This window comes from Trifolium pratense, linkage group LG4 (assembly GCF_020283565.1).
Source record: "Trifolium pratense cultivar HEN17-A07 linkage group LG4, ARS_RC_1.1, whole genome shotgun sequence".
In the NCBI taxonomy this organism is placed as follows: domain Eukaryota; kingdom Viridiplantae; phylum Streptophyta; class Magnoliopsida; order Fabales; family Fabaceae; genus Trifolium; species Trifolium pratense.
The window spans coordinates 58,155,286-58,227,374 of record NC_060062.1 but is presented as its reverse complement, the minus strand read 5'-3'; the positions used below and the strand labels follow the sequence as shown (position 1 = coordinate 58,227,374).

Sequence of the window (72,089 nt, the reverse complement as noted above, 5' to 3'; positions counted from 1 at the left end):
AAAGTATTGTGCTTGGAAGGAAATCGGCCAAGGTAAGGGCTTTTTCCCCATACACTCATGCACATAGGGTTTATGTTATAGATTAATAATGGAATATTTAACCGTTAAGAAGGAATGAAAATAGAAGGAATGAAAGCACTATTTTTATAACAATTCTATGTTATTTCATTACATTCTGAGTACGTGTGTGTGGCTGATTGTATATTTAATTCTATTCTATGACTGTTGTATTTGTGATTGATTGTGGATTTGAGTATTTGGTTGGTTTTTGATAAAATGAATATTTGGTGTGGTTTAAAAGAGAAAATTGATTTTTGATTTGATCTTGTGGAAGTAGCGATGATTTTAAAAGAAAGTTTGTATATTTAGTGCCAAATGGGGCGATTGAATAGTTGTGTATATTAAAGTGTGTATATGAAGCATAGCATGGCATATAGTTGAGTCATAGGTGCCAAATGGGGCGATTTGTTATTATGTGCCAAATGGGGCGAATACGCTACTTGGGGCGTTAAATTCCAAGTGCCAAATAGGGCGATTTGTTATGTGCCAAATGGGGCGAATACGCTACTTGGGGCGTTAAATTCCAAGTGCCAAATAGGGCGATTTGTTATGTGCCAAATGGGGCGAATACGCTACTTGGGGCGTTAAATTCCAAGTGCCAAATGGGGCGATTTGTTATGTGCCAAATGGGGCGAATACGCTACTTGGGGCGTTAAATTCCAAGTGCCAAATGGGGCGATATCCGGATCATGGTCTAGTTGCATTTCATGCATTATTAGTTTGTATAAATTGTTATTAAAAAGAGTTTCTTGCATCGATTTTATTTTATTACTTTTTATGGCCGAGTATTTTATTTTTAGTTTATAACATTTACCTTCCGTTCGGCATGATTCAATTTGGATAAGGAAATTGACCCTTACATTAAATATGGTTGTAGGTACCAAAGGTGAAATATGAAGTGATGTGTTGCTTGTACGTGCGCGGGGCTAAACAAATCTGGGTTTTATAAATTTGTAATTTAAATGAAATATTCTTTTTATTGTACAAAGATTATTTATAAGCTTAAGTAATTATTATTCTTTATAAAAAAAAATTAGTTAAACCTTTTTAAAGAAAAGAAGTTTTTATGAGTGAATTCTTTATTAAAAATATGGATTGTTTCAATTGGTATCAGAGCAATAATCCTCGGACAAACATTTTTGGGTGGGAGCGATTTTGTGTGTATGCCTTGATTGATGTGTGAATTTTTTTGGTTAACTTTGTTATGGTTGGTGTTTCTTTGTTTGATTATTGGAAGTTGATTTCATGACATTTGTGTTTGTATTTAAAGATGACTTTGTTAGCAAATATATTTTCATTTGTGAACTTTTAATGGAATAATTTTGTAACTTATTACTTAAGGAAGAAAAAAAAATTAACATATTTTTAATTATAAAGCTTTGAGTCCGCCGTCTTGAATTGTATAATTATGTGTTTCCACAATGATATTTTGTATTTGGTGCCTATGTTTTAGTAGCACAATTGTACAATGGTATATTCATATTTTTAAGAAAGATTTTGTTTAAAATATATTGTAATATTGTTTGTCTGTTTTGAAACTTGTATAGGTATTTTTGTTTTTAGGCTTTGTATAATGTGTATATGCTTGACTAATGAAGTAAATTGGATTTAGTAATTCAATCTTGATTTTAAAAAAAATAAAATGTATGACTTTATTGTGTGATTAGTTCGTAATTTCTGAAGTTGTTGTTCCTAGTGGCATCATTGTAATTTGACTTGTGAAATTTAAAAACTTTAAGTTGATTTCTTCTCTCTAGTTATTCCATGATTGTTTTTGTCTTCCTATAATAAACTTAAACTCTCTAGTTGTTATGTGATCTTTACTACTAGTTGGCTTTCTAATATAATTGTATAAATTTTTAATTTTTTTTTTTAAAAGAAAAAGTTTTATGGTCGATTTTTGAAAATATATTTTCTTTTGCGAATTTTCTATTGAGTAATTTTTATAGACTTTTATTTAAAAGGAATGGTGTTATGCTGAACCGCGTGTTAGAAATTATTTAGCTGAGTGAAATAATTGATGATTAATTTTGTGGTACTTTGGAAGAAAAAAAATTGTTATGATGATTTTCTATTGAGTAAATTCTTAGAGAATATTTATTTGGACACATAATTTCTATAAAAATAATTTTAACATAGTTTGACTTATGGATATTTTTGGCTCTATAAAAAAAAAGTTGGGTAAAAAAAAAGTAGTGGTGTTCAAAAAAAATTATTTTATTCATAATTTATATACGGTAATTTTGAATTTTAAACTCGTATTTTATTAGTAGAAAAGAGACGACTTTTATAGTGTATTATGGGTTATGAAATTCTTATTTGATTTTTGGCGTTGATTCCATTTTATGAATAGAGAAATATGATTGATAAGTTTGAGAAGAATATGGTAATTAACAAGCATGTTATTATTAAGTAATTGTCTCAATCTTCTTTAAAAATGTTTCCTTCTTGTTTCTGAATTTTGTGGTTATTTTTAGATCATGTAAATTAAGTAGTGTTTTCTTTATAAAATATATAAAAGCAATTTGATCAAATGAAGAAACTATTTTTATGAGATAGGTAAATGACTAATTTTTCGAGGAAATGATTTTTAAAATAAAAATGTTATAATCATAATTTGTCAATTAGAGATTATATTGGTGACGATTAATGACCTTATGATTTTTGTATGATTAATTAGTATTTTATTTCGTTTTTATGACGTTGTTTTCACTATTATAATTTGTCTTGTTGCTATCTGTCACTAAAACTTATAAGTTGTTTTTGATGTCTGTCACTAAAAGTATTTGATTGTGCAATCTGTTTATTGCTGACCGTCACTATAGCACGTCTTCTGAATGTGTAGTTTTCTACTGTCTATCACTAGATCCATTTTGTGTATATTTTGTTTTTTGATCCTGTCACTAAAGCTATTTTCTGCAAAATTATTGTTATTGTTGAAAAAAAATAATATTATAAAAGAAGAAATTGTTAATATTTTTACCTTATTATTTTATAAGTATTGCATTCTTATGTTATTATATGTGTATTAGGATTCTCTATTCTAGTGATGTTGTCGCAAAAGTAATTTATTTTATGAAAATTATTAAAAATAAATTTTTATGCCGTTAAGCCAATTAAAATGATTTCTTTATTTACTAAAATAAATTTTGGATAAATAGATCGGAAGAAGTATAGCATGTATAAATAAGTGTTAAGTATTGTTGATGGATTTTATTTTAAGTGAGCTTCGAGGAAAAGAGTTGGTGTCTAAAATGTGGTATGAATACATGTCTTGTGTTTGTGTGCTACTGTTTGTTATTGTGTTGTTGATTCTTTTTGATGATTTAATTGTTGATATTACATTATTAGTTGCAAGTTAATGTGAGTTTTGGAACCCCGGAAATAAGACTAGATTGTAGTAATCTTTTATGACTCAATTTAATTGTAGAGCGTAGGTAACTTGTCCTTCATCCTTAAGAGATAGTGTGTCCTCCGCACATCACTCAAATCTTGTTTCATAGGTCTTTTATCAACCAGTGTTTTCTTTGGGCATAAATACTTGAAATCTCGAGCTTAGTTTTGATAAGTCATGCCATTATGTGAGAAGCGTGAATGAAGAGTGTGACTACTACTAGAAAATCAGAAAACGCTAAGAGCAAGTTGTAACGAATGAGATAACCCTTGAGAGTAGGATGGTCTAGACTACCATTATGATTGTTGGCTCACTATTGACAATTTGGGGAACTGATCACCCTCAATCTCTTGTTAATAGTAGAAGGGATCATGGTGATGAGAATGGACCAACCTCACAAATTGTTAGAGCATGCAGAGTCAATGCGACGTTTTTGTGCTAAGGGGTGGCTGGCCGATTTTCTGATCTATCGAATCTTCTAAGACACGATTTGATTTAAGCATTTAGCTTTAGTTTTCCTTCCTTTCTGACTTATTGCCTTCCTTCCTTTCTGACTTATTTTTGGATATAAAGCATTTTAAACTATTTTTACTTCATACTTTTGGAGCAATTTTATTTGTCGAAATAAAAGTGTAAAATGTTGTTTTTTCTTTCAAGGAATATATTTTCTTTAACGATATTAAATTTTTATTATCGTATTTTACTTTATTTATATTAGACTATTTTACATGAATTTGTTAATAAATGATTTTACTTTTGCAAATTATTAATTTTATTTATCATCAGAGTGCGCAGCGAAAACATGATACTTTATGTTTTAATTCATTCCTAGACCTTTTATCCTTTTATTTATTTATTTGAAAGAGTGCCTTATTTAATTTTCATCATTTGAAAATATCCTCAACGGTGAATTTAAAGAAAAGGAACGAATGATTTTATGTGAGAAATTTTGCAAATTCTACTTGAATCTTTTGCTAATGTCTAGTTTCGGGGACGAAACTAATTTTTGCGGGTAGAATGTAAGATCCGGAAATTTTTTTTTATAGATAAATATTTTATTCAATTTACAAGTTAGAATATTTTAACTTCAATTTTAGAAAGTGATTTTCTTACCCTATGATTCTCTTTAATGAAGAAGCTATATTTTAACCTTTTTACTGTCTAGTTTCGAGGACGAAACTATTTTAAGGGGGTAATAATGTAACATCCCAATATTTTATTTTTATTTTTAGATATATTCTTTTTAGAATTTATTTTAAAAAACCTATTTGTTTTAACTATTTTATACATATTATTATTTTATTAAATAATCTATTAATTAGTGCGTATGAAATCATGTGGGTAATTATGTGAGTGTTAGTAAGTGGTAGCATTGGAATGCATATAGTCATAAGTGACCAAGAGCATTGGAATGGATATAGTCATAGAAGTGGCTAGTGGCTACTCTTTAAGTTCTTCAAATGTCACCATGTAGCAAATAAATATATATTGACCCTTCCATTTTAATTGACAAATCAGTTATCAATATCTTTCACGTTAATACTCTTCTTTTATTCATACGGTATTTTTACGTCACTCTCATTGTTTTTTTATACACTCCTCATATTAGGATTTGTTCCATTTGGTAGAAAACTCGAATCCCTTGATGAAGACTTGAGAGAAATTGATTCAAAACAGATTACTAAGATCATTTCCTATTAGATTATCCACTGCCTTAGATTTTTCTTCTCTCGAACAAAGATTAACCCCTTCAACTCTCATATATAATCCTTCATTCAAAATACTCCTCAATTGCTTCTCCATTACCAACGTGTGAGTCATAACAAAAGGCATCAAGTGATCATCGAACATTGTTCTAAGCCTCATTCTCTTATAGTTTAAATAGTGTAAGTCCTATTTTACGAGTCCTTCTATCTCATTTTCTGTTTGTTTCAATTATGTCAATCATTTTCTTTTTCCCAATGCCGTCACTGTAGAATTGCGACAACACCTTTGTTCACTTTCGGATCGTCAAAACCAACTTTGGAGTGAGATATATATCGTGTACATTGTAGCTGCAAATTTAGACTTAAAGTATTGTGCTTGGAAGGAAATCGGCCAAGGTAAGGGCTTTTTCCCCATACACTCATGCACATAGGGTTTATGTTATAGATTAATAATGGAATATTTAACCGTTAAGAAGGAATGAAAATAGAAGGAATGAAAGCACTATTTTTATAACAATTCTATGTTATTTCATTACATTCTGAGTACGTGTGTGTGGCTGATTGTATATTTAATTCTATTCTATGACTGTTGTATTTGTGATTGATTGTGGATTTGATTATTTGGTTGGTTTTTGATAAAATGAATATTTGGTGTGGTTTAAAAGAGAAAATTGATTTTTGATTTGATCTTGTGGAAGTAGCGATGATTTTAAAAGAAAGTTTGTATATTTAGTGCCAAATGGGGCGATTGAATAGTTGTGTATATTAAAGTGTGTATATGAAGCATAGCATGGCATATAGTTGAGTCATAGGTGCCAAATGGGGCGATTTGTTATTATGTGCCAAATGGGGCGAATACGCTACTTGGGGCGTTAAATTCCAAGTGCCAAATAGGGCGATTTGTTATGTGCCAAATGGGGCGAATACGCTACTTGGGGCGTTAAATTCCAAGTGCCAAATAGGGCGATTTGTTATGTGCCAAATGGGGCGAATACGCTACTTGGGGCGTTAAATTCCAAGTGCCAAATGGGGCGATTTGTTATGTGCCAAATGGGGCGAATACGCTACTTGGGGCGTTAAATTCCAAGTGCCAAATGGGGCGATATCCGGATCATGGTCTAGTTGCATTTCATGCATTATTAGTTTGTATAAATTGTTATTAAAAAGAGTTTCTTGCATCGATTTTATTTTATTACTTTTTATGGCCGAGTATTTTATTTTTAGTTTATAACATTTACCTTCCGTTCGGCATGATTCAATTTGGATAAGGAAATTGACCCTTACATTAAATATGGTTGTAGGTACCAAAGGTGAAATATGAAGTGATGTGTTGCTTGTACGTGCGCGGGGCTAAACAAATCTGGGTTTTATAAATTTGTAATTTAAATGAAATATTCTTTTTATTGTACAAAGATTATTTATAAGCTTAAGTAATTATTATTCTTTATAAAAAAAAATTAGTTAAACCTTTTTAAAGAAAAGAAGTTTTTATGAGTGAATTCTTTATTAAAAATATGGATTGTTTCAATTGGTATCAGAGCAATAATCCTCGGACAAACATTTTTGGGTGGGAGCGATTTTGTGTGTATGCCTTGATTGATGTGTGAATTTTTTTGGTTAACTTTGTTATGGTTGGTGTTTCTTTGTTTGATTATTGGAAGTTGATTTCATGACATTTGTGTTTGTATTTAAAGATGACTTTGTTAGCAAATATATTTTCATTTGTGAACTTTTAATGGAATAATTTTGTAACTTATTACTTAAGGAAGAAAAAAAAATTAACATATTTTTAATTATAAAGCTTTGAGTCCGCCGTCTTGAATTGTATAATTATGTGTTTCCACAATGATATTTTGTATTTGGTGCCTATGTTTTAGTAGCACAATTGTACAATGGTATATTCATATTTTTAAGAAAGATTTTGTTTAAAATATATTGTAATATTGTTTGTCTGTTTTGAAACTTGTATAGGTATTTTTGTTTTTAGGCTTTGTATAATGTGTATATGCTTGACTAATGAAGTAAATTGGATTTAGTAATTCAATCTTGATTTTAAAAAAAATAAAATGTATGACTTTATTGTGTGATTAGTTCGTAATTTCTGAAGTTGTTGTTCCTAGTGGCATCATTGTAATTTGACTTGTGAAATTTAAAAACTTTAAGTTGATTTCTTCTCTCTAGTTATTCCATGATTGTTTTTGTCTTCCTATAATAAACTTAAACTCTCTAGTTGTTATGTGATCTTTACTACTAGTTGGCTTTCTAATATAATTGTATAAATTTTTAATTTTTTTTTTTAAAAGAAAAAGTTTTATGGTCGATTTTTGAAAATATATTTTCTTTTGCGAATTTTCTATTGAGTAATTTTTATAGACTTTTATTTAAAAGGAATGGTGTTATGCTGAACCGCGTGTTAGAAATTATTTAGCTGAGTGAAATAATTGATGATTAATTTTGTGGTACTTTGGAAGAAAAAAAATTGTTATGATGATTTTCTATTGAGTAAATTCTTAGAGAATATTTATTTGGACACATAATTTCTATAAAAATAATTTTAACATAGTTTGACTTATGGATATTTTTGGCTCTATAAAAAAAAAGTTGGGTAAAAAAAAAGTAGTGGTGTTCAAAAAAAATTATTTTATTCATAATTTATATACGGTAATTTTGAATTTTAAACTCGTATTTTATTAGTAGAAAAGAGACGACTTTTATAGTGTATTATGGGTTATGAAATTCTTATTTGATTTTTGGCGTTGATTCCATTTTATGAATAGAGAAATATGATTGATAAGTTTGAGAAGAATATGGTAATTAACAAGCATGTTATTATTAAGTAATTGTCTCAATCTTCTTTAAAAATGTTTCCTTCTTGTTTCTGAATTTTGTGGTTATTTTTAGATCATGTAAATTAAGTAGTGTTTTCTTTATAAAATATATAAAAGCAATTTGATCAAATGAAGAAACTATTTTTATGAGATAGGTAAATGACTAATTTTTCGAGGAAATGATTTTTAAAATAAAAATGTTATAATCATAATTTGTCAATTAGAGATTATATTGGTGACGATTAATGACCTTATGATTTTTGTATGATTAGTATTTTATTTCGTTTTTATGACGTTGTTTTCACTATTATAATTTGTCTTGTTGCTATCTGTCACTAAAACTTATAAGTTGTTTTTGATGTCTGTCACTAAAAGTATTTGATTGTGCAATCTGTTTATTGCTGACCGTCACTATAGCACGTCTTCTGAATGTGTAGTTTTCTACTGTCTATCACTAGATCCATTTTGTGTATATTTTGTTTTTTGATCCTGTCACTAAAGCTATTTTCTGCAAAATTATTGTTATTGTTGAAAAAAAAAAATATTATAAAAGAAGAAATTGTTAATATTTTTACCTTATTATTTTATAAGTATTGCATTCTTATGTTATTATATGTGTATTAGGATTCTCTATTCTAGTGATGTTGTCGCAAAAGTAATTTATTTTATGAAAATTATTAAAAATAAATTTTTATGCCGTTAAGCCAATTAAAATGATTTCTTTATTTACTAAAATAAATTTTGGATAAATAGATCGGAAGAAGTATAGCATGTATAAATAAGTGTTAAGTATTGTTGATGGATTTTATTTTAAGTGAGCTTCGAGGAAAAGAGTTGGTGTCTAAAATGTGGTATGAATACATGTCTTGTGTTTGTGTGCTACTGTTTGTTATTGTGTTGTTGATTCTTTTTGATGATTTAATTGTTGATATTACATTATTAGTTGCAAGTTAATGTGAGTTTTGGAACCCCGGAAATAAGACTAGATTGTAGTAATCTTTTATGACTCAATTTAATTGTAGAGCGTAGGTAACTTGTCCTTCATCCTTAAGAGATAGTGTGTCCTCCGCACATCACTCAAATCTTGTTTCATAGGTCTTTTATCAACCAGTGTTTTCTTTGGGCATAAATACTTGAAATCTCGAGCTTAGTTTTGATAAGTCATGCCATTATGTGAGAAGCGTGAATGAAGAGTGTGACTACTACTAGAAAATCAGAAAACGCTAAGAGCAAGTTGTAACGAATGAGATAACCCTTGAGAGTAGGATGGTCTAGACTACCATTATGATTGTTGGCTCACTATTGACAATTTGGGGAACTGATCACCCTCAATCTCTTGTTAATAGTAGAAGGGATCATGGTGATGAGAATGGACCAACCTCACAAATTGTTAGAGCATGCAGAGTCAATGCGACGTTTTTGTGCTAAGGGGTGGCTGGCCGATTTTCTGATCTATCGAATCTTCTAAGACACGATTTGATTTAAGCATTTAGCTTTAGTTTTCCTTCCTTTCTGACTTATTGCCTTCCTTCCTTTCTGACTTATTTTTGGATATAAAGCATTTTAAACTATTTTTACTTCATACTTTTGGAGCAATTTTATTTGTCGAAATAAAAGTGTAAAATGTTGTTTTTTCTTTCAAGGAATATATTTTCTTTAACGATATTAAATTTTTATTATCGTATTTTACTTTATTTATATTAGACTATTTTACATGAATTTGTTAATAAATGATTTTACTTTTGCAAATTATTAATTTTATTTATCATCAGAGTGCGCAGCGAAAACATGATACTTTATGTTTTAATTCATTCCTAGACCTTTTATCCTTTTATTTATTTATTTGAAAGAGTGCCTTATTTAATTTTCATCATTTGAAAATATCCTCAACGGTGAATTTAAAGAAAAGGAACGAATGATTTTATGTGAGAAATTTTGCAAATTCTACTTGAATCTTTTGCTAATGTCTAGTTTCGGGGACGAAACTAATTTTTGCGGGTAGAATGTAAGATCCGGAAATTTTTTTTTATAGATAAATATTTTATTCAATTTACAAGTTAGAATATTTTAACTTCAATTTTAGAAAGTGATTTTCTTACCCTATGATTCTCTTTAATGAAGAAGCTATATTTTAACCTTTTTACTGTCTAGTTTCGAGGACGAAACTATTTTAAGGGGGTAATAATGTAACATCCCAATATTTTATTTTTATTTTTAGATATATTCTTTTTAGAATTTATTTTAAAAAACCTATTTGTTTTAACTATTTTATACATATTATTATTTTATTAAATAATCTATTAATTAGTGCGTATGAAATCATGTGGGTAATTATGTGAGTGTTAGTAAGTGGTAGCATTGGAATGCATATAGTCATAAGTGACCAAGAGCATTGGAATGGATATAGTCATAGAAGTGGCTAGTGGCTACTCTTTAAGTTCTTCAAATGTCACCATGTAGCAAATAAATATATATTGACCCTTCCATTTTAATTGACAAATCAGTTATCAATATCTTTCACGTTAATACTCTTCTTTTATTCATACGGTATTTTTACGTCACTCTCATTGTTTTTTTATACACTCCTCATATTAGGATTTGTTCCATTTGGTAGAAAACTCGAATCCCTTGATGAAGACTTGAGAGAAATTGATTCAAAACAGATTACTAAGATCATTTCCTATTAGATTATCCACTGCCTTAGATTTTTCTTCTCTCGAACAAAGATTAACCCCTTCAACTCTCATATATAATCCTTCATTCAAAATACTCCTCAATTGCTTCTCCATTACCAACGTGTGAGTCATAACAAAAGGCATCAAGTGATCATCGAACATTGTTCTAAGCCTCATTCTCTTATAGTTTAAATAGTGTAAGTCCTATTTTACGAGTCCTTCTATCTCATTTTCTGTTTGTTTCAATTATGTCAATCATTTTCTTTTTCCCAATGCCGTCACTGTAGAATTGCGACAACACCTTTGTTCACTTTCGGATCGTCAAAACCAACTTTGGAGTGAGATATATATCGTGTACATTGTAGCTGCAAATTTAGACTTAAAGTATTGTGCTTGGAAGGAAATCGGCCAAGGTAAGGGCTTTTTCCCCATACACTCATGCACATAGGGTTTATGTTATAGATTAATAATGGAATATTTAACCGTTAAGAAGGAATGAAAATAGAAGGAATGAAAGCACTATTTTTATAACAATTCTATGTTATTTCATTACATTCTGAGTACGTGTGTGTGGCTGATTGTATATTTAATTCTATTCTATGACTGTTGTATTTGTGATTGATTGTGGATTTGAGTATTTGGTTGGTTTTTGATAAAATGAATATTTGGTGTGGTTTAAAAGAGAAAATTGATTTTTGATTTGATCTTGTGGAAGTAGCGATGATTTTAAAAGAAAGTTTGTATATTTAGTGCCAAATGGGGCGATTGAATAGTTGTGTATATTAAAGTGTGTATATGAAGCATAGCATGGCATATAGTTGAGTCATAGGTGCCAAATGGGGCGATTTGTTATTATGTGCCAAATGGGGCGAATACGCTACTTGGGGCGTTAAATTCCAAGTGCCAAATAGGGCGATTTGTTATGTGCCAAATGGGGCGAATACGCTACTTGGGGCGTTAAATTCCAAGTGCCAAATAGGGCGATTTGTTATGTGCCAAATGGGGCGAATACGCTACTTGGGGCGTTAAATTCCAAGTGCCAAATGGGGCGATTTGTTATGTGCCAAATGGGGCGAATACGCTACTTGGGGCGTTAAATTCCAAGTGCCAAATGGGGCGATATCCGGATCATGGTCTAGTTGCATTTCATGCATTATTAGTTTGTATAAATTGTTATTAAAAAGAGTTTCTTGCATCGATTTTATTTTATTACTTTTTATGGCCGAGTATTTTATTTTTAGTTTATAACATTTACCTTCCGTTCGGCATGATTCAATTTGGATAAGGAAATTGACCCTTACATTAAATATGGTTGTAGGTACCAAAGGTGAAATATGAAGTGATGTGTTGCTTGTACGTGCGCGGGGCTAAACAAATCTGGGTTTTATAAATTTGTAATTTAAATGAAATATTCTTTTTATTGTACAAAGATTATTTATAAGCTTAAGTAATTATTATTCTTTATAAAAAAAAATTAGTTAAACCTTTTTAAAGAAAAGAAGTTTTTATGAGTGAATTCTTTATTAAAAATATGGATTGTTTCAATTGGTATCAGAGCAATAATCCTCGGACAAACATTTTTGGGTGGGAGCGATTTTGTGTGTATGGCTTGATTGATGTGTGAATTTTTTTGGTTAACTTTGTTATGGTTGGTGTTTCTTTGTTTGATTATTGGAAGTTGATTTCATGACATTTGTGTTTGTATTTAAAGATGACTTTGTTAGCAAATATATTTTCATTTGTGAACTTTTAATGGAATAATTTTGTAACTTATTACTTAAGGAAGAAAAAAAAATTAACATATTTTTAATTATAAAGCTTTGAGTCCGCCGTCTTGAATTGTATAATTATGTGTTTCCACAATGATATTTTGTATTTGGTGCCTATGTTTTAGTAGCACAATTGTACAATGGTATATTCATATTTTTAAGAAAGATTTTGTTTAAAATATATTGTAATATTGTTTGTCTGTTTTGAAACTTGTATAGGTATTTTTGTTTTTAGGCTTTGTATAATGTGTATATGCTTGACTAATGAAGTAAATTGGATTTAGTAATTCAATCTTGATTTTAAAAAAAATAAAATGTATGACTTTATTGTGTGATTAGTTCGTAATTTCTGAAGTTGTTGTTCCTAGTGGCATCATTGTAATTTGACTTGTGAAATTTAAAAACTTTAAGTTGATTTCTTCTCTCTAGTTATTCCATGATTGTTTTTGTCTTCCTATAATAAACTTAAACTCTCTAGTTGTTATGTGATCTTTACTACTAGTTGGCTTTCTAATATAATTGTATAAATTTTTAATTTTTTTTTTTAAAAGAAAAAGTTTTATGGTCGATTTTTGAAAATATATTTTCTTTTGCGAATTTTCTATTGAGTAATTTTTATAGACTTTTATTTAAAAGGAATGGTGTTATGCTGAACCGCGTGTTAGAAATTATTTAGCTGAGTGAAATAATTGATGATTAATTTTGTGGTACTTTGGAAGAAAAAAAATTGTTATGATGATTTTCTATTGAGTAAATTCTTAGAGAATATTTATTTGGACACATAATTTCTATAAAAATAATTTTAACATAGTTTGACTTATGGATATTTTTGGCTCTATAAAAAAAAAGTTGGGTAAAAAAAAAGTAGTGGTGTTCAAAAAAAATTATTTTATTCATAATTTATATACGGTAATTTTGAATTTTAAACTCGTATTTTATTAGTAGAAAAGAGACGACTTTTATAGTGTATTATGGGTTATGAAATTCTTATTTGATTTTTGGCGTTGATTCCATTTTATGAATAGAGAAATATGATTGATAAGTTTGAGAAGAATATGGTAATTAACAAGCATGTTATTATTAAGTAATTGTCTCAATCTTCTTTAAAAATGTTTCCTTCTTGTTTCTGAATTTTGTGGTTATTTTTAGATCATGTAAATTAAGTAGTGTTTTCTTTATAAAATATATAAAAGCAATTTGATCAAATGAAGAAACTATTTTTATGAGATAGGTAAATGACTAATTTTTCGAGGAAATGATTTTTAAAATAAAAATGTTATAATCATAATTTGTCAATTAGAGATTATATTGGTGACGATTAATGACCTTATGATTTTTGTATGATTAGTATTTTATTTCGTTTTTATGACGTTGTTTTCACTATTATAATTTGTCTTGTTGCTATCTGTCACTAAAACTTATAAGTTGTTTTTGATGTCTGTCACTAAAAGTATTTGATTGTGCAATCTGTTTATTGCTGACCGTCACTATAGCACGTCTTCTGAATGTGTAGTTTTCTACTGTCTATCACTAGATCCATTTTGTGTATATTTTGTTTTTTGATCCTGTCACTAAAGCTATTTTCTGCAAAATTATTGTTATTGTTGAAAAAAAATAATATTATAAAAGAAGAAATTGTTAATATTTTTACCTTATTATTTTATAAGTATTGCATTCTTATGTTATTATATGTGTATTAGGATTCTCTATTCTAGTGATGTTGTCGCAAAAGTAATTTATTTTATGAAAATTATTAAAAATAAATTTTTATGCCGTTAAGCCAATTAAAATGATTTCTTTATTTACTAAAATAAATTTTGGATAAATAGATCGGAAGAAGTATAGCATGTATAAATAAGTGTTAAGTATTGTTGATGGATTTTATTTTAAGTGAGCTTCGAGGAAAAGAGTTGGTGTCTAAAATGTGGTATGAATACATGTCTTGTGTTTGTGTGCTACTGTTTGTTATTGTGTTGTTGATTCTTTTTGATGATTTAATTGTTGATATTACATTATTAGTTGCAAGTTAATGTGAGTTTTGGAACCCCGGAAATAAGACTAGATTGTAGTAATCTTTTATGACTCAATTTAATTGTAGAGCGTAGGTAACTTGTCCTTCATCCTTAAGAGATAGTGTGTCCTCCGCACATCACTCAAATCTTGTTTCATAGGTCTTTTATCAACCAGTGTTTTCTTTGGGCATAAATACTTGAAATCTCGAGCTTAGTTTTGATAAGTCATGCCATTATGTGAGAAGCGTGAATGAAGAGTGTGACTACTACTAGAAAATCAGAAAACGCTAAGAGCAAGTTGTAACGAATGAGATAACCCTTCACTACAACATATTTGCTTTTCGACAACAGTTCAAAAGTGTAGCCTAAACCATGAAAACTGTAACCAAAAGGTATAGGGAACAGTTTCCACCCGTTTTATAAACGAGCGTTACCTATTGTTTTAGGTGACAGTTTTCACGCTTTCTAGCCACACTTTCTAAAACTGTCGCCTGAGCTATCGAGAATAGGGAACAGTTTTTTAACAAACTTTAGGCAACAATTGTTACTTGTTGCCATCATTATTTACAATTTGTGATTGTCGCCTAAAGCTTAAGCAAAGGGAACGGTTCTCAATTGTTTCCTTATTCGTATAGGCAACAGTTTTTTATTGTAGCAGTTGCTGTAGGCATAATCTCATTAAACATGAATAAATGATACCTGACAAATGTTGCGTATACCTTAGGCATTTTTTTTTTGGTTGAATATCCATTAATTAATACATACACACATAATCCACTGCAATTTCAAATCAACTCTTTTTTTTTTTTTTATAAGATTCAAATCAACTCTTTGATTACCCAAAGATATATAATGGTGCCAAATCAAAAATGAATAGATAAATATAACGTGTTTACAAAATATAGTTCAAACACTAAGTCAATACAAAATGGTAGACAAAATATCTAACGTAGTTTGATGTAGTTTAATACTTTGGCACATATAGTAAGCAAAATGTCACGGATAAAATTTAACACTTCAAGTACGTGCCTAGCAAAAAAGCCATCCACATCGATCAATTGGCATTGGAGAAAACTAATATGAAAATGCATCTTCTTGGAACTCGTCATCATCATCTTCATCAATTGGATCATCTTCATTGATACCTTGCTGCATAAAATAAATATATATATTAGACGAATTTTTTTGTAGACATGATCTAGAAATAATAACAAACGCTTAGGCTCTATAAATCACCTTTTCAAGATTTGGAACATGGGTTGATGCAGAGGAATTCATTTGTGGTTGTCCAACATTTGGGGTACTATTTGCTTCCCCATTAGATAATCCTAATAAATCTTCTATTGACTCCATATTGATTTCGGGATTGCAATGTTGCATCAAGGTCTTAAAAGCATTTTGCAATCTACCAATCTTATATGCAAAATCATCCCTTAATGTAGAGACCTCTTCATTGTGAGCTTTTTTCAAAGCATTTACTTCTGCCTTCTGTTTTAAAGAAGTTTTAGTTACATTTCTCCCGTAACAGCGTACCGAGCCAGGATGTTCCTTCCCAAAAACAGCTTCAAATGCTTCTGTATCATTTTCCTCAGTTTCAACCATTTCTTCAAGTTTGGCCTAACAAAAATAAAAATGTATATTATCCACTAATATAAGCAATATTTACTGCATATGGTAATTTGATAAATTTTAACGTATAATTGCTTTTTCAGTTTCTACATCCAATTTCTTTCCTTTATTTCCTTTCCGAGTTTCAACAAAAACCTCTGCTTGTGTGGGCTCTTTTCCTTCCTTTGCACGCTGCACAAATCATAATAATTCAATTGCTTACTAGATCATAATAAAGCTCTCGATCCATACCAGACCATAACAAATCAAATGAATACTGATATAAGAACAAGCTAGTAAAAAGGAAACAGAAACATAAAAGGTGAGGGGAAAAACTCGCCCAACACCAACACAAAAAAACCAGGAAAGGAAGAAAAAAGCAGATAACAGCAGTGCAATAGCAGCGATATGCAAATAGCAGCAAACCAATACTGATGCAGAACAGAGAAAAAAATATCAATTCTAGCATTTTAATCAATCAGTTTAAGTCGGGTAATCAGATCAGGCAATTCAATTTGAGCTCTATCTTCCAAAGCACAATCCAAGCAGTTCAAGTAAATATTAACACAGAGTAATGCAAAACACAAGAATATTACCATTTTTTCACGAAGTAAAGCAAAGTGTTTGGGACCCATTCGATGCCTCCATTTTTGTTGAGCTCTATTTCTAGTGTTCCTTTCACTGATTAACTGCATTTATAGTTAAACAGAAATATTACAATACATTATTTATCTATATATCATACATATATACATACATAAAAAAACAATTATAAATCTTACTTGTACGGGTTTCCAACTCCAATATTCACAAAGCTTCTTAAAATGAACTTCTGGAACCTTTGGAGGACGATGTTTAAGTCTCTCAGTCATGTTGGAATACTTCAAAAAATGATTCTTCTTAATTGCCAAAAGATAGATTTTTTCTTCCACGGACCAACCCTCTTTTTATTGTATTTCTTATCCAATACGTCAGGGATGTCTTTTAAGTCTTTCAAAATTCTAGTTGCATCTAACAAGGAAGGTGGAGACCTATATTCTGGTTTTCCAACAAAAGAAGTTGTATTTGATCTCCAAACATGATTTGGATCCAAAAATACTCTATGACCCATATAACACGTCTTCCGACTGTGTCTTAAGTAAGTTGAAGAAGTTTCATGGTTACAAGCAGGGCAAGCAAACTTCCCTTTAGTGCTCCAACCAGATAGCATAGCATATGCAGGAAAGTCGCTAACAGTCCACAAAAGAGTTGCACGCATCTGAAATGTTTGATTTTTTGATATATCATATGTTTCTACACCAACACTCCACAATATCTTTAGTTCCTCAATAAGTGGCTGCAGATACACATCAATTGAATATCCGGGTGATTTTGGTCCAGGAATAAGTAATGACATCATACAATTTTCTGCCTTCAAGCATAAATTTGGAGGGTAATTGTATATGGTTAACACCACAGGCCATGTGCTATGTGAAAGACTCATAGTCCGAAATGGATTAAACCCGTCACTAGCTAACCCAAGCCTAATATTACGAGTTTCAAGAGCAAAATCTGGATGTTTGGCATCAAAGTCTTTCCATGCTTGGCCATCGGCTGGATGCCTTAATCTACCATCCCTTGAACGTCCTTCTGCATGCCACCTCAATGTGTCAGCTGTCTTTGAATACATAAACAGTCTTTTCAATCTTGGAATCAAAGGAAAATGCCTTAGAACTTTGGCGGGAACCTTATGCACTTTTTTAGATTCTTCAAGATGATAACCAACTTCAGGATATTCGATCCACCTTGATGCTCCACAAAATTCACATTTTTCATCTTTTTCATGCTCTTTCCAAAATAGCATGCAATTGTTGGGGCATGCATCAATCTTCTTATAGTCTAGGCCTAAGTCTTTTATCATAGATTTTGTTTTATTGAAAGAGACAGGGATGTTCAAATCTGGCATAGCCTCCTTTAATAACTCCAAGAGAGCAGTGAATGATGCATTACTCCACCCATAGAGACATTTCAGCAAATACATTCGAATAGTGAATGATAAGGTGGAAAATTTTTTACAACCAGGATACAACTCTTGATTTGCATCAACAACTAGTTTATAAAATTTCTTTGCATCTTCATTTATCCCATCATGTATCCCATCTTCTTCAGCGACATCTTTAAAAGTCTCAAATAGTAAGCCATCAATATCATCAGATGATACTTCATCATCAGTATCACTATCAATATCCATAAGACTTCCATCGTCGCCATGGTGAATCCATTCGTTGTATCCCTTTACAAATCCTCTGCCACATAAATGATCAAACACTACATCTCTTTTTTCCCAACTATCATTGCAACATGCAGCACAAGGGCACAAAATCTCATCTCCTTCAACAATTCCTTTGGTGAATGCAATATCTAAAAAGTAGTTAACACCATCCTTAAAACCTTGACTGTGTGGAGGCAACTCCACCCAATCCTTCTTTATCATGGCTGGTTTACTAAAGAAAAATTAATTTTTCTATAAGCTTTTAAGATGTATAAACTTAATATCTTAATCATAAACAATTAAAATAAACATAAGGTTGTATCAGTATAGTATATCAACACAAACTAGAACCTGTACAACACCAAATTCACACACAACAACAAAAGCCTCATCTTAGCCAAAATAAGACACAACAAGAGCAAAACAAACACCACATGAAACCAGAACCGATAAGCAACTTAAGTCATTCAACATAAATCACCTCATGTTTTTCCTAATAGTCAAAATAATTGAGGATATATATTTTCTCTGATTTACCTACCCTTCCTTTTCCACTTCATTGGTTATAAAAAAGAATTCTAACTTCATTTTTTATTTTGTATAGAGAAGCTGAAGCAAAATAATATCAAAATCAAAATATAAGACAAATAAGAGGAAGTGGGTAGAGCGCAAAAAACTAACCCTTGAAGATAGAACTTGAAGATAGAAGAGTCGCAAGACTGTCTACGACCGTTTCCGACGGATTCCATGAAAAAAAATAATAAATAAAAATATGAAAAAATGAAAAAAAATACTAACTTTAACCAAATAATAAAGATAACATAACAATGGATGTTAATTTCACTCACAAATTGAGCCAAATGATGAATGTTGTTGCAGATCTAGAAGTTCCAGATTCAAGTTCAACACAAAACGGAGTCGACACAAGAGAAGAAGATTGTGGAATTTGAGGTGAGCTAGCGTTATAGTGCAGATTTCTCCAATGGTTTCAGCCACTGTCACAATGGATGGAGATGGTTCATCTCATCACTGTTGGCGCAGCAGTTCTTAACAATCACAAGGGTTTTTAGAACCTTCAAGAGATTTGGGGCTTTTGTTTTAAGAAAGAAGTAATAACTTTTAAAGACTAGAGTGTTATTTTTCCCAATATTATAGATTTTTTTGTTTTATTTTTGTGAAGAAACTTTGTTAAAAAAAAAAAAAAATTGTGGTGAAACGTAAAAACTAATAATATACACTACAAACATATATTTACTCACTTAAATTTTTTGTCCAATAAAAAAAAATCCCAAAATTGTTCAAATAATACTCCCTTCGGTCAATATTATATGCAAAAAAATCACTTTTTAGGTTAATTGAAAAAGTAATGTATCTAGTCTGTATTATTGTCCAAATATATTACGTTTTCAATGAACTTAATAAGTGATTTTTTTGCTTATAATAGTGACCGAAGGGCGTATTGCTAGTTTTTTTAAAGAATTATTTAATTTGTATCTTTATTATTAAAAATCTTACACTTTGAATTGTAAAAAAAAAAAAAGGCTTTTAGACTTCTTTGGAGGGAACACTAGCGCCAAAAATTTGTCAAACAAAAATAATACCGCCAAAAATTTTAGTAATGTGCCAAAAAAAATTGAATGTTGAATTTTAAGAGGAACATTTGATAAATGTTGCCTTTTGTAAGAAATATTGCGTCCATTCAAAAATGACCCCTAAAACATCTTAGGGGACAGTTATCAATTATTGCCAAACGAACTTCACTGTTACATGTTAAAATTGTTCCCTATTACATTTTAGGCAACAATTATACCATGTTGCGAAAACGTTGGAGGTAACCGGTGTTAATTGTTGCCTATCTTACTTTCAGGCAACATTTTACACATGTTGTATTTAAATGTGTTGCCAGAAACAACAAATGTTGTAGTGCTTGAGAGTAGGATGGTCTAGACTACCATTATGATTGTTGGCTCACTATTGACAATTTGGGGAACTGATCACCCTCAATCTCTTGTTAATAGTAGAAGGGATCATGGTGATGAGAATGGACCAACCTCACAAATTGTTAGAGCATGCAGAGTCAATGCGACGTTTTTGTGCTAAGGGGTGGCTGGCCGATTTTCTGATCTATCGAATCTTCTAAGACACGATTTGATTTAAGCATTTAGCTTTAGTTTTCCTTCCTTTCTGACTTATTGCCTTCCTTCCTTTCTGACTTATTTTTGGATATAAAGCATTTTAAACTATTTTTACTTCATACTTTTGGAGCAATTTTATTTGTCGAAATAAAAGTGTAAAATGTTGTTTTTTCTTTCAAGGAATATATTTTCTTTAACGATATTAAATTTTTATTATCGTATTTTACTTTATTTATATTAGACTATTTTACATGAATTTGTTAATAAATGATTTTACTTTTGCAAATTATTAATTTTATTTATCATCAGAGTGCGCAGCGAAAACATGATACTTTATGTTTTAATTCATTCCTAGACCTTTTATCCTTTTATTTATTTATTTGAAAGAGTGCCTTATTTAATTTTCATCATTTGAAAATATCCTCAACGGTGAATTTAAAGAAAAGGAACGAATGATTTTATGTGAGAAATTTTGCAAATTCTACTTGAATCTTTTGCTAATGTCTAGTTTCGGGGACGAAACTAATTTTTGCGGGTAGAATGTAAGATCCGGAAATTTTTTTTTATAGATAAATATTTTATTCAATTTACAAGTTAGAATATTTTAACTTCAATTTTAGAAAGTGATTTTCTTACCCTATGATTCTCTTTAATGAAGAAGCTATATTTTAACCTTTTTACTGTCTAGTTTCGAGGACGAAACTATTTTAAGGGGGTAATAATGTAACATCCCAATATTTTATTTTTATTTTTAGATATATTCTTTTTAGAATTTATTTTAAAAAACCTATTTGTTTTAACTATTTTATACATATTATTATTTTATTAAATAATCTATTAATTAGTGCGTATGAAATCATGTGGGTAATTATGTGAGTGTTAGTAAGTGGTAGCATTGGAATGCATATAGTCATAAGTGACCAAGAGCATTGGAATGGATATAGTCATAGAAGTGGCTAGTGGCTACTCTTTAAGTTCTTCAAATGTCACCATGTAGCAAATAAATATATATTGACCCTTCCATTTTAATTGACAAATCAGTTATCAATATCTTTCACGTTAATACTCTTCTTTTATTCATACGGTATTTTTACGTCACTCTCATTGTTTTTTTATACACTCCTCATATTAGGATTTGTTCCATTTGGTAGAAAACTCGAATCCCTTGATGAAGACTTGAGAGAAATTGATTCAAAACAGATTACTAAGATCATTTCCTATTAGATTATCCACTGCCTTAGATTTTTCTTCTCTCGAACAAAGATTAACCCCTTCAACTCTCATATATAATCCTTCATTCAAAATACTCCTCAATTGCTTCTCCATTACCAACGTGTGAGTCATAACAAAAGGCATCAAGTGATCATCGAACATTGTTCTAAGCCTCATTCTCTTATAGTTTAAATAGTGTAAGTCCTATTTTACGAGTCCTTCTATCTCATTTTCTGTTTGTTTCAATTATGTCAATCATTTTCTTTTTCCCAATGCCGTCACTGTAGAATTGCGACAACACCTTTGTTCACTTTCGGATCGTCAAAACCAACTTTGGAGTGAGATATATATCGTGTACATTGTAGCTGCAAATTTAGACTTAAAGTATTGTGCTTGGAAGGAAATCGGCCAAGGTAAGGGCTTTTTCCCCATACACTCATGCACATAGGGTTTATGTTATAGATTAATAATGGAATATTTAACCGTTAAGAAGGAATGAAAATAGAAGGAATGAAAGCACTATTTTTATAACAATTCTATGTTATTTCATTACATTCTGAGTACGTGTGTGTGGCTGATTGTATATTTAATTCTATTCTATGACTGTTGTATTTGTGATTGATTGTGGATTTGAGTATTTGGTTGGTTTTTGATAAAATGAATATTTGGTGTGGTTTAAAAGAGAAAATTGATTTTTGATTTGATCTTGTGGAAGTAGCGATGATTTTAAAAGAAAGTTTGTATATTTAGTGCCAAATGGGGCGATTGAATAGTTGTGTATATTAAAGTGTGTATATGAAGCATAGCATGGCATATAGTTGAGTCATAGGTGCCAAATGGGGCGATTTGTTATTATGTGCCAAATGGGGCGAATACGCTACTTGGGGCGTTAAATTCCAAGTGCCAAATAGGGCGATTTGTTATGTGCCAAATGGGGCGAATACGCTACTTGGGGCGTTAAATTCCAAGTGCCAAATAGGGCGATTTGTTATGTGCCAAATGGGGCGAATACGCTACTTGGGGCGTTAAATTCCAAGTGCCAAATGGGGCGATTTGTTATGTGCCAAATGGGGCGAATACGCTACTTGGGGCGTTAAATTCCAAGTGCCAAATGGGGCGATATCCGGATCATGGTCTAGTTGTATTTCATGCATTATTAGTTTGTATAAATTGTTATTAAAAAGAGTTTCTTGCATCGATTTAATTTTATAACTTTTTATGGCCGAGTATTTTATTTTTAGTTTATAACATTTACCTTCCGTTCGGCATGATTCAATTTGGATAAGGAAATTGACCCTTACATTAAATATGGTTGTAGGTACCAAAGGTGAAATATGAAGTGATGTGTTGCTTGTACGTGCGCGGGGCTAAACAAATCTGGGTTTTATAAATTTGTAATTTAAATGAAATATTCTTTTTATTGTACAAAGATTATTTATAAGCTTAAGTAATTATTATTCTTTATAAAAAAAAAAATTAGTTAAACCTTTTTAAAGAAAAGAAGTTTTTATGAGTGAATTTTTTATTAAAAATATGGGTTGTTTCAATTGTCATTAGATCACCATCAAGAATATCCATGGATATCTTAAAATCACTAAGGATGGCTTCTTGATCGGATCTGGAAATGATCATTGTAAATGAGTTACAATGATACTGATTGTCCAAAACCGAAGAACAATATACCCAGATTGTAGTCTGGAATAAACTTTATGCTCGGATGTCAACTCTGTAAGCTTACAAGCTTCAGAAGATTGATATATCTATTACAAATGTCAAATATATGATTTGAATCATTTGTCTCATAAGATGAGGAAGAAAATTGTTTTTCCTTACGTTGCAGATTCCCTTGACCTCATTAAAGATGGTAATGGTTTAATCTTGCAAGCAACGGAAAACCAGATCTCACCAACGATTCAAATACAAGTTTTGACACTTTATTTCCTTTTGATAGAAGATCAAAAGTGTAAATTGGAAGATGTATCGGGTACCAACATAGGAAAGAGTTCCTTATCCACTAATAGAAAATCTTGCATAGAAGATGCTTGATGATGACACTAGTCCAATAGATGTTGAGTTAATATCTGATTGGCTTTAAGTGGTAGTGGGAGATTGTTGGAGTAAGCCCTAAAAGCCAATCTATTTTGATAGAATCGTCTTTTGTATGATGACTTTGATTTATATATATATATATATATATATATATATATATATATATATATATATATATATATATATATATATATTTAATATATATAAAAAGGCATTTCTTTATTATGTTTGTATGTCCAAAATGATAAAGTCCCTAGAATAGTTGAATCCATTTAACTATTCTTAAAGTATCCGTAGTCGAGTTTTATTATGAATTAGGATAATAATAAAACATAGAGACTATTATGAAGATAGACTGATGATCACATCTCATGGATCATAGGATAAGGAGTTATCAAGTCTTGACATAGGTATAAATATTAGGAGTAATATTTATACTGGATTGACCCGCTATGAGAGTACTACATATAATGTTATGCAAGATGTCATAAGTTGCTCTCATGGTGATAGTGGTGTATACCACCCTCCGACCTGAAACCACTATGGACCCTAAATGTAGAGTCAGGTACTTTGTTGCTGATCAAACGTTGTCCGTAACAGGATAACCATAAAGACAGTTAATGGGTACTTCACAAAGCATGCTGAGGGACATGAGTGACCTAGATGGAATTTGCCCGTCCTGCATAACAGGATAAATGGCTAAGGGCCCAATATTGAATCGAACAAGGGTGACATAGTGTATGCCTTGTGTTCAATATAGACATAGGGGCAAAAGGGTAATTATGCACATAAGCATTATCACGGATAAGGTTTGTCAGATCACAAGACAATTTCGTGACTTGGGTAGCAGTGATGTGTTGCTAGATACCGCTCACTGTTTGTTATAATTAAATGTATAACTGCCAACGTTATGGAAACCTACAAGGGTTACACACATAAGGACAGCCTAGTGTGAGATAAGGAACACCGTAAGGTACGGTGTACCTCAGAGGAATATGGAGATGTGATAAGGGTATCACGGTAATTAAATAAGCGGTATACCATATAGTATGGTGAGGGAGCGTCCATGTGTACATGACACATGGGGCAAGCGCCCCTTTAGTTATTTTAATGAAAAGGGCTTTAGTGTAATTTGTGCCCAATGACAAGTGTTTTTGTCTTGGTGCACAAGACAAGGAATTCTATAAATAGAACCCTTGTGATAGTGAGAAAATCACTTGAAGCAAATTCTCTTGCTAAACCCTAAATCCTAATTCCTCCCACCTCTCACTAAAAACCTTCATACTTGGAGCTAGCACTCTTCTTGAAGGTTGTTGTTTGTGTGGACTAGCTAGAGGCGTTGTCGTTCATCTTCAACGCTCGTGATCAATTTTGATTGTGAATCAAATCTCATCCTTCACAAGAGGTAAAAGTTCTTAACACGAATCATGCTCATTCGTAAGGATCAACAAAGGAAAATTTTAAATTCTGCTGCCTTTTTAATCACTATTTTCCTTCAAAGATGACAGCTGATGGTTGTGTTGGGTTAATTTTAGCTATATACTGCTTGGGTGTGCGCCTGCGTTTTTCCCTTTGGCACTTTGGTCTGCTATTGCTGCTGGTTATTTTGTTCCCAAGAAGCAGCTTTGGTTATTAGCTTTTGTCCTTCTCTTGCAATTTTTTTTGTATTTATTGTATCATGGTGGGGTTACATTTATGCCCACTTGACACTATGTTGTATTCCTTGCCTCTTGGTACAGCTTGTACCCTGTAGTGCCTATTAATAAATTTTTTGCAGTTAAAAAAAAAAAACTTCAGAAAACCATAATCATCTTTTCTTTGAGTGCCCATTGGCGCGCCACACTTGAAACGATATATACAATTGGCTTGACTTTAAACCAGTCACTCATGAAGTTTGCTGGGCTCACTTTCTAGCATTCGACAAACATCTCAATTCTAGCAAGTTTAAAAAGGTGAGACAACTGGTTTGGTGCGCAACTATTTGGTGTATTTGGCCCATTAGAAATAATATTATATTTAAGGGAGTTCCAATCATTCTTTGCTCTTTGATTGATAGGATCAAATATGTTTCTTGGTTATGGTTTATTAATAGGAGTGGTAGACATTTAAGCTATTCATATAGCAATTGGTGTACTAATGTTTTAGATTGTATGCAAGGTATCTAAAGCCTTATTGTAATGGTTGAAGTACCCATTGTATTTCCTTTTATATAATTATTTTTTGCTTATAAAAAAAGTATTGTTTTCATTAGAAACTAGCTGGACACCCGTGCGTCCGCACGGGAGTCGCGGCGTTGCCGCTTCTCAGTTGGTAAGATGAAAGGATATAATATTCGGTAAAAAAAAATAGAAAAAGAACAATGGTAAAACCATCACAAAAAAAACTTTATGTCTATGTATTAATTTAGGAATATAAATATAGATAATGTAGAAATTATGAAGAAAAAAAATAGGCTACCTTATTAATATATTAGTAAAAACATAGGTGTTGAAAAATCACAAAAAAAAAACTTATGTTCATGTATTAATATATAAGTATAAATATAGTCCCGTAAAAATTGTTAAAAAATAGGCAACCATATTAAAATGTTAGTGAAAATATAGGATAGGTCTCGCAACAGTCATCAAAATAATTAGGTCATCGTATTAAATATGAGTATAACCAGAAAAATTGTAAAAAAAAAAATAGACAACTTAATTTTTATTTTATTTTTGTTTCAAACAACTTAATTAATATATAATTAAAAGTATAAGTCCCGTAGAAACCACACAAACAAAAAAGTTTTCATATTAATATATGAGTTTAAATATAGGTCTCGCAGATGTTATAAAAGAATAGGCAAATTTATTAATATGAGTAAAACACATAGGTCCACATGTACCAAAAAAAAACACATAGGTCCCCAGAAATCACACAAAAGATTAGGATCTCGTATTAATATATAATTATAAATATAGGACTAAAAAAAATAGTAAAAAATTGAAAACTTCACTTGATAACATAAAATAGTAATTTATTGGGAAGTAGATTAAAAGATTAAAAAAATAGAAAGATATAATAATATTTGGTAAAAAAATAGAAAAAGAACAATGGTAAAACTATCACAAAAAAACCTTATGTCTCCGTATTAATATTTGAATATAAATGATAATGTAGAATTTATGGAAAAATAGGTTACCTTATTAATATATTAGTAAAAACATAGACCTTGTAAAAACCACCAAAAAATTAGGTCCTTGTATTAAATATATGAGTATAAATATATCCTTTTAAAATTATTAAAAAATAGGTAACCTTGTTAATATGTTAGTGAAAATATAGGTCTCACAAAAATCATCAAAATAATTAGGTCACCGTATTAAATATGAGTATAACCCGTAAAATTGTAAAACAAAATAGGCAACTTAATTAATATATAAATAAAAGTATAAGCTCCGTAGAAATCACAAAAAAAAAAAGTTTCCATATTAATATATGAGTATTTTATAGGTTCCATATATGTTATAAAAGAATGGACAAACGTATTAATCGTATTAATATGAGTAAAAAACATAGGTCCCGCATAAACCACACAGAAGATCAGGTTATCGTATATTAATATATGAGTATAAATATAAGTTCACAAAAAATAGTTAAAAACTGTAAATTTTATTAATAAGAGTAAAAACATAGGCCCTGCGTACGTGTATGATATAAACTGTTGTTGTTTTGTTTGGCACACCTTGTGCCAATCAGGACTCATTATTAATAATAAAATTCATTTTAGTTTGTTAAAAAAAAATACACAGGCACCGCAGAAATCACACAAAAGATTATATCCTTCTGTTAATGCATGAATATAAATATATGTTAAGAATGAGCAACCTTATTAATATATTAATAAAAAAAAATATATGGCTCGTAAAAATGAACAAAATAATTAGGTCCTTGTATTAATATTTGATCTAGTATAACCCGTAAAATTATAAAAAAAATAAACAACTTTATTAATATATGATTAAAATTATAAGTCTCGTACAAATAAAAAAAAAGGTTATCTTATTAATTGATGAGTATAAATATATAGTCCTACATAAGTTATTAAAGAACATGAAATCTTATTAATAAGAGGAAAAACATATGCCACTTTTTGCTTTTTCATAGCCGCCCCACAACAACAACATAGTAAACCCTACTTTTTGCTTTTTATTCTTGTTCATCTTTTAAAGAGGGGTGATTTTGGATCAATTTTGATCTAAAATCACCCCTTTTTGATTGTTTTATATATTTTTTTTATTTAAATAAGTGATTTTTCACACATTCTTATGTTTCATTTGAGTTTTCTTTTGTTGTTCTTGTCTGATGTTGTTTTAATCCCGTCTTAGTGCAGAGGTTTTTTGTCTTGAGTTCGCGTTGGTACGGTGTCCGGTTTAATTCCATTGTAGTACAATGTTTGTTTTGTTCAGATTTGCAGATTTGCTCCGATTCAGATTCAGTGCAGATTCACACGTACTCTACTTACTTGAATAAATGAATATTGTTTGTTGTTAGTCTAAAAAAAAAAGAAAAACATAGGTCCCGTAGGATTCACACGAAAGATTATGTCCCCATATTAATATATGACTATAACTCGTAAAATTATAAAAAAAATAAACAACTTTACTAATATATGAGTAAAAATATAAGACCCGTAGATATATCCATAAAAATTAGGTTCCCGTATTAATTTGAATATAACCCATAAAATTATTAAAAAAAAATAGGCAACATAATATTTTAGTCCTTTTTTTCTCCAATAATTTTCTTCCGCATAGAAAAATCTCATAAGAACGAAAGTCATATATTTCTTATTATATCTTTCTTGTGTGATTTGTTTATGGTTTTATTTCTCTGACTCTTTGTAAACTTTTGTAGTCTACCTCGGTACATCTTGTGTTGGAGAGGTTTTCTATGTTAATATATCTCATTTTGGTTTGTTAAAAAAAATATTAGTCCTTATATCAAAAACAAAAAGTCTTTTAAAAAAAAACTTCTAAAAAATGTCATTTATTTTTCAACTATTTTCAACTTTGTATTTAATTTTTACTGTTTTTTTAAAACTAAATGTATCATTCACGCGCAACTGTAGAGAATAATCCTCTTGAGGTAACTGACAATTTTTATTGTTTTTGTCTCACCATTTTTTTACGGGAGTTTTTCAGTTTTTTCCCACCATATTCTTGTATTAAATTAATTAAATTTATTGAGTTGAACTACAAATTGAAAATTAACTTAATTAAATATTGGATTGAAGTCCATAAATCAAGTTGAGTGAATCTAAAATAACAAAACGTAAACAATAAATGATAAAATTACACTAAAGAAAGGGTTGGACTCAAATAAAATATCATTAATAAATGGAAACAACATCATGTACCTCTATATTGTAAAAAAAATAAACCATACATTTGTTGTCATATTTGGTATAATGCACTTATGACGTTGAAATAAAGAATTTCATTGAATCTCTCCTTTTATTTGTAATGAATTTTACTCTCTTATTATAAAAAAGAAAAAATAAATAAACACTTCCCCTTTCTTCTTTTAACTTAACTCATGTTGATTATATGTTGGTTCCAAAAATATAACAAATTAATTCATATGGCTTAGTGGTAAATCTAATAAGAAGTGTAACTAAAAGGTTAAGGGTTCGATTCCTACTAAGAAATTTTTTAGCATTTTTCTACTAACTTTTTTTAATAAAGACACAAAATAACCCTGAATTGATTATGTGTCAAAAAATGAAAAAGGGGCAAATTAGGAATTTCATATGTACATTCTTTTCTTATATAGTAGAAGTAGATGGTTCCAAAAATATAACAAATTAATTCATATGGCTTAGTGGTAAATCTAATAAGAAGTGTAACTAAAAGGTTAAGGGTTCGATTCCTACTAAGAAATTTTTTAGCATTTTTCTACTAACTTTTTTTAATAAAGACACAAAATAACCCTGAATTGATTATGTGTCAAAAAATGAAAAAGGGGCAAATTAGGAATTTCATATGTACCTTCTTTTCTTATATAGTAGATTGAATTCGAATTTTCTTAAATGGTTCGTTCTATGAGATCTCATTAACCACTTCAATTTAATGTGTTATCAAAAACAATGACCCGTCAACTATTTTTCGCCGGTCAATTTGATCTTCACTATTAAAATAAGTTGATCTTTACTGTTAAAATAAGTTAAGCGTAATATAAATAGAGTTCAAAAATGAAAAATAATATATTTGTTGAAAAATAAGGTTTTGTCCATTATAAATATATTATTAATTGAGAATTCACTTACACAATATATTGCAATAAATTTGATTGTTTTTGCCATATAAATAAAGAGTTAAACATCAAAATTTGTCATTCATTTGAGTCTCATAAAACTCAATGAATTAGTCTTTATAGTTGTGCATAAAGAATATATATATGATTTATCTAAAAAAAAATAACATCAAAATGTATTGGTTAGAAATAAGAAAAAATTCATACGTTTTAAAAATTGGGAAATCTAAATCATGAATTTAAATATATATATTTTTTTAAAATAACACTTGACATACAAAGATATTAATCTATTTTGGGTTAAAAGTTTTTCTTTTGATTTTAAGTCATAAAACTAGGATGTCGTCCTTCCAAAATTTTATGTTTTGTTGTTAGTCCCTAATGACCAATTTATTTTGTGAACCTTTTATGTTCAAGATATCAAATTTTTATATATCTGTATTATGTTCAAAAAATGTCAAAAATGTGTTAAAATCATATCCGTTAAGGACCATAAACGAAGCAGAAATTTTTGAGAAAATAATTACATCCCATGTTTATTTTAAGAAACAAAAATTAAAATTTATTTTATTTTTAAGAATGAAAAATTTATTTTGCCCATTTATTTTTAGTGGTTGGGTGGGTAGGTATAATTGCAATTAAGGAGGTCTTTCTTTCAACTATAAACTGATGTTTGGCCGTTGAAAGAAAATCATTAGCTCAGGGACTTTTACTAAATTTATCTTTTTTGGATTTTAAAATTTGGATGAAAAAAAGATAATTTTACATATCATGATTTTAAAATTCGACCCACTTAAGTTGATCTGGTGATATTGGTTTGGGACCTGAGAGTATGCTCCTCCTTAAGGTCCTAGGTTCAATTTTCTCTAATGTCAATTTGGATAGGTTAATTTAACTTCTTCAAAAAAAAAAAATTGGAATGTGCAAAATTATGAAATTTCATTTTGCCATAAGAGGGGTTCAAACAATGTATAAAAGACACTTAAATTCTACGATCTGAATATGTAAAATTAATTTTTTTGCTATCCATGTTTTAAAATTTGGGGAGAGTAAATATGACAAAATAAATAAATTTAGGAGACGCAGGAATGATGTGAGGGTGGAAAAAGAAACCATGTTACTATTATTTCTTGTTTGCTACCCCTATCTGATGATATTTGAACAACATCATCGGTTCATAAAGTATATAGTAAAGGTTATTATATATTTTCATGAGTTTAGCTCAGTTAGTAAGAATATTGCGTATATTATATAGAAGTCGGGGTTCGAATTATGAACACTCCACTAATTCACACATTTAAAGTGAAATTTCTAATCACTAATATATGAGACAAAAAAAAGTTAACTATATATCATCACAAACCAAACATTTGCTACATGTCTAAGTTTAGGAGGATAACATGTCAAATGACTAGAAAAATTTAAACATGGTAATTATATTATGTTGGTGCATTATATTTTTTTTGACCAAAAAATAAATAAATTATGTTGGTGCAATTCAATATTGGAATTGTGACAATCAAATAGGGGATTGTTACTAGAACACATTATTTATTTTAATTTTATGCTTAAATGTTTGTGTACAAAAACCAAAGTCAAACAAGAAAATACAGTCTAACTTGAAAAATTGGGTGTCTACGTCTATTTTATATGTTCCCAAGTCATTTTTCATTCAAATAAAATTGCTCACATTATGAATATTATAACTTTAAGTTGGAAAAACAAAGAAGAAAAACTATTACGGTGGATTCTAAGGTGAGGGCTCTATCAAGTCCCTCACCGGTGTACCATTTAACTTAACCGTTAGATTAATCTAAGTGTACGTTATACAAATAGACATTACCACACTTGATAAAGTCTTTCTCTTACCCTACATTAATTCAGTAAATAAGGTGTTTTGTAGTAAGAATGAAATGGATTTTGAGAGAGAAACTCTACATTTATCACGTTGAATCTTCACTTCTAATATCTTGTTTCAATTTCTCATGCCAAGATCTACAAGAGCCCTAAAATAATTTCACCATTTAAGTGCTTCACAATTTCTTTTTAATAATCTCTTTTTTTAATCTGAATTTATACATTTGAGGATGAAATTGATGATAAAAACCTGGGAATATTACAATTACAAGGTGTTTGAAACATCAATTTGTTATTGATTTCTGAGAAAAAAATCACACCTATTGTTATAACTTTGAATTGTTGGTGGTTATCTCCTTTACACCATATCAATTTTCCTGATTGCGTACTGTTTTATTTTGAAATTTTTCAATGTCCAAATCCATGATAATTGGAAATTTGATGTTTGCAAGCATTATTTTTGTTATAATTTTCTGCATATTTTGAGTTAGAGCATGGACATAAATGAGGAAGATGACGGGGAAAGATTGTATGTCACAATGAGTAAATGCTCTCAATTTTATTTTTAACAAATCTAAACCATCCGTTTGATCTATTGGTATATTTTAAATACCTCACCGGTGAGGGATTTGATAGAACCTTCACCCTAGAAGCCACCAACTATTACAACTACAAAAATGCAAAGAAATTTAAAAAAAAAAAAAAAAAACGATCCATTTCCACGAAACCACAAATCCTCTTTTACCCAGATGCATTTCTAAACGCTCGTGATGAGACCTCGGATCACTGAATTTAAGCATATCAATAAGATGTAGTGGGATTTGAATCTTCTCCGATTTTTTTTTCTTTTCATGTTGTAATATTTTTTGTTAAAGTTCAGAGATAAACACAAAGTGACGGCTAGGGTTTCAATAATATTATAATAGCATTACTTAACAAAATAAGGATTACAAAATAATTTATAATAATTCCTAATGGACTACTAAACTACTAACATATAAAGTCCAATACTTAAAGCCCTAATAATATTATTATCTAACACTTCCCCTCAAACTCACGATGCATTATCAGATAATCATCGAGAGTTTGTCAAACAAAAAACGAAAATCAAACTACTCTAACTAAATATTTTATTTTTAATACTACCCCTCAAGCTAAAGCGTACTAAGCTTTGAGCTTGTTACAAATCAACCCGAAAATAAACTAAATTAACTAATAGCTTCAAATTCAACTTCTTCAGATTTCAGACTTCGAATTGTGAGTATTCCCTCACCGGATTCAATGTGAGTATTCCCTCACCGGATTCAATGTGAGTATTCCCTCACCGGATTCAAATTTCAAATTGTGAGTATTCCCTCACCGGATTCAATGTGAGTATTCCCTCACCGGATTCAATGTGAGTATTCCCTCACCGGATTCAAATTTCAAATTGTGAGTATTCCCTCACCAGACAGATTGTGAGCTTTCGCTCACCAGACAGATTGTAAGTACTATCTTAACTCACCGGACAGAACCAAACAAAAAACAGTCATGACAAAACAAACCAAATCAGAGAGTAACAAACTAAACTAAAGGAAGCATAACCAAACGAAACACAAGCAAACCAACACCACCATAGACCAAACATCAAATTGCCGTGGAAAAACAAAAACCATATCTTAATTACGGTGGCACTAGAAGGCAATAGCAACAATAGGACAAGAAAAGCCAATCAATGCTCCCACCAAAACAAATTTTCAAGACTTTCTAATTTCTTATAGAATTCAAAAAGTGTAACTGATCACACATAACCTACCTTATCAAAATAGTATTGATATCAAACACGTGATGTGGAAAACTGACCGAGTATCACAAAATCGGACCGCTCAATTAGAAACAAATAATCAACAAAAGACTCGACCAAGAGAACTGAGATGCAATTTAACAAATTAAACAGAGGCAATCAAAACAGAATAACCCAACGATTTGCAGACAACTACTGATACGACAATCAACAAACTCAAAAATCCACAACTCGATTACGATTTCGTTCCCAAATTTTTGAGAACTAGACAGCGGAAGCAAACAGGTGGTTCAAGGCAGATCGAAACAAGCTCTAGATACCATGTTAAAGTTCAGAGAGAAACACAAAGTGACGGCTAGGGTTTCAATAATATTATAATAGCATTACTTAACAAAATAAGGATTACAAAATAATTTATAATAATTCCTAATGGACTACTAAACTACTAACATATAAAGTCCAATACTTAAAGCCCTAATAATATTATTATCTAACATTTTTAACTATTCGTTCACTTTTCTTCTCTCTATTCTTAATTGTTTTTTTACTCTTTGTAATTTATCATCAATCATTAAATAAAAAAATAAAAAAATGAGAGAAAATTTGGAGACGTTCTAAATTCGATGCAGTGTAACTACACACGAATACACGATCACATGCATCCCAACTATCGTTGTGACTTCACACAATCCGGACATAAATAAAACACACAATTTGTGATATGAGTAGATGTCTTGTTTGGCTAAGTAAGGGTGCTATTGCTACTAGTAACATGTCTCGTTGAAACTTTGTCCAAAATTATATTTTGCGAATATTCGCATCTAACATTAAAAAATATGAGCTTTAATTTCAATCCAATTTTTTATTTTTCTTTAAGACATGTATGACAATTTTGAAGTCATGGTCAATGCAGTTTGTATTTTCTAAATATTTTATTTACACATAATAAAATATAAGTTAGTAATTAAATTCACGTCACTTACAAAGACACTCAAGCATATCAAATAACCAGAACAAATAAACAAGAACACTCAACATGTCCCAACAATACAAACAAACTAGATAGATTGAATATGTAAAATGTTTATTAGAATATACCGAATATTTAGATCTTTAAACTAGAATCATGATAGATTAATAACACTCAACATCCAATCAACAAATTAGTATATGCATCTTTTATTTTATAAGTTGGTAGTGCCGTAGTGTATATATAGCTTGGCGGCACTATGCTCTTCCCATATATGTGGAAAACTTTTGAATATATATAATACTATATACTTTTAAACTTTTAGACAAAAAAAAATACTTATTAGTTTCGTAGATCACTCAATTTTATTCTTTCACATTCATCAAATACTCGAGAATGATGAGTTGATGAGTGGAAAACGAGAGAGACAAAAATGAAAGGGGAAGAGAGAGAGAGACTGTTAGGATTTTTGGGTCACAATAGTAATATTACATGTGTTAGGGCTATTATGTAATTAGCCAAAGCATCAGTGGTCTAATTAATAATTAATAATAAGTCTATGGCTAAAAGCATAAATATCATGAAAGGTAATTTATTGTGTAGATACCATAAGTCAATATCTAATTTGATGAGGGGCCAAATTAGAATATTGAAAACTAAGAAATAACCCTAAGGTTATTTATAAGGGTTATGGTCCCCAACTGTAGATATAACGTGAAAGCGGCGCTCAGTCAAAAAGTTCTCTCTTCATCCCCATTAGAAGAGGTTTCAGGAGCCAATAAGGAATTCTGCGGTTGGAAGATCACACATACCCGTGACCTTTGATCATCACATATGGCGAACTCAAACTCAGGTACGCTTCCGCTTATGGCTAAAGTATTTTCTTAATGATTAACATGATAAGCTCTAGGGTTTATGAATCAATTTGATTCTAACAGAGACAAGATTGAGGAGTAGATGTAGATTTGTTCATTTTAAAGTGACGTAGAAAATTGATTTTTTTTTCATAATGTCCTTCTACCCTTAAAAAAACACCAAAATATCCCTTAGCCATGAAAAATTTCTGTAATATCCATGTGGGTCCCAACGTCTGCGCATGTGGGGGTATGGCGCCCAAGCCAAGGTTGTCATTGAGTGGGCAATGGCGCTCATGGCAAGGCAACCATTTTTTTTAAGACATAATGTTGTCTATTGTCTATTGTTATTAAAAAAAATTAACCAAGACATTGGAATCAAGTGGATTCATCCAAGCGTGAGAATCTGAGTTCGATTATACTTGAAACATTTTGTAAAATCAATAAAAAATCTGAAAATGACATCTAAAACTATTCGATTTTTTGTGGTTTTGAGTAAATTTTTTTATCGGTTTGCAGTTTTAATTCGAATCGATTTGTGGCTTTAATTTGGATCGCTTTGAATTTAAGCACTCCTAATTTTAAGGCTATTGTAATTAAAAACGAATAAAAAAAGGCATTTGTAAAATGCAGTTTTTAAGGCTTAAGGCAGCAGTTAAAAACTGTTGCCGATTTGATTAAAAAAATTATATATAAAAAAGGATGGCTACCTTGCCATGGGCGCCATTGTCCACTCAATGACAACCTTGGCTTGGGCGGCATACCTCCACCTGCGCAGACGCTGAGACCCACAAGGACACTACAAAATTTATTCATGGCAGAGGGACATGTTGGTGTTTTTTTAAGGGTAGAGGGACATTATGAAAAAAAATCGTGGAAAATGATTAAACTATTAATTTCGTCTATGAGTTCATAGGACGCTTTTAAGTAGGTCTTTAAGATTATTAACTTTTTTTTTTATAAAGAATCTGAATAAAATTATTGACTCTGTCCAACTTTATTCATATTAGTCATTCAAAAAGTATATTAGGGACTAAATTAATATATAGTAAGTGGATAAATAGAGAAATTGATATAAGTTGTTAAAATATAAAGATCTAATTGATAATCTGTGGTTAAATATAAGAATAAACTTGACAGTATAATATAGTCAGAGTTTTTTTTTTGAAATAATAATCTAGTTTATTTAAAATAAATAGTGATTTAATGAAAAATTATTCCTATTTTCACCAAAAATTGAGAATGTAAGTGAGTTTGTTACACTCAAAATTGAATGATCGATATATGTGCACTTGATCAAAGTGTCAACACTCAAAATATATTATTAGCTTTTGTTTGTTAAGTAGCCTAGTAATTAGATCCACACACTTAAAATTTGGAGAAATGTGACATTTAAGGTTGGAAGCCCGACCTCTCAAGCAATGTCCCTTAATTATCAACTGAACTACACTTATGAGACAAAATATACTACATATATATAAAAAAAATTCTCTAAATATTGTATAGGCAGAGCCCCCACAAGCTCCCACCCGCCTTCGTCCCTACATGCAGTTAGAGATATCGATAACCGTCTCATTTTTATTACATGGTTTGATTTTGATTAGATGGTAATTACCTGTAAAAATGAGCGGATATGAGTGCGAGTACAAGTACCTTAGTCCCATATCTACATAATATTTATTTATTTTATTTTACTTATATTATTATATATTAATATATGGACTTTAATTTTTAAAAAATATAACACTATTAAACTATTGTACATTTTTAATAAAAATATTTATTTATAATATAATGCAAACACAGTGTAGATAGAGATAATATTGGAGTTATTTGGTTTCGCTTTTGTCTCTTCAATTTGGAAAGCAAGAAACAATATGATTAAAATGTTGGCAAAGTCTATGGTGCACAAGTCTCTCAAGTTGTGCACCATGCACAATACGAATTTTACAAAATCCACTATTGGATTGAAATTTTATATCGTATAGATTATCCATAAATTTTTTGAAAAAAATTGAAAATCATTTGATATCTTATTGAGATCCATCAAAATTAACGGTTTATGGATTTTTATTGAATACCGTTAATCTTGATGGGTCTCAATAACATATCAAATGATTTTCAAAAAAATTTATGAATGATCTAAACGATATAAACTTTCTATTCAACGGTGAATTTTGTAAAATTCGTATTCATTATAGTGATATTGCTAACTTGTGCACCATGCATCACTTAATGTGATTGTGCATGTTAGACAAAGCCTAAAATGTTAGGTGTTGTTTCCTTGGCGGTTTAGTTTAGTTTTTCGATTAGCCTTTTGTAATAGATCACAAGGTTAAATTGAAGGCCTAAGGCATCCTGTATTGGAGAGTGCTATGTAATCGCACCTTGCGCACAATTCACTATTTAATATTTTTTATTTTGAAAAAATGCGAATAAGTTAATAGAGATATAATGTTTAGCATGATGTTGGTAATAATTTTGTTTATAATATTCACGAGTCAACATTAAAATATTTGATTTTTTCCCTTAATTTTATTAAAATGATATACTCCACACGAGGACTTGTATTTAAGTTAGGGTATGGGCACGAGTATAAAAGTTGCTTTCCACACGAGTATGAGGACGAGTACATATATTATTTCAAACTGTGAGTATGTAGATGAGTACTATTGTACCATACACATATCCTACTCATTGTCATTCCTATTTTTTTCCCCATCGGATATCCACTGGATCGCGTAATCTGGTTCAGGGGTTGGTTCTGACATCAAGTGGTGTAGCCCCCTTTCGATCGCAATTGAGATGATCGAACAATGATTCTTCCTATCAAGCTCAGCGTTAAGAAACAATTAACGATTGATTGTCATCCTTATTTCTAACCACACGATGGCCAAGATTCCGAAGTTATTTATTTAATTATTATAATGTTACCATTAATGATACTAAACGATGTCCCAGATATTAGTCAAACATACTTTTTTTTTGTTACAAGAAAGAAAATTTCAAGATAAAATAATTTTTTATATTTATTAATAATATAAAATTTTTGTATTAATATTCTTTTTAACTAACGACCTCTTGTATAACATTTCCCGTATTATTATATTATTATATTATATTAAGTTAAGGGATGGACTACTTGTTAAGCAGAACTGTTGTCCAGAACTGTGCTTCTCCTCTTCTCTTCTCTCACTCAAACATCAACCACACAAATTAAAACAAACAAACAAACAAACAAACAAAATTAATTAAAAAAAAAAAATGAAAATATAAACCTTGAATTCAATTCTTAACCCTTCTTTCTTCTTCTCTTTCATTCTTTTTTCTCTTTCACCATTCTCATTTTCCTCATGGCTTCACTTTCCTCTCCCCTTTGCACGTGGCTTGTTGCTGCTTGCATGTCAGTCACGTGCGACTCTCACTCCTCTCTTCCTCCTCGTACTCGTTGCAGAAAGAATAACAAACTCCATCTCCTCTCTTCTCCCAATCGACTCTCCCGTTCTGGTATTTTCCCCTTTTCATTTTTCTACTAATTATTCAATTTTTCTTTTAATTTTAATTTTTTCGTTAATTATGAGGTTTATTTTTCTAGTTATTTATTTATTTATTTATAATTAATTATTATATATGATGATGATGATGAATCTTCAGTAAGTTATTTTGAAACCATATGCATTTGATTTTACTTGTTTCCTTATCTATGCATCAGCTATTTTTTTTTTTTTTTTTTTTGTCTGTAGACTAAATGGTAATATCACATTAAGATCCCGGGGTTGAACCCGGACACCAGCATTTTGTCAGTTGTGCTAGGACTTACGGACGTCTGTGTAATAGCTTTATTTATTCATTTGTGTAAATGTGGTTGTTGTTTTAATTTATTACTTTGTTCTATATAGTTTAATTCATTAGATTTATTGGACATAAATATGGTTGGTTGGTACTAAGAACTTAACTTAGAGATAGGGACTTGTTACTTCCTATTTCTATGAATTAATTAGTTAGTTGATTGATTAATTAATTAATTAGTTGTTCATTTCATATAGCATTGAGAATTATTTTGCAAATTTCTTCTGAAGCAAAAATTGAAATTATGGACTGCCCCTCAATCATATCTTGGCTGTATGTTAAAACTCAAAAGTTAATAAGTATTTTTTATTTTAGGGATAAATCATGAATTTTTTTAAATATACAAGATATATAAATTTATGGCAAAGACTATTTATGAAGCCGTGACACAGACACAAAAACTAGACAGAACTGCGATGCAACGACAATGTAACCACGTGTTTTAGTGTCTGACACCGACACATGTCATGCACTGGAGATGTCTTAAATATGAAATGTCGGTGTTATATAGGAGACTACGTCATGAGTGGTTTTGCTTCAGGTGTGTAGATTTAGTCTTTGGATATGCATGCATGTTTTGTGACTTGGTATGTTTGGTTCAGCGTCATGTGTATATTGTGATCAACTTATCATTCTAAGTATATGTTTGTTTCCATGTGATATGTTTTGAACCATCTTTTTCTTAGGTTTATGGTGACATAATTTACTTAAACCTAAGCTTGATCTCTGCTTTAATTTTTTGCGTGCCTTTAAAATTATGATTCACTGTGTATTAAAACTGCATTTCTATTACTTCTTTCATGAATGGTGTTCTAGGTATTCAATTTATATTAAGGTTGTTGTTGGATATTCCGCCTTCATTGCGGTCCGCCCCCATATGCCTAATTGCGGCATTTTGGGTTGCCTTCATTGCAGCCTCCAACACCTTCATTGTGTTGGGTGTGAAGGGGTGGATTTAGTCCCACATTGCTAAGAGATATGGCCTGTGTAGTGTTTATATACTAGAGGCAATCCTCACCTTACAAGCCGGTTTTGTAAGGATGGCCTGAGCGTGAGGGGGTGTGTTGGATATTCCGCCTTCATTGCGGTCCGCCCCCATATGCCTAATTGCGGCATTTTGGGTTGCCTTCATTGCAGCCTCCAACACCTTCATTGTGTTGGGTGTGAAGGGGTGGATTTAGTCCCACATTGCTAAGAGATATGGCCTGTGTAGTGTTTATATACTAGAGGCAATCCTCACCTTACAAGCCGGTTTTGTAAGGATGAGTTAGGTCCAATACTCATTTCTAAGATGGTATCAGAGCCTATCCTAGATCTATTGCTGGGCTTCCCGCATCGTCCACGCTTCAGGCCCATTGGGCCTGAGCGTGAGGGGGTGTGTTGGATATTCCGCCTTCATTGCGGTCCGCCCCCATATGCCTAATTGCGGCATTTTGGGTTGCCTTCATTGCAGCCTCCAACACCTTCATTGTGTTGGGTGTGAAGGGGTGGATTTAGTCCCACATTGCTAAGAGATATGGCCTGTGTAGTGTTTATATACTAGAGGCAATCCTCACCTTACAAGCTGGTTTTGTGAGGATGAGTTAGGCCCAATATAAAATTTGACAGTTGTTGGCATTGTTTTCTTGAATGGTTAGTAGGAATTGCTTCTAAATTTGTACTCCAAAGTTGAGCCGACGTTGGATGAAGCCACTTCCAACTCATGATTCACTGTTAGTGTCAATTGTTGTTATAATAATTACTTATCTATGCCTCGCGTTCTGTAAAATTTCAAGGTAAAGTAATGGCTGTTGCTTTGGAATCTGCTCAAGAAGTTACAACAGCGGGAAAACCTCCTATGAAGCAAAGGCGAGTAGTTGTGACGGGCTTGGGTGTGGTCACACCACTTGGTCATGATCCTGATGTCTTCTACAATAATTTACTCGATGGTGTTAGTGGGATAAGCGAGATCAATGCTTTTGACTGTGCAGAATTTCCAACGGTAAACAGTTAATATTTCATTCAAAGTTTATTCGTATTCTCCGCCTTCTGTAGCTTATGATTTTAGTATTCACTGTTTCCAGCGGATTGCTGGTGAGATCAAGTCATTCTCAACTGATGGCTGGGTAGCACCAAAGTTTTCAAGGAGGATGGATAAATTTATGTTGTATCTTCTGATAGCGGGAAAAAAAGCATTGGTTGATGCTGGAATTACTGAAGATGTAAAGGATGAATTAGATAAAGCAAAATGCGGTGTTTTGATTGGCTCCGCAATGGGTGGAATGCAGGTAATCCCTCTCTTGTATTTTTAGATACTATTTATGAAGCGCTGACATTGACACAACACTTACTCGTAGACACCGATAATAATTTAAGAAAATGAAAGTGATTGAATATAACTATATGTTTTGATGTCCAAAATGCCTTTAATCTCTAAGTCGATTTCTTTGATTTATTACTATTTAATTTTTGTTGTTTGTGTTGAACAGGTTTTTCATGATGCGATTGAAGCTTTAAGAATCTCATATAAGAAGATGAATCCTTTTTGTGTACCCTTTGCAACAACAAATATGGGTTCTGCCATGCTTGCAATGGATCTGGTCTGTTTAAATAAATAAAAAATTAACCACATTTTATGGGTACCAATACCATAACCGAGGCCTTGTTTTTGTCTTGTATTTCTGAATAATGTTTTTTTAATAAAAATTGTAGGGGTGGATGGGCCCAAATTATTCAATCTCCACAGCGTGTGCTACAAGTAATTTTTGTATATTGAATGCTGCAAACCATATTATTAAAGGTGAAGCTGTAAGTATTCAACTTCACCATTTGCTTGTACGATTGTGGATTTCTCACATTTTTCCAACTTTTTCTCTCTAATAATTTTGGTACAGCTTTATGGTTATTTTATTGAAAGACAGTAAAAAATTAAGCTTACCTGTGCAGGACCTGATGCTTTGTGGTGGCTCAGATGCTGCTATAATACCAATCGGTATCCTATTTTTACTAAATCTTTTCGGTTTCGATGAAGTTATCTCAGCATAAGTATAATATCAATTCAACAATCTTTGGTGTAGGCTTGGGTGGCTTTGTAGCATGCAGGGCACTCTCACAGAGAAATAATGACCCCACTAAAGCTTCACGCCCTTGGGATATTGTAATATTCATAGATATCCCAATTCTTTTTTTATTACCTTTTTCATTATTATCGCGACTTTTCATTAATCTTTTTGGACAACCTATAAATCTATAATACCTTTGAAAGTTGGATCCTGAAAAAGTTATAAAATTTTCATCATACATGTAATCTGAAGTGGAAAAACCCTTGAGAAATGGAAAAGAGAAACCATGAACGCATCCAACTTAATAAACATTAATGAAACGTTCTACTCTATTATGAGCATTCTTTTCACCACGTGTTTCAATATTAAATATTTGAACAACTTTTGAGTTTGACAAAGTGAGAGATGTATCAAATTGCAAAGTACAAGGATAATAAACAATTGTACTGCTTGCAGTTCTGTTCCTTATCCTTTTATTGTTGTTTTGTTCTTCTGTTGATAACCATTAATTTACCTTTGTGATATCACAGAACCGCGATGGATTTGTCATGGGGGAAGGAGCTGGAGTTTTGCTTTTAGAAGAATTAGAGCATGCTAAGGTACTTCTATTTTAGTCTAACAATTTAATAATACAATGCAACTTAAACTTTACAACATGATGTAGAACATTAATGTCATACTTAGTTACACAATTAATTGTCTCAGTATAAGAACACAGTGATGCATCTCTTGTCAATTGTCATATCCCATGTTAGAATCATGTTTCATACCTAATGCCATCAACACTTTATCATTCCATTACGTTACATTGTTTTGGCAAATCTTATTCAACTAACTGATATTGGCATCTAACTTTTGATATTTCAGAAAAGGGGAGCTACCATATACGCTGAGTTCCTTGGTGGAAGCTTCACCTGTGATGCTTATCATGTGACTGAGCCACGTCCTGATGGTAAAATGTTATATCTTCTTTAAGTCTAATTCCTTTCAGATGATCTTAAAAACATAAATAGTTGGTAGGTTTTCCGACAACTTTTGGTGACGGTAGACTTCTACTTTATTCAGTAATCTTTTCCCGGGTCTAAAAGTTCCTTCCCCAAAGTTTAAGGCTAAATATATGCACGACACTGGTATATGCTGATGAAGAATTTATTTAGGCTAAATTCCATTGACCTCCCCTAACTTTCATAGGACTCATGATCTATCAAGCACTGAAACACATGAACACCGGATGCGAAACTGACATGTTGGCACCAGTACCAATTTGAGAAAATGGAATATTGAATATAACACGTGTCTGTATAGCACACCGTCAATCTGAAGCAGCAGTGTTACACAGCTCTTGATAGTACCCGTGTTTAACGCATGTCAATTAATTTGTAAATGTTATATTTACCCTAACAATAAAAGTCCTTTTCACATTACCCTAACAACAAACTAGGGGAAATCCATTTGGAAAAGGTCAAGAAAACAAGAAAGAAGTGCATTTGGGATTTTGGGGAGAAAACAAATCAATAAAAACTGAGATATTCACTTCTGAACACTTTCTCATGATTGTGGAGAAATAACACGGTGAATCTTCAAAAAATGATTTGTCATGGGATTTTGGGGAGAAAAAAATCAATAAAAATGATTTCTTTTGCTCACCTGATTTGAATCTATGCCGTATTCTTACATTGACTTTCTCATATGTTAAACCATGCCATATGCTCCTTCAAAACCAAAAATAATTCTACAATTTAAACCTTTTGATTCGAAGATCACATTTTTTTGAAAATTCCAGCTAAACTTCAAGGGGCTTTATTTGGAAGTTTCTCCAATTTAAAGCTAGCTAGTGTGCACAATGGAACACGATAAACGGCTGTCAAAGCCTCTATCATCTGTAACCCAATAGACTAATTGCATCAGTGTGAATACAGATATGAAGAACGACCATAGATACAAAACTGGACATGTTGGATATATGTCCAAGAAGTGCTTGGTGTGTGTCCAAGCTAATTGACGAGTGTTCGACACGTATCTTATTAGTGTCATAGGGTGTCGGTGTTTGAAGGAGAACTGTCATAGGGCAGTCCCCACCTTTCAAGCTAGTTTTGTAAGGTTGAGTTAGACTCAACCCATATTCTAAAAACCAACGACTGTTTTCTGTTTTTTTTGTGGTCAAAGAACACAAAACTCTTAACATTTTTTATGTCACGACTGATTTGTATTGTCAGGTTTGTTTGAAAACAGGGGAAACAACTAACTAAAGCTGTTTTCGTAATTTCATTATTGTCAACCGTAATAATATAAGTATTTCTTTGCTTATGTTTTTGTTTTCAATAAGACTAACAATTTTCTTAATAAAATTTACCAGGATATAATTCTCTGTTTTATGGCATTGCGTGATCTATCTAATTGGCTCCATTTAGTGGGAAAAGACTGTTTTCAAAATCCCTTCTAGTAAATTGTAAAAACTGTTTTCATCTATGATAATTACAGGGTGCAATGATCATCACATATAAATTTTGCTGAGGCATGTTTTGAAAGAAAATAATTTACGTTTTCCTGTTACTTTGTTGAAATGGATGCTAAAGCTTCTTTGTACAAAATCATGTTTTGTCACATATGGTTGTTCCTATATAGTTTAACAAATTCTCAACATCATTGTAAATTTTTTCCACTCTTCATGTCATATCATCTTAAAAACTATAGAAATGCAATTATACTGTCACTTTGACCATGAAAATTCTTAGATTATGTCTACTACATCTTCTGTATGATTCCAAAGAAATTTTGTTCTATATATCCCTACAAATCATATCTTGATTACACGTGCACTTATGTTTCTTTTTTGCACATCTACAGGGGCTGGTGTTATTCTTTGCATTGAAAAGGCATTAATTAGTTCTGGAGTTTCAAGGGAGGATGTGAACTACATAAATGCACATGCCACATCCACACATGCCGGAGATCTTAAGGAGTACCAGGCTTTGATTCATTGCTTTGGCAAAAACCCGGAAGTGAAATTTCTTTCATATGTATTTATTACTATATACTACGACATCCAGTTCTTTTTATCAGAAACAGTTGACTTTTTAGGTTCATTGAATAACTGATGTACTTGGTCTATATTATATACCAGATACATCAGTTATTTAATGAATCTAAAAAGTGAGTTGTTTCTTATAAAAAGGATAGGAGGGAATATATTCTCTCTAACCACTTTAAGGGTAACTATAATCTTATGCCCTTTTATTTCTTTTAATTTATGCTACAGCTAAGAGTGAACTCGACAAAGTCTATGATTGGTCATCTACTAGGGGCAGCTGGTGGTGTGGAAGCCGTAGCAACCGTACAGGTGAAAACTAATGTACCACTTATTTATAAATTTGTTCTAGTAACCTAAGTGTTCCGACAAAAAAGTTGAGGATTTTTCTTCTTTTTGTTTTCCTTCATGTAGGCAATAAAGACAGGGTGGGTTCATCCTAATATCAATCTAGAAAACCCAGATGAAGCAGTGGTATGATACTTGTTTGCACAGTTCTCTCCTATGTTTGAAAATGTGTTGTGTCCTACTACCTTTGTTCATTTTATAAGACCCGTATGTTGTTTTCACATGTAATAAAAAAAGTAGGTAGTTTATTTTTTTTGGTAGATAGACGAAATGAAAAAGGCATTATAAAGTCACACACATAAGTGGAGGAGCCGGGGTTGAACCTTGGTCATGACGTCCGACCTAACAATTTCGGTAATTTTTTGCCAGTGGAGCTAGGACTTGTGGACTTATTTAATGTATTCATTTTATCTCTAAAGATAAATATATAGTATTAATAAGCGGTGTATTTTGAAAAAATAAACTAAATGTATCACGTAATTTGAAATGGAGCTTATGTTTTGGGAAAATGTATTTTTCTTCAAATGAAGCTTATAATTAGAGACGGAGGTAGTATCATATATGGTGTTCATCAAAGTTATCTACTAATTTGTTTAACTGAACAAACACCAGGACACCAATGTGCTTGTGGGCCCAAAGAAAGAGAGACTGGACATCAGGGCAGGCTTGTCTAATTCATTTGGTTTTGGTGGCCAAAATTCTTCAATCATATTTGCCCCTTTTAAGTGAAACAGATTTTTCCAACTGTAGTACCTTCCTATCATCATTAACAAGGTATGTTGAATTTCAAGAACATATTCCCTTTGTTCCTTTTATGCTTCATTTTAAGGGTTTGTTTGAGTTGACTTATTTGAGCTTATCTGTTGACATAAAAACTTGTGAGATTGTTTGAGAGAGCTTATGAAAATAGCTTATGACATGTCTATAAGTTGTTTTCAGCTTATTTTCATAAGCTCTGCAGGATAGCCTATGAAAACAACTTATAGTTTATATGAAAAGAATTTGACTTTGTTTTTTGTTATAAAAATAGCTTATACACAAGTACTTATATGATAACCGTTTATGCTATATACACTTAATATCCAAACATGGTTAAAGTCTTTTTATCTTGCAGTTGCTGAGTAACCAGGCAATGTATTGCATTTGCATACACTTACACTCGTCCTTTGCTTGAGTGAAAGCGCCTGTTATGTGGATTGCTCACTTGGATGATCATTATGTTCCAAAAACACTGATGGGATGTCCCTCAAGAATCAGAAAACTTAGGGATTGTTTGGTGCTCTTGGCGAGATAGAATTGCGTTTATCAGCAACTGAAAAAATATCCTGTCTGACCATGAATGACTAGAGTACGAGTTGACACTGATGTAACCATTAGACAATCACTTGATGGGAACATGGACATTGCCTAATTGACATGATAAAAGAGAAAATGTGGATTAAATTAATTGTTAGTGTTTTTTTTTTGAGCTGACAAGTTTAGGTTGACATTTTCTTTGATATTTATGCCTTTGAGGTTGATTTCAATTTAAGCACTATGTTGTCTTTGCAAAGTGGAACTAGCACCAGATTATTCCTACTATTAATCTGAAGATGTGATAGCAGTGGCTTTTAGATTAGATCTATGTTGTACACACATTTGAAACCTACACGGGTAATTTTGAGAGTGTCTTTGTTCTTGCATTTTTTGTGTGCAACATAATTTGAACTTATAGAAATAGAGATTGATGGTTTTTTTTTGACATAAGATTGATGTTTAATCTTTAATATATTGTCGACTCACTTTTAATGAAGATCATAGAGGTGTCAAAATGAGTTAACTTGGTTTATCTGGGTTAAAATGAGTTGACTCGAATTCACTCTCACTATAAGTCGAGCGTTAAAATGAGTTGAGTCGAATTCACTCTCACTTTTGAGCCAGTTAAAAGTACATACAAAGTTCCACTTGGTTTGGTCATCTGATTTTGAAAACAAAATTTATAAAAATTGAAAAATCAAAAAGATTATTTTTTGTCACTCATATATCACACACCTTAATCAACGATGGCTGGGTGACATTTTTTGTTTAAAAGTGTACTCTTTCTTTTTTTTTTTTAAGGATTTGTACATCCTTGTCAAAAAAATAAAATAAAATGTGTTGATTGTTAGAACAAGTTTTCTCATGAAACAATTTTGAGGGCTGCACGTCTCACCGTAAAATTCCCAACCTTTTGAACTCTAAACCAAATTAAACGATAAATAATAAAATATTAACAAAATGAAGATTGCGAAGGAAGTACTGAATTAATGCATCCTCAATAGAGGTTGACAACTTCACTAAGGTTTCAAGAGGGATATCTTAACCTGAGTTAACTCATTGAGATGTGTCACTCGTTACACCTATTGAGGTGGTAGTGTTGAGAGTACCAAGCAAGACTTCTATAAGTATTTTTTTTTCCTCACTAAGGTTTCTTCTTTTTTGTTATACCAAATGTAGAGTTTTTCTTTTTGCGCCCCTATGTTTTCTGAAATTCTGGTACACAGTAGCCAAGTGTTGTCCACGATGTTCAGACACTTGTCGTAACACTTGTCTTAACAGAGAGAACAATAAAGCAGAGCATTAAAAACAGATACTGAAAAGCATAAATAACACACATAATTGTTAACCCAGTTCAGCCTAACAGCCTAATCTGGGGGATACCAATCCAGGAGGAAATTCACTATCATCAGTATTAATTCAGAGCTAAACTCCCCCGTTTACAACTCCTCACTTAATCCCTACCCAATGACACTTCTACCTAGGAACTCCTAGATATGAGACTCCGTCTCACTCCCCTTAACCTTACAACCAGTAAGGATTTCAATAACAACATAATGGAGACACTCTCCTTGATAAAGATGAAGACACACTTCAATGACATTAACACCTAGCCAACGACTAAGTTCACAATTTGGAGTTGCTTAAAAGCTTCCTCCAAATACAATACTCAACTCATTACCTACAGGTTTATGAGTGAGGACATAGTGACCATCTCATAATCCGAGTGGTTCACTTTACACCAACTCTCCTAGAGAGTGGCTTAAAGACACGAAACCCTTAAAAGACTACATCTTTGATATTCTATTTTAGCTTCAAGTTTCGGTGAATAAAACAGGGTTAGCAGCACCCTTTAAATAGCAGAGCCTCGTGGGCTTTTCATAATGCTTCAGCTCCAATAAATCTTCTAGATGCAAAATATATATTTTTACCAAATCTTTCTTTGCATCAAATATTCCTCCCATAAATATATTTGTTGTAAATATATTTTAAAATTAAATCTTCTAATCTTCTTGAAGCACAAAGATTTATTTGAAATAAATCTTTTATATTTTCTGCAGCAATCTTCACAAGATATATTTTTGAAACAAATATTATATTTTCTAAAAGTTATTTTATTCCTTTAGAAAATAGAACTAGGGTTCAGCTGCCTTCTGAAACACATTGATCACGTGCGCCTTGTTGTATAAGTCACCACGAAATAATTCTTCAATCAAATCTTCGAAAGATTGAATAGAAAATAAAAACGCTAGATGGCGCGAACAATCAGACATACAAGTGTTGTTACATCTGTCTCAACACTTGGTGTACGCACATATGTCTCAACACTTGGTTAAAAGATGTTTTTGCAAAATGTAGCCAACATACAAAAACCCAACAATCTCCCCCTTTGGCAAATTTTGGCTAAAACAATATTAGACCAGTATTAAGAGAGATACAGTATCACCTTTCCTTCGAGTCAACATGATCACACAACTAGGAAAGAAAGTAACACAAAGTAAGACTACTTCCAAGAGAGCTCTTCAGCTACGAATAACCTGTAAGTAGTAACAGAGGCATGCAACAGCAGGAATGAACACATATAGCCTCACAGAGCAGATAGAGAGAAAGAAACTCTCACAGTGGATTCAAAGATAGGAGAAATAAACTCCTACAATCAGAGTACATCCATTCAACAAAAGATCACCAGGGAAAAATAAATTCCTACAAACATAGAACTAGGAAAAATAAATTCCCAGGCACCAGAGAATAAAGCCAAGATGTCTCAGCATCTGGCTTCACACTTGTCACTTATTCATACTACCACTCCACCTGAATTTGTGCATGACAGAGCACAAGCATACAATGTAGTCAACCATAGGAACTACAACATCCTTGTAATAGGAGAAGCATTCAATCAGAGTGATCAACGCTTAAGGGTTGTTGTAGACACACATGTGTGCATTCATAAATAAGCATGTACAAGTTACCCATATTTCTATGACTGAAACTAACTAAGTCACCCATATTGCTATGACTGTGACCCAAATCACCCATATTTCTATGATTGTGATCCTAAGAATAAAAGTCATCCATATTTCTATGATTATGACTAAGCACGATGAATCATCCATATTTCTATGACTATGATTATGATCATGCCCTATGCTACAAGTTTAAATGCTTTTTGGAATTCTTGCATGCACATCACACAGAGCTGAAGGTAACATTTACTCTGCTCAGACATAGGCCTAGCAGATTAACACATCGCAGGGAGAATCACAACAACAACATACACACCAGATGTCAGCACATCTGTCCACACATCACGCACATAGATCTTACATAGATCACTACTCCCCCTTTTTAGCCACAAATTCTGACAAATAAAGTCAGTGTGCATTAAACAAAAGAACAGAGGCATAGAGGTACCATAGCAGTATCAGAAGTGCAAGTTATATAACAGAGAGAAATAAACTCTCACAAAAGAACCACATAGGGAGAAATAAACTCCCACATACTGAGAAAAATAAATTCTCACACATCAGATCAGGATGTCTAGATATCAGGCATGACATCACACATCAGGAACATAGCACTCCCACAACCATCAAGCACACTATCAGAGCATAAGCTATCAGAACACATTATCGTGCAAGTCACACACTACTACTCCTCCTGAATATCATTACTCCCCCTCAACACATGCATATATATATAACTCACACTCCCCCTCAATACGAGTATACAAGCATAAGAACATCAATACGAGCATAGAAGCATAAGAACAACAACTTCACCAAATGTAAGAACATCGGTCCACACACACACTACTCCTCCTTTTTAGTCATAATTTTGACAAACATCATACATATCAGAACACAGAGTAGCAAAAACAAAAATATTCAGAGTGCACATATTACAGACTATAGGCACATACAGGTGCTAGAAATCCAGGACCTAGCCCACAAAAGATACGGAGAACAAAAGAGAACATGCACGCTTTCATCCAAATACCATGACCAAACTCCAACAGTATAGCATGAAGATCATAAGTAACAAGGCATAAACCTATACTATCTTCATCACATCAACCACATAGTGCACAGAGCTACTACAATCAAATATAACACCATGGGATATATAGTTCATCATATATAAATCAGAAATGGAGGAACCATATCATATCCACCACATCAAACTCCATAGTCAACACTCATAAAATATACATTTTCCCCTTGTTTCCACAACATGACAAGAGCATGAGAAAACATTGTTCTTGGAAAAACATGTATCAACCGGCAGAGAAAACAATGTTAGAAACATGTGGTCCGACAAAAGAAATATATAGTCATAAGTCAAAGACACTCTCTTTTTGGCTTTGGAGTGCTTCTGATCTTTCAATCTCAAAGAGTTGTCTCATAATACTCTTAGAGATTACACCCATAAAGCTTATTGGTAGCTTCACCATAAACGTTGTAGCTTGCTTCATAGTTAAAAATATACTCACCAAAAATCCAGCTTCTCATAGCATTATCTCCTTTAAAACACAAACTTCTATTTCTAGACATTTTCTTCAAAATGAATGAAACATTCTCTAAGAGGACAAAAGGGATGTAAACTTTCTTCCTGTCAAGTGACATGATGCCCAAAACATCATCCTCAATATTTGGCTCATAGTCAACCACATTCTGGCATTTTGGTAACAGATGTTGTACACAATGTTGGAACACTTGAGATAACACGATGTTGAGACAGATGTTACAACATCTCGTACCAGAACAGGCAAGTTATTCAACACAGATGAATATTATTCAGTTTTAATCTCAAGAGACATATACCAAAAGCATCTTCAACAATAGATATATTGTCATCACATACGAACATCAAACTAGAGATTTCAGAAACAGGTCTGAGACAATCACATACAATAGTAGTGATCACCTTTGATCATCACATATCTGAGCATTATCGCATCTGATCACATATAGTACTTTGCAGCAGAATGCACATCCACAAATAGACATAACATGACCAGTTCTCGTTCAGTCACACTTTTTGCAATAGCTTGATCAAGTGGAAGGTCATCAGGATCATTTTCTTCCACCACATTCAAAACCTCAATACTCCAAACCACCATTAGGTTGACCTGCAACCGCATTAGATTGAGGACTCTTAGAACCACACCAGCCTTAGTTTAGGGGATCGCAGAACAAATTTCAACAACCCTAACGGGTTGGTCCATGATGTTTCAACATCCGATATGTCATTAGACTCAGGTGAGGTTTCTTTGGGGGGGACTCAACCACAACTTTAGTGGGGGATGACAAAGTGTCAGAACCAACAACCTTGGAAAATGACACAATTTCAACAACAGCAACATTCATACCAGATTGAAAGTTTCAGAGGTACATCTGACAGATGTTCCAACACTACCCACAACATTTGAACTGACAAAACATTTAACATGAGTAACAACATTTGATTCTTCTTTAATAAAATTTACCCAAGTAAATCTGGAGGAATCATCAACAACTAAAAACACGTACTTTTTCGACCAAGGTTTTCAACTTGCATAGGTCTCATCAAATCAGCAATCATCTCTTTTCTGATCATGAAGCCAGAAGTTTTCTTGCCAGATGTTGCAACATTATGTGGAATATTTGTCCCTTCAACTAGTCTATAGTGCAATGTGAGAGGAGATTCCCTCTTACAGACAACATCAGAGCTGATCAAAATATTTGGATGCTGATCAAGAATAATACTACAAAGCACAGTGGGAAATGTTGTTGGCATCTTCACAGCCAAAGACTTAGCATGCTTAGTAGTTTAAAAAAAAATATAAGAGTCAAAACCTCATTTGGTCTTGGTACCAACAATGTAGATGAAGTTACTCAAATCTATAGCACAGTCAAATAACTCTACCTCAGCTTCAAGATCTTCACTCCTGGCCAAAAACTTATTAATCACAGCAGGTGAAAATTCAACACATCAACCCATGTTAAAAAAACCTTCATGAATTCCTTGCTCAAAGGATCATCATGGTCTTCAGTTTATTGGCTTCAACAGCTCTACTAGACTCAGTAAAGACAGTTATCATTTTCTACCTAGTGAGAGCACCAACCTTTTGCTGGATAGATGTACCTACACCAGCATCTACATGTGTCCTAGACAGTAAATTCTTACTAACGGTCAGCTTACTAGCCTTCTACAGGGAACATCAGCATCCACAAGAATAGTTGGATGTTGGTCAAGTATAATACCACACAGTAGGGTTGGAAATGCTATGGGCAGTTGTAGAGCAAAAGAAACAGCATGTTCCAAAGTGGCATCAAACACATAAGAGCCATAATCAAACCTGGCCTTTGTTCCCACAACATAAATGAACCTAGCCAATTCTTTGGCTACATTACTGGAATGAGTGGTAGGAACCCAATTAACTGCAATAATTTTGTTCAAGATTGCATACAAAGGAGAGAGTTGAGATGCAGAAAGTTTAATTCGGCTAGGCCACTACTTCAGCCTATTCCATGTGATTGTTCTGCAGATCTCACTATATGTGGCTTTCAACCCAGCTACTTCCTCAACACTTCTTCCCAATAACTTATTGATTATAGATGGAGAGAATGAAGGAAAATCGCATTTAAAACAGAGTGTAAAACGCAGCGGAAATTAAAATTTTCCTTCGATGGATCCTTGCGAATGGACATGATCAGGGTTTCGGTTATTACCTTTGAAGAACAATTCCTCGATTCTGAATTGATCACAAGAACCGCACGATCGCAGCACCTCTAGCCGGTCCACACGAACAGTTTCCGTTCACCTCTTAGTGCTAGCTGCAAGACGACGGTAGAGGGAGATTTAGTGGGGTTAGGGTTTTAGAGAATTTTAGGGTTTCTCTAAAATTCGTATTATGTGTGTAACCCAGACTGAATTGCATAAGGCTCTATTTATAGAGCTTCTTATGTTGTCTTCAGGCCAAAGCGGTTATTGGACTTCGCAAGCCCAATAACCTACTGTTACTAATCGTACCCCACTAATAAGTCATACTTATTTCTCCCGTCATTAACTGTCCTTATGTGTGTGACCCTGTAGGTTCCTATGACGTTGACAATAATATTAATCTCAATATTATAAACAGTGAGCGGTATCTAGCAACACATCACTGCTACCCAAGTCACAAGAATGTCACGTGATCTGACAAACCTTTCCGTGATAAATATCTTGTGTATAATTACCCTTTTACCCTTATGTCTATATTGAACACAAGGCATAGTACGTCACCCTTGTTAAGTTCAATATTGGGCCCATAGACATATCTCCTGTTATGTAGGAGGGGTAAATTCCATCTAGGTCACTCATGTCCCTTAGTATGATTCGTGGAATACCCATCAACCAACTTTATAGTCATCCTGTTACGGATAACTTTGAATGGCGACAAAGTACTACACTCCTACATCTAGGGAACATAGTGGTTTCAGGTCGAAGGGTGGAATACACCACTCATCACTATGAGAATATCTTATGACATTTCATAACATACTATGTAGTATTCTCATGCTGGGTCAATCCGATATAAATATTACTCTTAATATTTATATCTATGTGAAGACTTGATAACTCTTTATCTATGATCCGTGAGATGTGATCATCAGTCTACCAACATAATAGTCTCTATGTTTTGATGTTATCCCAATTCACAGCAAAGCTCGACTACGGATGTTTTAAGAATAGTGTTCTCATGTGTAATGGATTCTCACGATTAAGTCACACTTAACGTTCCATTCAATGAACTTACTATTCTAGGGACTCTATTATTATTTAACACATAAACATAATAAAGAAAAGCCTTTATTTAATAAGTAAATTATCCAATACAAGTATCATGCAATTATAAATAATTGGCCTCTAGGGCTTACACCAACAATCTCCCACTAGCACTAGAGCCAATCAGGCATACTCCTAATACCTATGGCCCTAGTGTGGCCCTCATGCTTCGGCTGAGCAAGAGGCTTTGTAAGTGGATCAGCAACATTGTCAAGTGTTGGTACTCTGCATATCTTCACATCTCCTCTATCAATTATTTCTCGAATAAGATGATAGCGCCTGAGTATGTGTTTGGATTTTTGGTGAGATCTAGGTTCCTTAGCTTGTGCGATTGCACCATTGTTGTCACAAAATAATTCAATGGGATCCACAATGCTAGGGAATATGCCAAGTTCAGTGATGAACTTCTTTATCCAAACAGCTTCCTTTGCTGCATTTGATGCAGTGATGTACTCAACTTCGGTTGTAGAATCAGCAACTGTATCTTGCTTTGAACTCTTCCAGCTCACAGCGCCACCATTTATGCAAAACACATAGCCTGATTGCGACCTAAAGTCATCCCTATCTGTTTGGAAGCTAGCATCAGTGTAACCAATTACATTTAGCTCTTCTTGGCCTCCATATATTAGGAATGAGTCTTTAGTCCTCCTTAAGTATTTAAGGATGTTCTTGACAGCCACCCATTGAGCCTCACCAGGATCAGACTGATAACGGCTTGTTGCGCTTAAGGCATATGAAACATCTGGTCGAGTACATATCATGGCATACATGATAGATCCTATAGCCGATGCATAAGGGATCTTACTCATGCGGTCCCTTTCTTCCTTAGATGAAGGAGACTGTGTCTTTGAAAGACATAGGCCATGTTGCATTGGAATGAATCCTTTCTTGGAATCATGCATATTAAAGCGTCTTAACACTTTATCTATGTATGTACTCTGGCTTAGGCCAAACAGTTTCTGTGATCTATCTCTATAGATTCTTATTCCTAATATATAGGCTGCTTCACCCAGATCTTTCATAGAAAAGCAATTCCCTAACCAAGTTTTAACTTGTTGCAAGGTGTAAGAACCCAATATTTTATATGTATATGGTAATTGGTGGTTTTATTATTTTATTGATTAATCATTTTATTCATCTCCGGTATAAAGAATAACTCTATTTTTTCTAAATGGAACCATTATTTTATCGGTATGACAATAATAGAATGATTATTTACTTTTATTTTATTTTATACATTTAAATACTTTTAACTAAGCCAAATGAATAGTCATCCTTTCATATATGATATGATCTTCTCCTCTCCCCCTTCATTCCTTAAAACATGGCCAAATTCATCTTAGAAAAGAGATTTAATTCTCAATTGTGTCTCTTGAACTCAAAAGTCGTAAAAGACTTTTCATGTCTTCCCACTAACCCAAATCAATTGTATTCCAATATCCCTTTGTTTTCCACATCAATACTATATATATACATACATGCTAATGAGTCTCTCACACTATTATACTATGCTCTCAATTATATTTCTATGGCATCAAAGTCAAAAGGCAATGAAGCTATACACGCCTACCTAGCTTCCACAAAACAAACATTTTATACTCTTACAACTCCCTTTATAATTCAAATGATTATCAAGCTTTGTTTTTAGTTTCATTCTCCTTCAATTCAAATTGTGTAAGTCCTCTTTTATTAGTCTCTCTATTTCATTTTTATTTGATTCATGAAAGTTCCAATTCAATCAACCTATTTTCGTTTTTCCAAAAGCTGTCATCGTAAAATATTGATTTCTCCTTCGTTCACCGTTGGATCGTATTTATTTTTGGACAGTAGTTTCTCGACACATAGTAGTCCATTTTCAACCGTCGGATCGTCGAAATGAACTTTGAAGTGAGATATATCCAGTGTACACTATAGCTACGAATTTAGGCCTAGAGTATTGTGCTTGGAAGGAAATCCGCCAAGGTAAGGGCTTTTTCCCCATACACTCATGCACATAGGGTTTATGTTATAGATTAATAATGGAATATTTAACCGTTAAGAAGGAATGAAAATAAAAGGAATGAAAGAACTATTTTTATAACAACTCTATGCTATTTCATTACATTCCGAGTATGTGTGTGTGGCTGATTGTATATGTAATTCTATGATTGATGTGTTTTGTGGTTGATTGTGGATATGAGTATTTGGTTGGTTTTTGATAAAATGAATATTTGGTGTGGTTTAAAAGAGAAAATTGATTTTGATTTGATCTGGTGGAAGTAGCGATGATTTTAAAAGAAAGTTTATATATTAAGTGCCAAATGGGGCGATTTAATATTTGTGTATATTAAAGTGTGTATATGAAGCATAGCATGGCATATAGTTGAGTCATAGGTGCCAAATGGGGCGATTTGTTATTATGTGCCAAATGGGGCGAATACGCTACTTGGGGCGTAAAATTCCAAGTGCCAAATGGGGCGAATACGCTACTTGGGGCGTTAAATTCCAAGTGCCAAATGGGGCGAATACGCTACTTGGGGCGTTAAATTCCAAGTGCCAAATGGGGCGATATCCGGATCATGGTCTAGTTGCATTTCATGCATCATTAGTTTGTATAAATTGTTATTAAAAAGAGTTTCTTGCATCGATTTTATTTTATTACTTTTTATGGCCGAGTATTTTATTTTTAGTTTATAACATTTACCTTCCGTTCGGCATGATTCAATTTGGATAAGGAAATTGACCCTTACATTAAATATGGTTGTAGGTACCAAAGGTGAAATATGAGGTGATGTGTTGCTTGTACGTGCGCGGGACTAAACAAATTTGGGTTTTATAAATTTGTAATTTAAATGAAAAATTCTTTTATTGTACAAAGATTATTTACAGGCTTAAGTAATTATTATTCTATATAAAAAAAAAATATATTCACACCTTTTTAAAGAAACAAAGTATTTTTATGAGTAAATTCTTTATAGAAAAATATGGGTTGTTACAATTGGTATCAGAGCCATAATCCTCGGACAAACATTTTTGGGTGGGAGAGATTTTGTGTGTATGCCTTGATTTATGTGTGAAGTTTTTTTGGTTAACTTTGTTATGGTTGGTGTTTCTTTGTTTGATTATTGGAAGTTGATTTCATGACATTTGTGTTTGTATTTAAAGATGACTTTGTTAGCAAATATATTTTCATTTGTGAACTTTTAATGGAATAATTTTGTAACTTATTACTTAAGGAAAAAAAAAACAGGTTTATGATGAGCTAAAGTTTAAGAAATAAAATTATTTATTTTGGGTGAAATACTTGTTGAATAATTTTTGGTCATTAGTCTTGAAAAGAATAATTTTTACATGATAAGCATATAGTAGTAAAGCTCTTGATTCCGCCGTCTTGTATTGTAAAATTATGTGTTTCCACGATGATATTTTGTAGCACGATTGTACAATGGTATAATCATATTTTTAAGAAAGATATTTTTTTAAAAAAATAAAAATATAATATTGTTTGTTTGTTTTGAAATTTTATAGGTATTTTTGTTTCTAGGCTTGTATATGCTTGATTAATGAAGTATAATTGGATTTAGTAATTCATTCTTGACTTTGTGAATAAAATATATGATCTTATTGTGTGAATAGTTCGTAACCACTGAAGTTTTGTTCCTAGTGGCATCGTTGTAATTTGACTTGTGCGATTTAAAAAAAATAAAAAATTCTATGTAAGTTGATTTATTTTCACTTGTTATTTCATGATCGGCTTGTCTTTTAAGAAAATTTAAACTCTAGTTATTGTGTGATTCTTACTATTAGTTGGTCTTGTTGTGAATGATTAGTAGTGTGATTTTTATAATATAATTGTGTAAGTTTTATTTTATTAATTGTCTAAAAAGGAATAGTTTTATGATTAATAGAAAATAAATTTTCTTTTTGCGAATTTTCTATTGAGTAATTTTGTAGACTTTTATTTAAAAGGAATGGTGTTATGTTGAACCGTACATTAGAAATTATTTGGCTGAATGAAATAATTGATGACTAATTTTGTGGTACTTACTTTGGAAAAAAAATTGTTATGATGATTTTATTGAGTAAATTCTTAGAGAATGTTTATTTGGACACATAATTTCTATAAAAATAATTTTAACATAATTTGACTTATGGATATTTTTGGTTCTATAAAAACAAAACAAAAAAGAGTTGGGTCAAAAAAAAATAGTGGTGTTCAAAAATTATTTTATCCATGATTTATCTATGGTTATTTTGAATTTTAAACTCATATTTTATTAGTAGAAAAGAGACGACTTTTATAGTGTATTATGTGGTATGAAATTCTTATTTGATTTTTGGTGTTGATTCCATTTTATGAATAGAGAAATATGATTGATAAGTTTCAGAAGAATATATGGTAATTTACAAGCATGTTAATAATGTTATTATTAAGTAATTGTCTAAATTTTCTTTAAAAATGTTTCCTTCTTGTTTATGAATTTTATGGTTATTTTTAGATCATGTAAATTAAGTAGTGTTTTCTTTATAAAATATATAAAAGCAATTTGATCAAATGAAGAAACTATTTTTATGAGATAGGTAAATGACTAATTTTCCAAGGAAATGATTTTTAAAATAAAAATGTTGTAATCATAATTTGTGAATTAGAGATTATATTGGTGATGAATGACCTTATGATTTTTGTATGATTAGTATTTTATTTCGTTTTTATGACGTTGTTTTCACCATTATAATTTGTCTTGTTGCTATCTGTCACTAAAACTTATAAGTTGTTTCTGATGTCTGTCACTAAAACTCTTTGATTGTGCAATTTGCTGGCTGTCTTCTGAATGTGTAGTTTTATGCTGTCTGTCACTAAATCCATTTTGTGTATATTTTATTTTTAGATCCTGTCACTAAAGCTATTTTCTGCAAAACTGTTGTTATTGTAGAAAAAAAAAATATAAAAGAAGAAATTGTTAATATTTTTATTATTTTATAGGTGTTGCATTCTTATGTTATTATATATGTAGTAGGATTCTCTATTCTAGTGATGTTGTCGCAAAAGTAATTTATTTTATGAAAATTATTAAAAATAAATTCTCATGCCGTTAAGCCAATTAAAATAATTTCTTTCTTTACTAAAATAAATTTTGGATAAATAGATCGGAAGAAGTATAACATGTATAAATAAGTGTTAAGTATTGTTGATGGGTTTTATTTTAAGTGAGATTCGAGGAAAAGAGTTGGTGTCTAAAATGTGGTATGAATACATGTCTTGTGTTTGTGTGCATATTGTTTGTTATTGTGTTGTTGATTCTTTTTGATGATTTAATTGTTGATATCACATTATTAGTTGCAAGTTAATGTGAGTTTTGGAACCCCGGAAATAAGACTAGATTGTAGTAATCTTTTATGACTCAATTTAATTGTAGAGATTATGTAACTTGTCTTTTCATCCTCAAGAGATAGTGCGTCCTCCACACATCACTCAAACCTTGTTTCAGATGTCTCTTTTCGACCAGTCTTTTCTATAGGCAAATACTTGAAATCCTGAGCTTAGTTGTGATAAGTTATACCATTAGGTGAGAAGCATGAATGAAGAGTGTGACTGCTACCGGAAACTCGACAAACGCTAATTGTAGGATGTAAAGAACGAGATAACCCTTGAGAGTAGGATGGTCTAGACTACCATTATGATTGCTGGCTCACTATTGGCAAATTGGGGAACTGATCACCCTCAATCTCTTGTTAATAGTAGACGGGATCATCGTGATTGGAATAGACCGACCTCCTCAATTGTTGGAGCGTACAGAGTCAATGCGACGTTTTGTGCTAAAGGCTAGGCGACCGATTTTCTAATCGATTTCAATCTTCTACGGCACGATCCGATTTGAGTATTTAGCTTTAGTTTTCCTTCTTTCTGGCTTATTTCCCTCCTTCGTTACTCGATTTTATGACGTGGCTTATTTTTGGATATAAAGTGTTTTAAACTATTTTTACTTCATACTTTTGGAGCAATTTTATTTGTCGAAAAAAAAAAAATTATTTTTTCTTTCAAGGAATATATTGTCTTGAACGATATCAAATTTTTATTATCGTGTTTTACTTTATTTATATTAGACTATTTTATTTGAATTTGTTAATAAATGATTTTACCTTTGCAAACTATTTTGGGATTTATGTTATTGTTTTTTTTATTTTACATTAGAGTACGCAGAGAACACTCGACATTTTACTTATTTTGAAACTCTCTAGTTTCGGGGACGAAACTAAATTTTTGGTGGGTAGAATGTAACACCCGAGAATTTTAATTTATATATAGATAAATATTTTATTTTATTTATAAGTTAGAATATTTTTACTTCAATTTTATCTAACCTATGTTTTCGGTTTTCTAGTTTCGAGGACGAAACTATTTTAAGGGGGTAATAATGTAAGAACCCAATATTTTATATGTATATGGTAATTGGTGGTTTTATTATTTTATTGATTAATCATTTTATTCATCTCCGGTATAAAGAATAACTCTATTTTTTCTAAATGGAACCATTATTTTATCGGTATGACAATAATAGAATGATTATTTACTTTTATTTTATTTTATACATTTAAATACTTTTAACTAAGCCAAATGAATAGTCATCCTTTCATATATGATATGATCTTCTCCTCTTCCCCTTCATTCCTTAAAACATGGCCACATTCATCTTAGAAAAGAGATTTAATTCTCAATTGTGTCTCTTGAACTCAAAAGTCGTAAAAGACTTTTCATGTCTTCCCACTAACCCAAATCAATTGTATTCCAATATCCCTTTGTTTTCCACATCAATACTATATATATACATACATGCTAATGAGTCTCTCACACTATTATACTATGCTCTCAATTATATTTCTATGGCATCAAAGTCAAAAGGCAATGAAGCTATACACGCCTACCTAGCTTCCACAAAACAAACATTTTATACTCTTACAACTCCCTTTATAATTCAAATGATTATCAAGCTTTGTTTTTAGTTTCATTCTCCTTCAATTCAAATTGTGTAAGTCTTCTTTTATTAGTCTCTCTATTCCATTTTTATTTGATTCATGAAAGTTCCAATTCAATCAACCTATTTTCGTTTTTCCAAAAGCTGTCATCGTAAAATATTGATTTCTCCTTCGTTCACCGTTGGATCGTATTTATTTTTGGACAGTAGTTTCTCGACACATAGTAGTCCATTTTAAACCGTCGGATCGTCGAAATGAACTTTGAAGTGAGATATATCCAGTGTACACTGTAGCTACGAATTTAGGCCTAGAGTATTGTGCTTGGAAGGAAATCCGCCAAGGTAAGGGCTTTTTCCCCATACACTCATGCACATAGGGTTTATGTTATAGATTAATAATGGAATATTTAACCGTTAAGAAGGAATGAAAATAAAAGGAATGAAAGAACTATTTTTATAACAACTCTATGCTATTTCATTACATTCCGAGTATGTGTGTGTGGCTGATTGTATATGTAATTCTATGATTGATGTGTTTTGTGGTTGATTGTGGATATGAGTATTTGGTTGGTTTTTGATAAAATGAATATTTGGTGTGGTTTAAAAGAGAAAATTGATTTTGATTTGATCTAGTGGAAGTAGCGATGATTTTAAAAGAAAGTTTATATATTAAGTGCCAAATGGGGAGATTTAATATTTGTGTATATTAAAGTGTGTATATGAAGCATAGCATGACATATAGTTGAGTCATAGGTGCCAAATGGGGCGATTTGTTATTATGTGCCAAATGGGGCGAATACGCTACTTGGGGCGTAAAATTCCAAGTGCCAAATGGGGCGAATACGCTACTTGGGGCGTTAAATTCCAAGTGCCAAATGGGGCGATATCCGGATCATGGTCTAGTTGCATTTCATGCATCATTAGTTTGTATAAATTGTTATTAAAAAGAGTTTCTTGCATCGATTTTATTTTATTACTTTTTATGGCCGAGTATTTTATTTTTAGTTTATAACATTTACCTTCCGTTCGGCATGATTCAATTTGGATAGGAAATTGACCCTTACATTAAATATGGTTGTAGGTACCAAAGGTGAAATATGAGGTGATGTGTTGCTTGTACGTGCGCGGGACTAAACAAATTTGGGTTTTATAAATTTGTAATTTAAATGAAAAATTCTTTTATTGTACAAAGATTATTTACAGGCTTAAGTAATTATTATTCTATATAAAAAAAATATATTCACACCTTTTTAAAGAAACAAAGTATTTTTATGAGTAAATTCTTTATAGAAAAATATGGGTTGTTACAATTGGTATCAGAGCCATAATCCTCGGACAAACATTTTTGGGTGGGAGAGATTTTGTGTGTATGCCTTGATTTATGTGTGAAGTTTTTTTGGTTAACTTTGTTATGGTTGGTGTTTCTTTGTTTGATTATTGGAAGTTGATTTCATGACATTTGTGTTTGTATTTAAAGATATGACTTTGTTAGCAAATATATTTTCATTTGTGAACTTTTAATGGAATAATTTTGTAACTTATTACTTAAGGAAAAAAAAACCAGGTTTATGATGAGCTAAAGTTTAAGAAATAAAATTATTTATTTTGGGTGAAATACTTGTTGAATAATTTTTGGTCATTAGTCTTGAAAAGAATAATTTTTACATTATAAGCATATAGTAGTAAAGCTCTTGATTCCGCCGTCTTGTATTGTAAAATTATGTGTTTCCACGATGATATTTTGTAGCACGATTGTACAATGGTATAGTCATATTTTTAAGAAAGATATTTTTTTAAAAAAATAAAAATATAATATTGTTTGTTTGTTTTGAAATTTTATAGGTATTTTTGTTTCTAGGCTTGTATATGCTTGATTAATGAAGTATAATTGGATTTAGTAATTCATTCTTGACTTTGTGAATAAAATATATGATCTTATTGTGTGAATAGTTCGTAACCACTGAAGTTTTGTTCCTAGTGGCATCGTTGTAATTTGACTTGTGCGATTTAAAAAAAATAAAAAATTCTATGTAAGTTGATTTATTTTCACTTGTTATTTCATGATCGGCTTGTCTTTTAATAAAATTTAAACTCTAGTTATTGTGTGATTCTTACTATTAGTTGGTCTTGTTGTGAATGATTAGTAGTGTGATTTTTATAATATAATTGTGTAAGTTTTATTTTATTAATTGTCTAAAAAGGAATAGTTTTATGATTAATAGAAAATAAATTTTCTTTTTGTGAATTTTCTATTGAGTAATTTTGTAGACTTTTATTTAAAAGGAATGGTGTTATGTTGAACCGTACATTAGAAATTATTTGGCTGAATGAAATAATTGATGACTAATTTTGTGGTACTTACTTTGGAAAAAAAATTGTTATGATGATTTTATTGAGTAAATTCTTAGAGAATGTTTATTTGGACACATAATTTCTATAAAAATAATTTTAACATAATTTGACTTATGGATATTTTTGGTTCTATAAAAACAAAACAAAAAAGAGTTGGGTCCAAAAAAAATAGTGGTGTTCAAAAATTATTTTATCCATGATTTATCTATGGTTATTTTGAATTTTAAACTCATATTTTATTAGTAGAAAAGAGACGACTTTTATAGTGTATTATGTGGTATGAAATTCTTATTTGATTTTTGGTGTTGATTCCATTTTATGAATAGAGAAATATGATTGATAAGTTTCAGAAGAATATATGGTAATTTACAAGCATGTTAATAATGTTATTATTAAGTAATTGTCTAAATTTTCTTTAAAAATGTTTCCTTCTTGTTTATGAATTTTATGGTTATTTTTAGATCATGTAAATTAAGTAGTGTTTTCTTTATAAAATATATAAAAGCAATTTGATCAAATGAAGAAACTATTTTTATGAGATAGGTAAATGACTAATTTTCCAAGGAAATGATTTTTAAAATAAAAATGTTGTAATCATAATTTGTGAATTAGAGATTATATTGGTGATGAATGACCTTATGATTTTTGTATGATTAGTATTTTATTTCGTTTTTATGACGTTTTCACCATTATAATTTGTCTTGTTGCTATCTGTCACTAAAACTTATAAGTTGTTTCTGATGTCTGTCACTAAAACTCTTTGATTGTGCAATTTGCTGGCCGTCTTCTGAATGTGTAGTTTTATGCTGTCTGTCACTAAATCCATTTTGTGTATATTTTATTTTTAGATCCTGTCACTAAAGCTATTTTCTGCAAAACTGTTGTTATTGTAGAAAAAAAATATAAAAGAAGAAATTGTTAATATTTTTATTATTTTATAGGTGTTGCATTCTTATGTTATTATATATGTAGTAGGATTCTCTATTCTAGTGATGTTGTCGCAAAAGTAATTTATTTTATGAAAATTATTAAAAATAAATTCTCATGCCGTTAAGCCAATTAAAATAATTTCTTTCTTTACTAAAATAAATTTTGGATAAATAGATCGGAAGAAGTATAACATGTATAAATAAGTGTTAAGTATTGTTGATGGGTTTTATTTTAAGTGAGATTCGAGGAAAAGAGTTGGTGTCTAAAATGTGGTATGAATACATGTCTTGTGTTTGTGTGCATATTGTTTGTTATTGTGTTGTTGATTCTTTTTGATGATTTAATTGTTGATATCACATTATTAGTTGCAAGTTAATGTGAGTTTTGGAACCCCGGAAATAAGACTAGATTGTAGTAATCTTTTATGACTCAATTTAATTGTAGAGATTATGTAACTTGTCTTTTCATCCTCAAGAGATAGTGCGTCCTCCACACATCACTCAAACCTTGTTTCAGATGTCTCTTTTCGACCAGTCTTTTCTATAGGCAAATACTTGAAATCCCGAGCTTAGTTGTGATAAGTTATACCATTAGGTGAGAAGCATGAATGAAGAGTGTGACTGCTACCGGAAACTCGACAAACGCTAATTGCAGGATGTAAAGAACGAGATAACCCTTGAGAGTAGGATGGTCTAGACTACCATTATGATTGCTGGCTCACTATTGGCAAATTGGGGAACTGATCACCCTCAATCTCTTGTTAATAGTAGACGGGATCATCGTGATTGGAATAGACCGACCTCCTCAATTGTTGGAGCGTACAGAGTCAATGCGACGTTTTGTGCTAAAGGCTAGGCGACCGATTTTCTAATCGATTTCAATCTTCTACGGCACGATCCGATTTGAGTATTTAGCTTTAGTTTTCCTTCTTTCTGGCTTATTTCCCTCCTTCGTTACTCGATTTTATGACGTGGCTTATTTTTGGATATAAAGTGTTTTAAACTATTTTTACTTCATACTTTTGGAGCAATTTTATTTGTCGAAAAAAAAAAAAAATTATTTTTTCTTTCAAGGAATATATTGTCTTGAACGATATCAAATTTTTATTATCGTGTTTTACTTTATTTATATTAGACTATTTTATTTGAATTTGTTAATAAATGATTTTACCTTTGCAAACTATTTTGGGATTTATGTTATTGTTTTTTTTTATTTTACATTAGAGTACGCAGAGAACACTCGACATTTTACTTATTTTGAAACTCTCTAGTTTCGGGGACGAAACTAAATTTTTGGTGGGTAGAATGTAACACCCGAGAATTTTAATTTATATATAGATAAATATTTTATTTTATTTATAAGTTAGAATATTTTTACTTCAATTTTATCTAACCTATGTTTTCGGTTTTCTAGTTTCGAGGACGAAACTATTTTAAGGGGGTAATAATGTAAGAACCCAATATTTTATATGTATATGGTAATTGGTGGTTTTATTATTTTATTGATTAATCATTTTATTCATCTCCGGTATAAAGAATAACTCTATTTTTTCTAAATGGAACCATTATTTTATCGGTATGACAATAATAGAATGATTATTTACTTTTATTTTATTTTATACATTTAAATACTTTTAACTAAGCCAAATGAATAGTCATCCTTTCATATATGATATGATCTTCTCCTCTTCCCCTTCATTCCTTAAAACATGGCCACATTCATCTTAGAAAAGAGATTTAATTCTCAATTGTGTCTCTTGAACTCAAAAGTCGTAAAAGACTTTTCATGTCTTCCCACTAACCCAAATCAATTGTATTCCAATATCCCTTTGTTTTCCACATCAATACTATATATATACATACATACATGCTAATGAGTCTCTCACACTATTATACTATGCTCTCAATTATATTTCTATGGCATCAAAGTCAAAAGGCAATGAAGCTATACACGCCTACCTAGCTTCCACAAAACAAACATTTTATACTCTTACAACTCCCTTTATAATTCAAATGATTATCAAGCTTTGTTTTTAGTTTCATTCTCCTTCAATTCAAATTGTGTAAGTCCTCTTTTATTAGTCTCTCTATTTCATTTTTATTTGATTCATGAAAGTTCCAATTCAATCAACCTATTTTCGTTTTTCCAAAAGCTGTCATCGTAAAATATTGATTTCTCCTTCGTTCACCGTTGGATCGTATTTATTTTTGGACAGTAGTTTCTCGACACATAGTAGTCCATTTTCAACCGTCGGATCGTCGAAATGAACTTTGAAGTGAGATATATCCAGTGTACACTGTAGCTACGAATTTAGGCCTAGAGTATTGTGCTTGGAAGGAAATCCGCCAAGGTAAGGGCTTTTTCCCCATACACTCATGCACATAGGGTTTATGTTATAGATTAATAATGGAATATTTAACCGTTAAGAAGGAATGAAAATAAAAGGAATGAAAGAACTATTTTTATAACAACTCTATGCTATTTCATTACATTCCGAGTATGTGTGTGTGGCTGATTGTATATGTAATTCTATGATTGATGTGTTTTGTGGTTGATTGTGGATATGAGTATTTGGTTGGTTTTTGATAAAATGAATATTTGGTGTGGTTTAAAAGAGAAAATTGATTTTGATTTGATCTAGTAGAAGTAGCGATGATTTTAAAAGAAAGTTTATATATTAAGTGCCAAATGGGGCGATTTAATATTTGTGTATATTAAAGTGTGTATATATGAAGCATAGCATGGCATATAGTTGAGTCATAGGTGCCAAATGGGGCGATTTGTTATTATGTGCCAAATGGGGCGAATACGCTACTTGGGGCGTAAAATTCCAAGTGCCAAATGGGGCGAATACGCTACTTGGGGCGTTAAATTCCAAGTGCCAAATGGGGCGATTTGTGCCAAATGGGGCGAATACGCTACTTGGGGCGTTAAATTCCAAGTGCCAAATGGGGCGATATCCGGATCATGGTCTAGTTGCATTTCATGCATCATTAGTTTGTATAAATTGTTATTAAAAAGAGTTTCTTGCATCGATTTTATTTTATTACTTTTTATGGCCGAGTATTTTATTTTTAGTTTATAACATTTACCTTCCGTTCGGCATGATTCAATTTGGATAAGGAAATTGACCCTTACATTAAATATGGTTGTAGGTACCAAAGGTGAAATATGAGGTGATGTGTTGCTTGTACTTGCGCGGGACTAAACAAATTTGGGTTTTATAAATTTGTAATTTAAATGAAAAATTCTTTTATTGTACAAAGATTATTTACAGGCTTAAGTAATTATTATTCTATATAAAAAAAAATATATTCACACCTTTTTAAAGAAACAAAGTATTTTTATGAGTAAATTCTTTATAGAAAAATATGGGTTGTTACACAAGGTAGGGATGTCGTTTCCTATTAGTAATATGTCATCTACATATAATACTAGGAATGCGACTATGCTCCCACTAACCTTCTTGTAAACACAAGGCTCATCTTCATTTTGAATGAATCCGTACTGCTTTACAGTTTCATCAAAACGAAGATTCAAACTTCTGGAAGCTTGCTTCAATCCGTAGATTGATCGATGTAATTTGCATATCTTTTTGGCTTCTCCTGGAATGCAAAAGCCTTCAGGTTGTGTAATGTACACATCCTCAAGGAGACTCCCATTAAGGAAGGCAGTTTTTACATCCATCTGCCAGATTTCATAATCATAGTATGCAGCGATGGCAAGTAAGATCCGAATGGATTTGATCATCGCAACTGGTGAAAATGTTTCATCATAGTCTACCCCATGAATTTGTTTGAAACCTTTAGCAACCAATCGCGCTTTGTAGGTCTGTACCTTTCCATCCATGTCAGTCTTCTTCTTGAAGACCCACTTGCATCCTATGGGTTTGATCCCATCAGGAGCTTCCACCAAGTTCCAAACTTGATTTGTGTACATGGAATCCATTTCAGATTTCATGGCTTCTAGCCACTTCTCAGATTCAGGGCCAGTAATAGCCTCTTGGTAAGTCACAGGCTCATCTTGATCCATGAGTAATACATCACCTTGCTCCGATATGAAATATCCATATCTTTCAGGTTCTTGACGTATCCTGTTAGACCTACGCGGTTCTTGTGTTACTTGAGTAGGATTCTCTGTCACAACCTCTTGTGCATCCTGCTCTTGTTCCTCCATTGGTGTGTCATTACTTTGTGGATCATGAATTTCTTCAAGATCTATTTTCCTCCCACTGATTCCTTTGGAAACAAAATCCTTTTCTAGGAATACTCATGTCCTAGCGACAAACACTTTGCCCTCGGAAGGATTGTAGAAGTAATATCCTTTTGTCTCTTTAGGATATCCCACAAAGAAACACTTGTCAGATTTAGGTTCAAGTTTAGTAGAAATTTGGCGTCTTACATAAACTTCGCAACCCCAAATCTTTAAGTAAGACATATGTGGTTTCTTGCCACTCCACATCTCATATGGTGTCTTTTCAACCGTTTTAGAAGGAACACGGTTAAGTGTATAAGCTGCTGTTAATAGGGCGTGTCCCCAAAAGGAGTTTGGAAGATCAGCGTGACTCATCATAGACCGCACCATGTCCAACAAGGTTCGGTTTCTTCTCTCAGACACACCATTCCATTGTGGTGTTCCAGGAGGAGTGAGTTGGGATAAGATCCCACACTCTTTTAGATGGTCATCAAACTCTAGGCTTAAATACTCACCTCCTCGATCTAATCGAAGGGTTTTGATTTTCTTTCCTAGTTGGTTTTGTACTTCATTTTTAAATTCTTTGAACTTTTCAAAGGATTCGGATTTATGCTTCATTAGATACACATATCCATATCTACTGTAGTCATCAGTAAATGTGATGAAGTATTGAAAACCTCCTCTAGCATGTGTGTTCAATGGTCCACATACATCAATATGTATGAGAGCTAAGAGATCACTTGCCCTTTCACCTTTACCAGTGAATGGGGTCTTTGTCATTTTTCCCAATAAGCAAGATCTGCATATTTCAAAAGATTCATAATCAAATGAATCCAAGAGCCCATCTTTATGGAGCTTGGAAATGCGTTTCTCATTTATATGGCCTAAACGACAGTGCCAAAGGTATGTAGGATTTAACTCATTAGGCTTAATCCTTTTTGTATCAATGTTATAAATTGGCATTTCAAGATCAAGAATATATAATCCATTACTCATTTGTGCTGTGGCATAAAAGATATCATTTAAATAAATGGAGCAACAATTGTTCTTTATTATAAATGAAAAGCCAAGTTTATCCAAACAAGAAACAGAAATAATATTCCTGCTAAAGGCAGGTACATAAAAACAGTTCTCTAACTGTATTATTAGTCCACTAGGTAAAGTTAAAGCATAAACTCCTACAGCTAATGCGGCAACTCTTGCTCCATTTCCCACTCGTAGGTCGACTTCACCTTTAGCCAATCCTCTACTCCTTTGCAGCCCCTGCACATTAGTACAAATGTGAGAACCACATCCGGTATCTAATACCCATGTAGAAGAAGTAGATAAATTAATTTCAATAACAAAGATACCTGCTGAATTGGAGCTCTCTACTCCATTCTTTTTATCTTCCAGGTATTTTGGGCAGTTCCTCTTCCAATGTCCAGTCCTGTTACAGTGGAAGCACCTACCCTCCTTTACAACTCCCCAGTGGGCTTCAAAGCTTGAGGGGTAGGTTTGGGTTTGGCAACTTCCTTGCCCTTCCCTTTGCCTCCCTTCCCTTTGTTGCCCTTCCCTTTGTTTCCATTGCCAATCATAAGAACATGGTTGGACTTCCCTTTTGTTTTCATGTTCTGCTCAGCTTGCCTCAACATGCCTAGCAGTTGTGGCAGAGTCTTCTCCATGTCCGACATGGTGAAGTTTAGAACAAACTGATTAAAACTCTCCGGCAACGATTGCAGGATCAAATCAGTTGCAAGCTCATTTCCGAGTGGAAATCCCAATTTTTCTAAGTTCCCCACGTACCCAATCATCTTGAGCACATGTGGACTTACTAGAGATCCCTCAGATAGCTTGGCTGAAAACAGGGCTTTGGAAACCTCAAACCTCTCAATCCTGGCTTGCTCTTGGTAGAGCGTCTTCAAGTGTTCGATCATATCGAACGCATTCATGTCCTCATGTTGCTTCTGAAGCTCAGAGGTCATGGTAGCCAGCATGAGGCACTTTGCATCCATGACATCATCAAGACGCTTCTGATAAGCATCCCTTTGAGCCTTAGGAGCATTGGCCGCAGGTTCATCCTCAGGGTTAGGTTGGGGTTCCTCAATAGCATACAGCTTTTTCTCGTGCATGAGGACTATCCTCAAGTTACGATGCCAATCAAGAAAATTTGTCCCAGACAATTTCTCTTTGTCAAGAATGCTTCGCAAAATGTTGTTTGAAGTATTGGTGTTTGACATGGTGATCTACAATTGTAAAAGTGAAAATATAAGTATTGAACAATTTTAATACACATTTAATTAGGCCTTTAATTAAACATGTGCTCCCACTATTTTACTCAAAACAAATGACCCTCGACATTTGATTCGGAAAATCCCGTTGGAAGATTTTCTAGTGAGAATGAGATCCATATTTCACTTCGTTTTAAGTCAGCGTTGGGCTGATTACACAAAATTTAGTTATTTAGGTAGGAAACTCCTTTCCAATTGTATCTCATACAACTCTCATATCCTTTCTATTGGGTGAATAACGCTTATTCTAATCCATCACATGGAATAACCCAATACTTGCTTCTAAAGTCATATAATCTTATTATATTTTCTTTAGTTAAGTTAGACCCATTAAATAGCGATCGGATAAACAAATTACCTCACCGCAACTTATCAATATTGACAATGCACTTCGCGTTGGCAAAACCTACATTGATCGATATTGATCTTGAAGGGCGCTATTCGTTGGAAAGCGATAAAACTTAATATTAATTCCTTTGAGGGCTTTTATAATTAATTTGATCTCACCTTACCACGGCTTACATACAATGACGTCACTCCATACATAACATGCATCAACATACATAAT

At 31.9% G+C, this 72,089-nt stretch overlaps 2 protein-coding genes and 2 long non-coding RNA genes across 13 annotated transcripts; 3 read left to right on the top strand and 1 right to left on the bottom strand.

Moving 5' to 3' along the window:
* Positions 1 to 15,297: 15,297 nt before the first annotated feature.
* LOC123924023 lies at positions 15,298 to 19,528 on the bottom strand. Of its 9 annotated transcripts, none has more exons than XM_045976787.1 (7): positions 19,152 to 19,445; positions 18,985 to 19,026; positions 16,835 to 18,535; positions 16,649 to 16,741; positions 16,143 to 16,244; positions 15,681 to 16,061; positions 15,298 to 15,593 (listed from the first exon to the last, which is right to left on the bottom strand). In XM_045976787.1, the coding sequence occupies exons 3-7, from the start codon at positions 16,922 to 16,924 to the stop codon at positions 15,519 to 15,521; spliced, it is 741 nt and encodes a 246-aa protein (XP_045832743.1). In that variant the 5' UTR covers positions 16,925 to 18,535; positions 18,985 to 19,026; positions 19,152 to 19,445; the 3' UTR covers positions 15,298 to 15,518. The 9 variants fall into 9 exon arrangements, 3 of the variants coding, with proteins under 3 accessions (XP_045832743.1, XP_045832745.1, XP_045832744.1); XM_045976789.1 differs by having other exon boundaries at positions 16,835 to 18,452; XM_045976788.1 differs by having other exon boundaries at positions 16,835 to 19,026.
* A 19,049-nt stretch (positions 19,529 to 38,577) lies between these two features.
* LOC123921402 (3-oxoacyl-[acyl-carrier-protein] synthase II, chloroplastic-like) lies at positions 38,578 to 47,402 on the top strand. 2 transcript variants are annotated; one of them, XM_045973921.1, is made up of 14 exons: positions 38,578 to 38,961; positions 41,079 to 41,284; positions 41,367 to 41,570; positions 41,772 to 41,882; positions 41,995 to 42,090; positions 42,229 to 42,274; positions 42,360 to 42,439; positions 42,875 to 42,943; positions 43,212 to 43,296; positions 45,192 to 45,346; positions 45,604 to 45,684; positions 45,787 to 45,846; positions 46,333 to 46,494; positions 46,835 to 47,402. In XM_045973921.1, exons 1-13 carry the CDS (start codon positions 38,808 to 38,810, stop codon positions 46,447 to 46,449), a joined length of 1,464 nt encoding a protein of 487 aa, XP_045829877.1. In that variant the 5' UTR covers positions 38,578 to 38,807; the 3' UTR covers positions 46,450 to 46,494; positions 46,835 to 47,402. The 2 variants fall into 2 exon arrangements, with proteins under 2 accessions (XP_045829877.1, XP_045829876.1); XM_045973920.1 differs by having other exon boundaries at positions 38,631 to 38,961; positions 45,192 to 45,364.
* Positions 47,403 to 61,551: 14,149 nt separating this feature from the next.
* On the top strand, positions 61,552 to 62,971 carry LOC123924682. The gene is made up of 3 exons (XR_006814802.1): positions 61,552 to 61,829; positions 61,983 to 62,117; positions 62,857 to 62,971. It is a non-coding gene; the product is annotated as an uncharacterized LOC123924682 (long non-coding RNA).
* Positions 62,972 to 66,963: 3,992 nt separating this feature from the next.
* On the top strand, positions 66,964 to 68,249 carry LOC123924639. The gene is made up of 3 exons (XR_006814792.1): positions 66,964 to 67,119; positions 67,273 to 67,407; positions 68,213 to 68,249. It is a non-coding gene; the product is annotated as an uncharacterized LOC123924639 (long non-coding RNA).
* Positions 68,250 to 72,089: the final 3,840 nt, after the last annotated feature.

Excerpts from the sequence above, each read along its gene's own strand:
- LOC123924023 (XM_045976788.1), bottom strand. The coding sequence starts at position 16,924 with ATGACTGAGAGACTTAAACATCGTCCTCCAAAGGTTCCAGAAGTTCAT. Across the intron at positions 16,245-16,648 it reads CTTTACTTCGTGAAAAAATG|CGTGCAAAGGAAGGAAAAGA; the intron begins GTAATATTCTTG and ends TGATTTGTGCAG. Across the intron at positions 16,062-16,142 it reads TAGAAACTGAAAAAGCAATT|GCCAAACTTGAAGAAATGGT; the intron begins ATACGTTAAAAT and ends TATTTTTGTTAG.
- LOC123921402 (XM_045973920.1), top strand. The coding sequence starts at position 38,808 with ATGGCTTCACTTTCCTCTCCCCTTTGCACGTGGCTTGTTGCTGCTTGC. Across the intron at positions 43,297-45,191 it reads GACTGAGCCACGTCCTGATG|GGGCTGGTGTTATTCTTTGC; the intron begins GTAAAATGTTAT and ends GCACATCTACAG. Across the intron at positions 45,365-45,603 it reads AAGTGAAATTTCTTTCATAT|CTAAGAGTGAACTCGACAAA; the intron begins GTATTTATTACT and ends TTTATGCTACAG.